Here is a 72,089-nt window from a genome sequence, read left to right as displayed (position 1 = left end):
CAGTCTCACTTGCAGCATCAGTTAACCAAGCCATGCACTAGAACAACATAATGAAAGGTGTATGAAACTTATCTGCTTCCTTCAGAGAGTGTGACTAATTCTAGTAAGCTTTGACCCCAGGAAGAAGATGATACAGAGTACAATCAAATAAAGGAAGGGAAAGATGCGGAAATACTGGATCCCGGAGGGAGGTATGCAGATTGCAGGAAGGAAGAGGTTGGAGGTATCACTCTAACACCAATTTATGTAGGCAGAGCTGATGGGAACCTACCTGCTACACCACCTTACTTAATTTAATTTTACAAGCTCTGACTCCTCTGACATTGTTATTCTCTGTGCTGCACACAGAATAGGAACAATACCACCCACGCATAGACAGAAAAATGATAAAGAAGTCCAAATAGGATACAAAGATCTGAGACCTGGCTCTCACATGGGATGAGGGATGGATGCACACTGGATGTGGACAAAAGCTCATCTTCACTGTGGTGGAAGACAATGATTTCAGAGGTAGTGATATGAAATAAACCAATGTCTACACAGTAAATACACTGGGGATCCAGCTCAGATGCACGCTATCACAAGTGCCTAAATGCAATAGAGTGCTATCAGATTAGACCTAACTGTTATATTGATACTGTATAGGCAGAGCAGTGGGGATGTGCTATTTATGTCTCAAAACTTCTATAGCTACACTCGCTCCACACAGCATGCAAGCTATTAAATACACTTTCAGTAAGTCTGGAAGCTGTTGCCTTCATGCATCATCTAGTTCCATCCTGGAGCTGGATCAATCATTGCTAGCTTGCACGCTCCAGAGTGCTGCACAAGATGACTTCTAAGTCACTTCCAAGACAAAATTTGTATTTTCAAAGTAGTTCCAAAATTATATTCATGTGAACTGATATATGTATATATTTTTTCACAAATGAATGATATCCTGTTATTGTGAATGCTGATGCCTTCTCCCATGTGGATCCCTACATACTGCCTAATGTAGCCATTAGGTTTTAGAACACATTTAATGGAAAATATAATAGCAGATTACAGTGATCACAATGATTACAATCTCAAGACCACAGAACACCAATGTAAAATGAGACTAATTAAGTAAACCTTCAAAAATCAACAACAGCAAAAGGCCTTCATTACTAGGCAATTTGTAGGACAGGGTACTGTTACTCCATACAAACAGTACACATTCCAACAGCAGATCCCAAGGGTATATTTTATAACCAATTCCATACTGTCAAGTAAGATAACACAAAAGGATAATGAGAAGTAGTCACACACTGGATGGATTGAATACCTTGATAATTTCAAATACATTGCTACATTAACTTTTGATAACTTTTGCTGATGTGTATTGAATTAAAGAGATTTTCTCATTACTGAATTTGAAGTGAGAGAAAATAGGCGAGTAATTCAAGAGACACTCGCCACATCAGGATATGCCTTTTCTATGTCAGTGAACGTCTGTCTTTGCAAAAATGCAGATTTTCAGACTCTTCAATTTTTGTGAAAAAGCTGCTTATTAATCCAAGTTATTCATTGGAATAAAATTTGCATAAAATTTCATTTTTGACAACAGTATTCATGTAAGGAAGACGCTAAGCTCATTAGGTTACTGTTAGATGTTTCTGCATTATCCTGATTCTGAAAACTGATCCCCAATGTACAGCAGAAGAGGACTCGTTATTTTGGTGTATCTTCTGTTCTTTGATAAGCTTCTTAAGAATCAGTATTTCCTATCCTACTCTGCACACGCATATATACATATACATACACATATATATATATATGCATCTTGATTTAAATTTGGACATTTCACAGTAAAAAATCTATAGTGCACCCCAAGTAATTTATTTTCATCTACCTCTTAGAGCCATATATTATAATCTACATTATCTAAAACCATCACATGGCAGGAACTTTTCCTTCAGAAAATTAACTGTAAAATAAAGAGAATTAAAACTAAGATATAAGCTGTTCATATTTGAAGAGTTTAAACTGATATTTCCTTTCCTTTTTTGTGTAATTAATTGTGATTTATAAGGACTGTTTTTAGAATAAGCAGTTTAGGAACTGTTAAGTACTGTAGTTATAAACAAAGATTTGACTCCTCAGGATATTGACTGGAGACTATAAAAATTATCTTAGGATCCAACAGTATGAACTTTATAGTGAGTATAAATATTACATTACATTACATATTACATTATCCAGATGCTTATTAAGTTATACTTATTCATTTTTGTTATTTTTTTATGTCAAGCGAGGAGGAGGGAAATATTCCTGATGCATTTGAAAGTAGTGGTTGTGCAAAGCATGGGCTTAAGGGTACCACAGAACACAAAACCAGAGAAGGGCAAGTGTTTGATATGTTATCCATTGCCATTATTATTTTTGTGAGAAAGAATCCATCCAGTGCCACAGGAATTTATTTTATTTTCCGAATTTACATTGCTTTTTTGGTCTACATAAGCCTGAGGCCCATCCAACTTGACCTTGAATGCCTCCACAGATGAGGGCATCCAAAACTTCTTTGGGCAGCATGTTCCAGTGCCTCACTTTCCTCTAAATAAAGAGTTTCTTCCTAACATCTAATCTAAATCTCCTCTCTTTAGTTTAAAATCATTCCCCCTTGTCTTTGAAGGCGCATTATTTTAACATATCCATTAACTTCTTATTTTATAGTGAACTTGAGTTGGTAAATTAAACTCCAAATATTTTCTCTTGAAGGGATATTTTGATTGATCTTCTATCTCTCTGAAAGAAAGCAAGCATTCAAGAATAAAGATGGAGCTTGTCTGAGAGGTATATTATAATAATAATTTAAGTAAGAAAGCTTAGGACTTTAGACTGTTGTAAAAGACTTCAGTTTTATCTATTGACTTTTGTAGCATTTGGGTAGTAAGAATTAGATCATAGACAAAGAGATACACAGAGGTGTGTCTAAACACCCAGATAAGCAAGGATTCCAGCATTTTCTAGTTAGTGTTTATTTATTTCCCACAATTTTTTGCACAAGGTGGATGAACAGATAGACTCAGATGCAGAGGTCTCTGCAAAGTGAGAAACAGAGAACATTTCCCACTCCATCACACATCTAATATTACTTCTACAAATGGGTGGATCAAGCACAGACAAGGCTGGCAGCATTCCAAAGTCAAATGTATGAGTTGAGTTTTTCATTAGCTTGCTCATTGTTTAAATTATCTGGCACATGGCTTAACAAACAACTTGTATAATGGTAAGTAGTTTTCATTAACTTACAGTGTTCACCATCTGAGAGACTGTACTTTAAAAGTCAAATTTGATTTAGTTATCAGTGAGATAAATGCTATGGCTGCTCTCTTTGTGTTCTCTTGACATACCTTGGCTTTAGTTTTATGAGCTCATAAGAGGGCTGCAGCAATAAATAATAATGGAGAACTGTTTCTTGTTAATCTATGTTACTCTATGCAATCTCTTCTTTCTATAGGCAGAGCTGGAATGAACTATCATATCAGATAAAGCAAACTTGTCTCAGGGGTTTTTTACTACATAGAATTCAACTTCCCTGAGTAATACAGTTTAGGAATGATTTTGTGCTTCTTAAAGATGATATTTACATATTCCTTTCTGATGTAGAACTCAAGATTAATCACTCCAAAAAATAGTGTCTTGTTAAGTCTGAGACCTTTAGTAGGAACTTCTCATACTCTTGAAGGAATATTTATCTTTTGCTGCGATGTCAGAAAACAAAACCACTTCTTTAGCAGAGCAGGCCTGCAGGTGGGAGAAGATACACGTATGCAGATGAATTACATTTCCTTCATATGCAATAGTAATCATACCTGAGAAATACTGCAAAGAGATAACTTAGGTCAGATTTCATGCCTCATGACTTAATTGAAGATCTGTTCTTCATTCTATTGTAACCTCAAATCTATTTCCATGGAGATGCAGGTTTCAAACACATTAGTTCCTGTATGACTTCCACTCCTTTGTTATTAGGCAAATGTGCAGCGCAAAAGACAACCATCTCAGAGAAATTGTGCATGCTCTTATTGCTCCAATGAATATGAGCCTTTCTTGATGTTTTGTAAGCCATACTTTCAGATGAGTCAACAGGGAGTATCCTTAAATGGATAGTCATGCCCATAAACAAGAGGCTTGACTTGAAGTCCATACAGGGTGTGCCATCTCTGAAGGCAGCCTAAGAAAGTTTGGGGCAGATGAATAAAAAAAAAAATGTAACTCTACTGAAAGCCTCCTTTAATGATTTTTTTTGTTCTGAAAACTTCCCTGCTGCTCTTTCAGTGTTATTACTGTAAACTTGTTCTTCATTTTTCCCCTCCTGAAAGGTAAATATTTTGTACTAAGGATATTTCTGTAATGAATAAAGAAATCTTCTAGAACACTTCAGGGTTGATTCAGAGAAGAAATTTTAGAGAATTTGTCAATTCTACATTGATACATAAACATTCCCCTAACAGTTTGTCTTGCAGATTAGTTATTTATTACTGACATTTTCAATTGAGATCTGAATGAAGCTTTTAAGAGAAATACTGGGATCCAGTGTAAATGAGTGTGGCTGTTTATAAAAAAAAGAGCAAAGACAAACTTTTAACAGCATTTATTGAATCTGGATTCAGAAACATGAAGAGTGCAAGACATTTTCCAAGCAGAAGTGGTAAAATGAAGACCTCCAGCATGATAAGTTGTGTTTTCTCTAGGATTGAGATATGTACAGCTGAGAAGAAAGCAAGCAAGTAGCTAGGATAGCTGTAACTGAAAGAGGAGTTTATGAGCTAAAAGGTAGGCCAGTGGAGCTTCAGTCTCTGTTCCCTCCCTGGACATCCATACTGAAGGCATGCCCATTGAAACAGAAGTAGGTAGTGCTGCAAGTGGAAGAAACATGGGGAATCTTTATTTGGCCATTTGTAACTAATTACCTTCAGTGAAACAGGTGTATCTAAAGCCTAAAATCTGCCTGTTGGCCTTATAAAGTCTTTGAAAGTATTGTTTAGACTCAGCAGTTGGTAGCTCCAAGGCTTCTCAGTTTTACTTCTATAAAACCATCTCACTACTACACATTTGACAGTTATACCTTCAAAATACTGAGTAAGACTTTAATTATGGATATTAAATGATTACATGTCCAACTTCATGCAAAATAACAACATTAACAGCAATAAAAGAATCTTTATGGATTGACTAATAACTTCAGTACATGTGATCCTGACATGCTCAACAGGAAGGCGAATTTTCTATCTGGGACCAACACATGACACTTTTGCCTGATCTCATAGCACCAAAATGTAGTCATATCTCTGTAAAGACCAGAGGATTTGTACAGATCTTAAGCTGGTGGGAGAGGAAGCAGTTCCCTCCTGATTCTCTGATCCTCATGAATATGCAAGATTCCTAGATATGTAATGCCTAGCAAACTTTGCACGGTAGCTGCACATCTCAGTATTTTTTCTTCTTTCCTGCACACTGTTTATACAATCTTACAAAGATTTATTTATACAGAGTTAGAAGGCAAGGAGATACAAGGTAATGTACACAGCTGCTGAAGGAACCATCAAAGCATGAGCAGGACCATTACCATAGGCAATTTCCCTACATATAACAATAGGAAGCATCATCTATTGGATGTTAATTTTTAACAGCAGACGTTTGAAGTGACTTCAAAGATACTGGGTGATTAAAATAGATAGAGGAAGCAAAGAGAGGCTGGCCTCGTGGAATGGGAGAGGCTGGGACACGGGGAGGGATGAGCTGGGTATTGCAGATGGGAACCTGGCCAACCAGCCTGCCCTCCAAGTGATGCCTTACTCAAAACTGTGCTAGTTTTCAAAATCTGCAGTGTCTTATTTCATGGAGAAAAAATATTCTTAGCTGCTGATTGTCTTTAGCCATGAAAGCAGCATCCTCAGGTTTGACATACTCTGAGGCTATGAGGTGAAGAAGAGGTCCTGAGGCTCTCAGTAGAAACTGCAGAATCAAGCTTAGGTGAGGTTGCTTATCTACAGGAACTGCATTTGGGGCTAAGTGTGAGAATTCCATGAGGGATTACTGATAAAACTCTAGCTGGGAGCAAAAATATTCTTTAGGTAAGTTCACAGCATATCCTTCACATACCCTAAAGCTTATTCAAAGGCAACTTTCTAGAGAATATTCTTAGCACAGAGTGGCAAGCAAGCTATCATTTCCTTCTGTTTCAGAAAACAAAGTTTAATGCAGCTGCAGTATCGCCAGAAATATTGGAGAGACAATTAAGTATATTGTGTGGGTTTTATCCATTATCTTACAACCTTATGAAAAATCTCATTATTAGCATAGTTGCCATTATAAAACTATACTTCTGAAAAAAGGAAATGCTTAGAAATTGTAACTGCTTGAATTAGTACTCTGTTGAGGCTGGAATATCAGTAGGGGCTAGAACCCTGTCTGAGCATCTAAACCAAAATCTAAATTAATTTCTTTTAACTGGAGTGTCAAAAAACTTATCTAATTAAAAGACCATCTACCATCTACTATTTGGAGAGAAAAAGAAAGTGCTACTGCGTACAGTGCCAGCACAGTGGTATTCATTTTCCAACCAGAACAACAATGAACACTTTAAATACTCATTTGTTATTTGACCTCCCTTATTTTGATTTATTTTGTGCCTGACTGCAGGAGAGGGTTTTTTTACTGGAGAGTAGGGAGTTGTCTATAGTCATCTAATGGAAACTCTTTGATGTTCTATGGTGCAACAGCAGTTCACAGATCATGGGATGAATAATGCTAAGCTAAATCTGGAAACGTTAAATCAATCAGAATAAGAGCACAGTGCAAACTTTGTGCCCATAGAGATGCCTTACATGGACACATTCTGCAGAAGTTAAAACAAAGTTATAAAGTGCACAATGAAACTTGCATGCTAAACTCAAACTGGTGTCATAAATAAATAGTCTGCCTCCCTTGAAGATGTCCTCTCAGGAAAGTCAGGTTGCCACAGTGGAAGAACAGTGGCTGCTCCAGATTCAGCACCAGGTATACCTTCTGACTGTGCATGAAGGGGCGTAAAGAGATTTCCCTCTCTCTCTCTCCTTTTGTAATACCTTTCTGCCTCCTGTGTCACAGGCTTGGGACATGTCCAAAGCTGAGCGTGGTCGACAAGAGCAGGAACGGGACACACTGCATCAGACAGCCTGCAAAGAATTGCACCTCTACAAGTTTCATCAGAGCTACAAGCATGCTGGAGGACCACACAGAATCCAGCAGCTAGAAAAGAAACTTCATTTTACTAGGTAACTTAAATTAGGACCACATAATAATTCAGCCTGGAAGGAGCCTCAGGAGGTCCCCCATCTCCTTCTCAGAATTGAGCCAGCTGTGTGGTCAAAACCTGTTGCTCCAAGATTTATCCAGTTGCGTCCTGGAAGCCTCCAAGATCATAGGTGGCCAGCCTCCCTAGGCAACCTCCTCCACTGCTGGGCAGCACTCATGGAGGAAGGGCTTCTCTTTACATCTAGTCTGAAGCAGCTGTGGAGGAAAAGTTTCTCTTCAGGTCTAGTCTGATCCTTTCTTGTTTCAGTTTATATCCCTTCCCTTGTCCCCCCTCCATCCATCTCCTTTGCTTAGCAAAATAAGGAAAGTTTGGTAGTAACCCTCAACTCAGATCTTAATTAATCTTCATGGTTAGTAACAACTGTGTATCTTTAATCTGTCTGATGGAGCAACATTACCAGAGCTGGGAAGTAAATGTTTTCCACCTTTGACTACATATCAATGCTTTTTGAGAACGGATTTTAGTTAAAAATCAAAGATGAAAAGTTGAATATCTCTAGTAAAATAAGTTTCAAAATACTATTTCAAAAGTGTTTTCTGTCAATTATGTTTGGCTCTGTTTATGTTTTCATTTTTGTATGCACTCTCCTATTTGAAAGTCAGTGTTCATTTTGAACTGGATGGACTGGAATTTCCACTTCCACAATGAAACAAAATGGTCTATCTCTTCTGGGAAATTTTTCTAAATCTTTACAAACTGACAAATTCACAGAACAGTTCAACTTGTAGGGGCAAGATGATAAAAAGAAACAAAATAAACATGCTTTTATTTCAGAGCACTGGTATCTCCTTCCAAAAGCTTTCACCTATCCCTGATCAGCTACAGTCATCAATTCAAATTCAGTGAAGTTATGATTCTATGATCCTCTTTTTTTTAAGGATTGGTTTAGATGATGATAATTATGTTGATTATGTTCATTATTATTATTATTATTATTATTATTATTTTAATTACTGAGATGCAAATATAAGAGATTTTCTTACACAACAATGTATTGGTACAGCTGTATGGCAGTAGGTTGCTGGCATAATGAATGATGAAAACAGTATCACCAGCAAAACTGGTAATAACTCAAAACTAGTCAGATTTTAGGTTTTTCTGGTCTTATGCAGTTGCTCAGTTCAAAGCTTTTTGAAGAGTGCTTCTATCAGAGAGATGATTAGTGCTTCATGAAATTCTCTGTCATCCAAAAGAATTCTTATCTGTTGCCTTAAAATATTTCCTTAGACTTCTGCTGCTTAAGAACTCTGGGTCCAATACCCAGATCTACAAACAAAAGGAAACCAAGAAGACAAAAGAAAGAAAAGCTTCTGATTTTGAAATAAGCTGCAAGATGATGGTGGAGTTTATCTGTGCTAGCACAGCGCCCAGCAAGGGTGTGTGGTGTGTCATTATGTAGTCAAACTTAGCCTCCGGCTTAGAGCGAGTATTTCAGTCATTTCTTCAATTAATGCCGGCACTCCCTCAGCAAGGCTAAACAAAAAGCTCCTTAAAGTATTTAAGGTTTGAGAGCTACTGGGAGAGTCCTGGATGTTGTGTTTACATATTTACATATTTCGTGCAAAGTCAACTGAGTCTCTCAGGCAGAGGAGATTTCCAGGTATTCCAAGGGGCCACGCCAAGGTCTCAGGGAGAAGATATCAGCCCTTGACACACACGATGTTCTCAGTGTGACATCTCCATGCAGGAACACCTCAGCCTGATTCACTGCCAGTGTGATGTTATTAACATTATTCTCATCATAAATGGAAAATGCAGCACATACAAGCTACTAGGAAAAAAAATCATCATAGCCAAACTGGGATATCTTCCACCATTTTACTCACTTTCATGCAGTTTTTTGCTTCCCCTCTGCAGTGTTACATTTGCTTCGCTGTCAGACCCATGATGAGAACACAAATGCATCCCTAGTCACTGTTCACCCATTCTCCCATCTTGGGAAAAACTGGGAGAAAAAAAGTATAAAATAACAAAGTGCAATCAATCCTACAAATATTAAGCAGTGCTGCTTGAAAAATAAACAAAAATTTAGCCTCTTATTGTCATAGTAGATTTCTTAGAGTAAATTCAAACACTGATTTAAAAGCACCATCAAAGTTAATACAGTGATGAATGAATGAGTCACATACAAACTTCTTAGTAAAAAAATTCAGAAAGAAAAAGATTTTCAGAGCTGTATTGCTACTAGTATTGTACATCATTGTGACTAATCTTGAAAGAAATTTACACAGCACAGTTGTTCCTATCCTTTCCACAAACCTATGAAGTTAGACCCAGTCTAATCAAATAAAGCTTCGTTGTTAATTATGAAAATAATTCAGCCAAAAGATGAAGCAAGAGGAACGTATTCACCCTTTTGTTGTGAAGGTCGTAATGCAGAGAACTGAGAAAATTTAGAAGAGAATACTTTAAGGGGTATTTTAGGAATTGTTATCGACTAGCAGCATTTAGCTACATGGGTAGAGGAAAGGCATTGTAAATTGTCCCATGCCAAGATGTAAATAGGTAGATTGAAGATATTTTTATTTTTATTTTTATTTTTATTTTTGCCTTGGGCTTACTATGTACTGCTAAGAGCAAACATAACCCAGAAACCATTAGAGAAAAAGTGCTATCTGCACGGTACCTGTTTTATTTACAGTCTTCCAAAATTGTAAGCCTCAAGATCCAGCCTGGTTCCTATCTAGCTGGGAAGGCACTGGAGAGACCTGTCAGCTTTCACTTTTACAGTGTTCTGACCATTAAAATCTTCTTTTAGACATCTCCAGGTCTTTCTGGCTAAGATGAAGTCATAGTCACTCTCACATCTGTGCTTTTAAAGTTTCTCAGTAAGGCTTTCCTCTGCTTATTACACTTGAAGTACCTTGTCCATGTATGCATGGTCTGTGTGCATCCCTGGTTAATGCAGAAGATTCACACCAAGCTGAGAGGGAATCATGAACTCCTCAGGAATTTCTCCCCTGTCACAGAGCAACACTGTTGAATCTGAGTAATCATCTCAGCAATCAGCCAACCTGATGAGAATAAGAAAGCTGTGTCTGTTGGTTAAGGAATTCAGTCAGACCAAGAAAGAATTGTATGTTTTTGGTCTTTGCATCCAGTTCTGCTGCTTTATTTTAGCTAAGAGGCCAAATGGAAGAATTGTGCTTGTATGGCCTGTTTGGAAATCAAGTCTTAACTAGTTACATAAAAACCTGCGGAAAAATTGCTGAGCCTTAACCTTCCAAGTGCTCGTCCAGTCCTCTATTTAAACACATTGCCTTTCCTGAAAATCAGGACTGGGAACTGCCCTCTCCTGGGTATAAATCAGCATGGAAATTGCCTCAGTGTTATTTAGATGTAGCAACTGTATGTTCTAGTATTAGCTGGAAGTAATGAATACATTATTAACTGGGTTGTACAACCAGCAGTATCCATTTATTCACACTGCTTTTGTTTTATGATTCATCTGTATTTTCTCATCTGTACAGGGAATATGCATTATGTACATGAAAAAACCACAGAAGATGCTTGAAAAACTCTGTCATCAGTTCCTCTTTTCCATACCCTTTCTTCTAATGATCACCTTTTTATGCCTGCACCATCATCATGCTGAAAGCAAATGAATTATATGTTTCCTAAGTATAATTTCATATAATTGATTACTAGCTAAAACAAACCTCAGAGAAAGCTCTGTTCTTAATTTTGGAGGACAGTAAGAAATCTTCTGCAGCACCAGAATTATTTATTAATGTACATAAATATTAGATATGTGTTTATTATTTATATAACATTATATATTTATTGTATGCACATATATATCAGTCACTTCATCTAATCAGTAATCATATGAATACTGCTATCAAACCAACACATTGGTAGCAATTCTCAAAACCTGTGGATGGCCTAAGTGCCAGTTTTTCATCTCTCTGATCATGTTTATACTTCTGCCAACACAAAAGAGCAGAGATATCTGAGCAGGTTTTGGCTTATAGCTTTTCAGATGCTTTAGCAATCTCATCATAATTGCAAAGTTGGCCACAGCATGAAAGATTCTGTGGTGTATCTTCATGTTTTCAGCAGTGACTCTTGCTACTCTTTACTAATTAATGCATGAGTAAGAGTGAATGGAGAGTTAGAATTTATTTTAGAGAATGAAGGAAAACTGAATACCAGATAATTTACCTTGATAGCAGGCATGAAATTTTCATCAGAGGAGGAATACTGTGGACCAGACGTTACTTGAAACTTCTCAGAAGTGTTTACAGTAAAAGATATTATTTTACATTACTGACAACATCAGATTCCTACCTCTTACAGTTTTATGTCTTTTTGCATTTTCCAATGGAGGACTGAAAAAGAAGGAGAGGAGAGGAGAGGAGAGGAGAGGAGAGGAGAGGAGAGGAGAGGAGAGGAGAGGAGAGGAGAGGAGAGGAGAGGAGAGGAGAGGAGAGGAGAGGAGAGGAGAGGAGAGGAGAGGAGAGGAGAGGAGAGGAGAGGAGAGGAGAGGAGAGGAGAGGAGAGGAGGTTTCAGTTGGAAGACATCTACAATATAATCTAGTGCAACTGTCAGACTACTTTGGGACTGACCCAGTGTTTAACATGTCATTAAAAGCATTATCCAAATGCCTTTTAAGCAGTCTTAAACAAAGACAGGCCTGAGGCATCAACCACCTCTCTGGGAAGCCTGTTTTTGTATCTAACTACTGCCTTGGTAAAGAATCATAGAATATCCCTAGAATATCTAGATCCTTCACCATATTTTTAGCACTCCTTTGGACACTCTCTAGTAGTTTTACGTCCATTGTTATTATGTCCATTATTATTACTTCCGTATTTATTGTGGCAGCCAAACAAACCTGCATGCAATGCTCAAGATGAAGCCACACAGCACAGAGCAGAGCAGGACAACTCCTCCTCTTGCCTAGTGGCAGTGCTGGGCCTGGGGGATCCCAGGGTGCAGTTGGTCCTTCGGGCTGCCAGAGCGCGCTGCTGGCTAACCTTCACCTTTCCATCAAGCAGAACCCCCAAATCCCTTTCTGCAGGTCTTCTCCCCAGACTCCCATCCCCATCTGTACGGAGAACCAGGGTACCCTTATGCCAGGTGAAGAATCCATCACTTGCTTTTGTTAACCACCATAAATCACCATACAATTGGTGATTGCCAGCACTCTCATTTGTTTAGATCTCTCTGCAAAGCCTCTCTACAATTGAGGGAGTCAACAGCTCCTCCAATTTAGTGTTGTCTGCAAACTTAGAATAATTTCAAGGCCTATATCCAAGTAATCGATTAAAATATTGAAGAGTGTTGTCTCTAAAATGGAGCCCTCCAGGACCCCACTAATGACTAACTGCCAACTTGATGTAACTCCATTTACTAAAACACTTTGAGCCTGACTCATTGGCAATAGCCACTGCACTGTGTTTTTGTCTAGCTGAATGCTGGACGTATTGTCCATAACAATACTGTGAGAAACAGTACTGAACACTGCTGAAAACCAACATGATTACATCACCTGGCTTCACTTAGTCAAATAGATGGGTAACCTTGTCATAAAAGGAGATTAAGGAGATTTGCTAAGCATGATTTTCCACTCACGAAGTTGTGTTGGCTGCAACCATTGACTATGTTTTTCAGGTGTACTTCAATTTCACAATAACATCAGACAGCTCTTTGAGTACCCTGACATGAAATTCTTCCTAATATCCAGTCTGAACCTCCCCTGGTGCAGCTTTGAGGCATTCCCACGTGTCCTGTCCATATGTACCATGGAGAAAGCATGAACACGTCTCTCTTCATTGCCCTTCTTTGGGAAAGCATAGAATGCAGTGAAGTCATCCCTCAGGCTCCTTTTCTGCAAGTTGAAAAGTAATGGAATTTCTCATACTGCCCTCCTGGCCAGTAACAGAAATCTCCCCAAGTTCTGACTGGGAATTCATCAACAACAAGTGCAAAGATTTCAGAATGGGGTATTCTAACAATTTAACTTGAGAGAAAGCCAGAATAAGGTGCAGTTCATGTACCTCTTGATTTGAGCTCCACACCTAAATAAACACAATTATAAGGAGGACAGAAAAAAATGCGTTTGGACAGGAGCTGCCTTTCCAAATTTTAAGAAGCACTAAATACACCAGGTGAGGCAGCCCATTCATTGTGCAATGCACACACTGAGCATCATCCTGGCAGACTGTCTCACCTCAGTGGTGCTCAGCAAGGGAAAACTCAGCTCTGTCATATAAATTGCAGAGGATTATGTCTTCTCTAATTTTTCTGAGATTTGTGTTTAAATTCTAAAGGTGTTTTTAGTGCTGTATGGAAAATGCTAGCCCATTCTTTACAATTTTTTTATTTACCACATTATTTTGCCTGCCTCTTCAAACTGCTGCAAATTTGGTTTGCTGCTGTCAGAGAATTAAAGTATGTCAGTGCGCACTTTGGCTGCATTGAACAGATGTAGAGACTAATAACTCTTTTCTCATCTCAGATTCTTTTTCCAATTTAATTAAGAGATTTATAGGGATGTATTTAAGTATTATGATAATAAATATTTCATATTTTCTCTCACAAATAAAGTAATTTCTAAAGAATTCAAGGGCATAATGGTTCCTGCTTCTCAAATAAGAGGAAAAAGGTTTTTAATTACTTCTGCAGAATGCACTAGAATATGCTTCATGGTATACTTCTTGAAACTTGAGGCAGCCAAAGTTTGCAAGGTCATCTGTTCTGTGTTTCCTGTAATTTTAGAACCCAAGGCAGTCATAATGAACGGACTTATTTAAAATTAAAAGGAAGAGGAATTATTAAGTAATAACAAGAATTAAGTAGGAGGATTTATTAAGTAATGATCTTGGTAAATTAAAAAATAAGATTATTATTATTATTTTCAAAAAAGGAAACAAATGCATTTTTCCTGTTCAAACTTGTTTATTTATGTATTTTTTAATTTATTACTCAAATTTTCTAAGACTTGCCATCTGAAGAAGCCAATGTATTTTTTACTTCCTTTTGAAAAAAATCCCTCCAAGTTGCCCATGTGACCAAAAAAATCAGTAAATTTTCTTTATTCTCTGGAAGGCAGATCCCTCTGAAATGCACCCCTGGGAATTTCAGTGGGTGACTGAAGGCAGCAAGATAGCACAAATAATTTTAAGGCCTTAAAAATTTTAGAAGCATTAATTTATTTCCTTGAGAAATCAGTGAGAGTTAAATATGATGCATCTTTTCAAGATAAGCTTTTCTACAGATTATAAAGAGTTTAAATGCAGTGCTTAACCCCCACAGCCTCCTCCAAACTGCAGTGCACAGGTGCCAGCAGGAGAAGCACTGTGAGTAGGGTACAAGACACAGAGGTGCCCTCTGGCTTAGTCTCCTTTTCAATATCTTTTGCTCCCTGGCCACATTTATGGGGGGAAGAAAAACAAGGACCAAGATGCTCCAGAAAAAAATTAGTTCTGTTACTAATCTCTCAAAGGCTCAATACTGTATTGTTTGCATGGCTTTATTACTTTCAGTCTGCATGCTGGGCACGACAGATCCGATAGGATATTTAGTTTAAAAGAGCCAGTTCATGGGACATCTGTACTTGAAATCTGTAGAGGGAGGTACAATTCTCTTGTGTCTTATTTTTTTCCAGTAAGTGAGAAAGACTCTCTTTTCAATCCAATTATTTGTGATCTTGTCCTTTAAAAGCATTTTCAAGCCTGATCATTGAAAGTATCAGAGGATGATGGCATGGTCCCCTAAACAACAGCAGAGAGGTTCCGCTGTGAGCTGTTTGAGTGAAACGAGCATTTCTCCAAAAACCTGCTCCCTCCACTAAAGATTTGCAGTACACAGACCATCTTAGCCTAGGGTGAGTTTCAGTGAGATAACTAGAAACCTAAGTATTAGGTGACTGATGGTGTATGTTGTCCTCCTAAAGCCTTTTATCTGAGGCATCAGAACAAAATCTAGTGACATGTTTCTAATCTACCTAGTTCATTTTTCCTCCAATTCCTTATATACTTTCCTCCAAATACTCATGTTTCTCAGAAGAGGAAGAATAAAGGGTTCAAATCTTGAGGTACGACACTTTCACAGCACTTCTCTGGCTGATATGCTTATTAGTGTGCTAAGCTCCAGTACAGCGGCCATATACTGATTGCTTTTAGTTAGGAGGAACCATCATCAATTGTTTCTGAGAGCATCCTGACCCCAGCCACAGGCTGCCTCCTTGACGAATCTGTTTATATACCTCAGCAAAGCTATACCAAACTGTCCCACCTTGGAAAACACTGGGATACTTTTACTTTGAGGAGCAGGTCATAAAGAACAATTGTGAAAACCGCGACTGATGGGCTTGAAACTGCACGCTATGGACAGGGTAATGTTTAATCTCTTTTATAACTGAAGGTGTTTTTTTCAGTGCTTCTCTAGTGAAATGCTGCCAAGAATGCTGCTGGTAGGGTAAGGTCAGGTTGGGCATAAGAGAGAAAAGCTGGAAGGAAAGAAGGAATGAGAATTATAATGAGTTATTGTAGGTGTGACCAGAAGAAAGCCCTGAGCTCAATTAAACGAAATGAATTTTACTTCTTTTTCTATGTAAGTAAAAGTTCCTCTATAAGTTGGACATACAGTATTATGCATACACGTACATTCATGTATGCCTGCATAAACATCAACACAACCCTTCTCACCTCCTCACTCTTAGGTAACTTTCATTTTTTTCACTTTTCACTTGCTCTCTTCCTCTTCATTTCCTTTCTTCATTAAGTCTACATACAGGCTGTAAGCTTTTCAGAAAGGTTACTGGTTGCTACTTGTTTTCCAAAAGAACCAAACATATATTCATGACAGAAAATCAATTTGTCATTAGCCATTCAGTCGTAGCGTGCACTCATGCATAGAGAAGCTGCTGGAAGCTAATTCTTTTAAACAATGTGATGGAAGTGATTGTCAATAGTTTTTACAAGGCAAGCAGTGAGGAGCACAGATTTCTGAAGGATATTCCATGTAAATAGGAAACAAGAAATTAAGGTGGAGGTGGAAGTAGGGAACAAAAAGACTACTGAACCTGACATCATGAGCAAGAAGGGGTTAACAGGAAACAAATACAAGGGTTTGCAGGTAAACATGGGATGCTAACGCAGTAGATCTTACTCTGTTTAATGCTTTATCTTGCTTATTGATACTTATATTTTATCCCAAATTTTTATATTAAAGTGATGTCAGCCTTGTTCCTTCCTCTTTTGGTCAGGCGGGATGTATGTCCTGTACATAAAACACTGATGCTGCCACATGCAGCCTTGAGACCTCCATTTACAACGTTCTGCTCAACATATCTGATGTCAGTGTTTTTTTAAAAGATACTGTGAATTTTGAAATGAAATATGTTGCTAACAATAGGAGCCAGTGAAAACAAGAACAGAGGAATGAGCTGAGCTTTAAAAGAAACTTTTTATTTGGTAAAAAATAAAAGTAATAAATTATTTCAAGACATTTTTGGTTTGTATATGTACATACACAGTAAATCTGTAACATAGTTGCTATGTAAACTGGGAACTCCGTCTGAAAAAAAGGATTTACAAATCAAGTATCAATTTTAAATGAGAACAGCACAATCAATTGCTGTCAGTATTGGAACCAACTTGTTAGTATTAAAACCAACTTGATGGAATTCCTTTTCTTTCCCCTCAGAAATTACTCAGAAAAACCTATTTCGAGTTTTATGTGTTTGTAGCACTCCTCATGGTTGTTTTGCATCCTGTAGATCAGTGTTACTCAGCTTTTTTTTTTTTTTAATTCAGTGGCTGCAATGTTGAAATACAGTTTTCAGTTTCAAACTGTAAAAATTACATTATGAATGTGCACTTCTATGAATCTTCTGATTTGACTTGCTTCCTTTGCTCTATGTGGAAATATATAGTAAAGACTTTTTGTTTGGCTTTGTTGTGCTTTTAATAATCTGAACTAATAATCTGAACTGTCACTTTCTGAAATCTTTTGGATCACCAGGAGTCCATAGAACATGCTCTCGGAAAAGTGATCCAGACCCTGAAACCAAGAACAATATTCTCATACTGGCAGAAGTGAGATTTTGAAGAAACATGCCAGACATGATATGAAAATGCAGTATCAACATGGGTAAAATTAGCTATGGCCCAAAGAAAACAATTAAATCATTAAAAAACAATTAAATCACATATATTCAGCAGTTTCCCAAAATGTGTCAGCTAGGATTGCACTGAGATTTTTACACCAATATTTAGCAAAACACATGTAGTCATGGCTGGTGTTATGTTTTATCCCAGGAGGATTTAAACTATCATAGAATAATAGAATCTTTTGAGCTGGAAAGGAATGTTAAAGGTCATCTAGTCCAACTCAAGCTCAAAGAGTACCATCTTTAGGTAGGTTTAGGTTACACATAAGGAAAAATTTTTTTACAGTGAGAGTGGTGAGATACTGGAACAAGTTGCCTAATGATGTGGTTGATGCCCCGACCCTGGAGACTTTCAAGGTGAGGCTGGATAAGGCCCTGGGCAACCTGATCTAGCTGTGGTGTCCCTGTTCATTGCAGAGGAGTTGGACTAGATGCACCTCAGAGGTTCCTACCAACTCTAAGGATTCTGTGATTCTGTGATTCTGTGAACTCCCCTGCAATGAACAGGGACATCCACAGCTAAATCAGGCTGCTCAGGGCCTGGTCCTAGCCTGGTACTAACCTCCTATTTTAAAGTTAAGTGGGTGTTTAATGCTTCACTGGATATGTTTTTCCAGGTATTATTCAATGTCTTGAGAAATTGAGGACAACTAGTCTGCATTTTGAGCAGGCTGATTGCTAAATGAGGCAAGAACAGACAATGTACAACAAACAAGTAAGAGTCCTGCGTTTAAATGCTGAAATAAATGAGTTGCATTCATTTCTCAAACACAATGAAATATTGCTATTGGTGCTAAGTCTTTATAATAATGATACTTGGACTGTCATCAGTTCTCTACTTCATAGAGACAAGAAGTAGGTTTTTCTCAGCTATATTTATGTATAGAATCAACAGTATCAAAATAAACATGAATGATGAGCCTCTTATCAGAAATGCTTATTTTCTCCACAGAAATCTTTTGTGCTTGTCCATGAAATTTTTAGTTAGCCTAACACATGTGATGGGAGAAAGGTGCATAGTCTTCACAGAATCCATCAGTTTCTTCTGGAGAGATGTTCAGAGATCTTCTAGAAAAAGATATTTTCAAGGTGTACAGAAACTTGATTTGGAAGTATAGGACCCCAAATCCTGGATTTTCAAAAACAGGACTTACTTTTGCTTTAGTGTTGCAATATATGAAAATACTGACCTGGAGGAAATTGCTAGAAGGCAGAAGTGAGTTAAGCAAAACTTAACAACTCGACGTCATTAAAGCAGAAATGCAAACCACTATCTTTGCCTAAGAGCAATGTAGCTCTATTCTGCACTGTCAAAAGCACGTGGTTTCTTCCATCCCGTTTCTCAAAGCTGTTGCCAGAACATGCAACATTCCTTTGGCACCATATTCAAATGTAAAACAAAGGAGACCTAACTGAAACTCTTCGTTAAGGGTTGGAAACAAAAATGTCATAGTCTACAGAAAGGCACAGAGACATCTGTAAGCACCTGTATGAAATGAAATGGCAAGATGGCATGTGAGCAGCGCAGACTTTTCTCATCACTGGGGTGCTGATGGAGAATGTATTCATGCAACTTAACACAAAACTAGGGAAACAGATTTTATTTACCAGTGAACTACTGCAGATTTATGTTGTTCTAACTCTACAGCTTAAATCAAAATAGAGCTTTTTAAAAAACAACAGCAGACCACAAATATTGTACTGTGCAGTACAGTATTGATCTGGGGAACAAGTTCTTACTGATTTCTGTTCATCACACTGTTGTACAGTCACTTGTGGTTGTACAGTTTATGTCAGGAAAGAGCAAGGAAAAAAGTGCTACAAATGAAGAAAAGATATTTCTCGTACAGCATAGTGGAGCCATTTTAAATTTTATTTTTACACTATCTTGGCACAGATCTTGGGATTATTTTTCTTATGACTTCTTCTACAAACCACAACATTCCCTTTTATTTTTCAGAAAGCCAAAAAAAAAAAGATCAAACACAGTTTTTTTTTGTTTTTTTTTTGTTTTTTTCTGAATGATATTGCTCTTGTATCTATCAATAATAAATTATTTCAAGACATTTTTGGTTTGTATATGTACATACACAGTATATCCATAACACAGTTGCTATGTAATCTGGGAATTCCATCTGAAAAAAAAGGATTTACAAATCAAGTATCAATTTTAAATGAGAACAGCACAATCAATTGCTGTCAGTAATGAAACCAACCTGACAAGCTTATGATAAGCTTTCTTTCTGTCAAGGCTTCTAACAAAAAATATTATCCTTGTGAATTAGACAGCAGGAAATTCAATTTGTCTTAATTTTTATTTACACAAAGTTCATATTCATTAGCATGAATAGAGTGCTGTGCAAGCTCATTAGTAAAATAACCAACGTTTTGCAATCTGAGAGGCAGTAAAAACTGTTTACTACAAGGCTGAAGAAATGAAGCAATTAATTCACTGGGTGTTACGATCATATGCTGAGGTGGTTTATTTACAACACGAATTGAACGTGTGCTGTATGAGGGGTCTGTATTTCCTGTATGAGCTGCCCACGGAGCTCCTGAGGGCCACATTCAGTACTGTGTAACTCTGATCATCTGGATCTAACAGAGTTTTATCTAATGTGAAAATGACACATCATTTTTTTGTGTGTTTCACAACTCCCAAGCCATTTGGCCACATGACCATCATGCATGGCAATACCTATTACTTCAGAGCCTTACAAAACTGGGAGTACATTGGGTGTGTGCAGGGTGTAACAAATCTGCAATGTGCAAAGCACATTCAGGACACATTGAACAAAGTGCATCTCCTTGGGCAGAGCAGAAAGATCAAGACAAGCTTGGGGAAAAGGAAGTTTAAATATATAAGCTCTATTCCTCCTTCCAAAAAGACACAGATTTTGCTGATGCAAAGAGCTTATGTATTTTCTTCCACACTTATCTATTTTGTGGAACAGGTGGGATCCTCCACAGACAGGAGGCAAATCAGACACAAACAGCTGAGCACTGCTTCCCCACCTATAACACACAATTCCAGTGGGAACAACAAGGCAGCTGGTCCTTGCATCACTTGCCTTGGAGCTCTACCAAGGGCTCCCTCATGTCTAAAGCTGCAGGCAGGGCATCAAGCTGCTGCTCCCACAGTGCCAGGGCCACATGCTTTCCAAGCAGCATTTTGTCACACCTCTAAAATAGTGGCATCACTACATTATGTGTCTGATCCAACTTTCACTGAAGCCAGTGGTGATCATTTTCATTCAGTTCAGTTAATCTTGGATCAGGCCTCAATGCATAGTCTCTGAGGAGATACATGGAAATGAAAAAGAAAATTTTACTGTGATTATTTTTTTGCATTATTAAGCATATGAGCAGGCTCTTCACTGAAGACAATCTGCTGTGTATAAATACAAAATGGAATTATATATAGGTGACTTGATAAGTTAAAATACTTGCTTTCTCAGGACTCTCTTATAAACAATCCACTCTGGAAAATACAGAAAAAGACTCCTAAGTGTATCAAAATATGTTTCCCACATTCTACTACAAAATGCAAAGAACTGTCACTTCAAAACTACTTGGGGAAGTATGTTGTGCCTATGTTGAAAATATGCACATAATACTAAGGAGATACATCTTGCCTCGGGATCTGGGCCTGAAATTGCTGCTTCTAACAGGATGGTATGAATGCTCATTTGGGAAAGATATGTACTGGGGCATTTTAGCATGGAGTGATCAAGTGGCCGGTGTCCATTTAGAAATTCATAGTCTTTTCCATCCCAAGTAAATCATAGGTAAAGGGGTGACTGAAACTTTCAGCAGAGGATTGAGACACAAGGTCCTTAAAAATAAATACCATCCCCACAGTGAAACAGTAATTATAATGCATCAACCTAGTAAGTTTGCCTGAGAAACAGTTTGAATGAAATTCAAATGAAATTCTTAGTGATGAGATTTCCATGTAAAATCTCCTCTCAGCACCATAGGTAGCACAGACTAATGAACTCAATTGAGCTGGGGCATGAAATGCCTTTTTGATGTTTTTAAAGGACAAACCACAACCTCTGCAATGGGACTCCGGCATGGAATGCTGTAGGACCTTTCAGATCTAAAAGTGAAACGGTCTCCCAAAACATGCTCCTGAAACATGAAAACCCTGTATAAGGTACATAAGCTTTCAGCAATGAAGTTACCCAAATTTCTGTTGCTGAAAATTTACATTATTGCCTAAATCCCCAAAAATGCTGAGTTGCCCAGTGCCTGCTGCAGGTATATTTTTTTTCCTAAAAAAGTATCTTTCATGATCCCACTAGAACTTAGTTCTCAGTTGCTGTTCTCAAAACATGCCTAAGACATATACTGAGAAGAGGCAGGTGTGCTAGCAAGGCAAGGATGTGAATATGCCTTTCCAAAATGCTGACTGCCATAATCAGAGAAATGTCCATTTTATTGTCTTCAGCCCTCTTAATATGTAATTATGTAAAGTGTGGTGGAAGAGCTTTACAGAATTCAAATGAAACAAGCCTGTCCCAGAGCATCTTGCAGCTAAACGGTTACAGGTGCTCTCCTAAAACAAAAACCACCAGCAAGGAGGGCCATGAGCCAGGTGGATACTTTGACTATGAGCCGCAGAAGAAGCAGATGCCATGTCCCTGTGTTCTGTATGCACTGATCTGCTATGGGCATTTAATATCAAGAAAGTTCTTATGACTGAGAGACTGAGAGTCTGAATGAACACACAGATACATCCCCTTAGATTGCAACTAGGTGCCTGAATATGTGCACTAATGTTAAACAATTGCTGCTATCACCCTTCATTGATACTTTAGGAGAGGCGTCATATTGCTTGATGTGGTGGCTTTCATCAGTCTCATTTTTAGATATCTAATTGTTCCTGGCCTTCTGACAATCCTCCTGACATAAAGCAACAGGGCATGGAATATTCAAGTATTGCAGTGTCGAGTTTACAACCTCCCTCACATGCCTGGTCTAAGCACTTGCAACCTTACTATCAAAAAAATAGGTTATTAAAGGCAGAGTTGTACATAATCTGGCAACACTTTACACAGACTGTTGCATATGAAACTCTAAGACTTACCTGAGAAATGGAAATCCACTTTTTTTTCATGGAAACAACAGAAAAATCTAACAAAAAAATTATTTTTAGAATACATTACAGAATACTGGCATGTTATACAAAAGTACTTAATTCACTGAAATTTAAACCAGTTGTAAGTTCTTTTGAAGGCACCCTGTTTATAAACTGTTGGGGGTCTTTTTTTGTTACTTTCTTTTTTTCAACATTCATCCTACATTCACATTACTTTAGCCATGTAAACAAGTCTGTAAAAGCTTGGATTAAGGTCACTTTAAGATGTGTGCCAAATAGTTCAGAAAACATCATATTAAACGGAAAATTCAATGAAGATCCATCTGCTGCCTAAACAGCTCAATACGATGCTAGGGGGTAAATTATTACCAAGATGAAATCTATAAGAGGGTTTAAAAATGAGTTTAAAGATAAGTAACGTGCAATGCATTAACATCTGTGTTTATCATTTGAAAATGTACATAAATGCTGAAAAGATGCAAGCCACTATTCCTAGTGCTATCCTATTTTTAAAGGGAATATCTTTGGAAATGGTATTATTTGAAGTTTAAAAACACTCTCCATATTTCTTTTCCCCCACAGGCAATCTTACAAGATGCTAACACATACTTTCTTCACAAAGAAAACGTATAAAAGTAATCTTACAATATAAACACTATAAACAACTCCCTTGAGATGTTTTCTGGACACAGAATTTCAGTAATGATTGAAGTATAATAATCCTAGGGTAATTATGTAAAAATATGTACATTCATTCAATTGTCCTCGATTCTGAAGAAACCTAAATAAGTTCTACAAAACTAGAAAACTACAAAAAAGTTCATCGGCCTTGTCCAGTTAGGAATGTACAGCTTTGCTATTTTTGCTGTATATCAACAACAGTAGCAGAAGTTTTACTTGTTTTTGTGTAGAAAGTTCCCAAATTTCTGCATGAATCCTCTCAGTTTATTTTCATTAGGCTGAAATGGATGATAAGCAGTTGAGTTGTAGCTGACCAGGTGATTACTTCTGCCATAGTTATTCCCTAAGGTCTTGCTTTTCATATCTGAGAGATGTGAACTGCTATTTAGTGTATTTCCTGCAAGTTGACTAGCATTTTCCATCTTATAGAATGGCTCAAAGCGACTATAAACACGTCTTTCACTTGAACGAGATCTGAGATCCTCTTGATGTTTTGAGCTTGCCAGTTGCGGTGTCACTGAAGTTGCTCTTTGCAGAGCACAAACAGGGGCACTCTCAGGAGCAGCATTTGTGGTAATTTCCTTTACATCTTGATACTGAATCTGTTCCGTATTAAATCTTGGAGTAGATGCATCTCCTGCAGTTTCTATGAACTTAGTTTCAAGAGGGCACAAGACAGGACACTTTTTATTGCTTTCATCAGATGGAGGTTTTTGAGGCTTCGGAGACTTTGGAGACTTTGGAGACTTTGATGGGCTTGAAGTGACATCTTCTTTACTTCTGTTCAAGCTACCTTGTGAATTTGATGTGTTTCTCTTTCTCCTTGGGGAAGAATCTGTCTTATTTTCAGATACCTTTGGTTTTTGATTCTCTTCTTCAGAAACCAAAGTGTCAGAACTACTACACATTCTGTAAAAGGCAGGACTTTTGTTTTTTGACAAGATTTCTTTCTTGTCTGGTGTGAGATTAAGAAGTGACCGCAATTTTTGGGATCCTTTCTTTAGAAAATTTGGGGAATTCTTGCTTTCCTTCTTTGATGTACAATCCTTACCAGACTCCTCTTTGATAGCTTCAGCAAGAACAGCCATAGAGATTGCCTTGGTAGCAGTTGGGCTCTTCAGCTCTCCTTTAAGATCCTTTTCCTCCTGTGGTAAATGGTTGGCCATACTATGCAAACTTTTAGAGCTTTTTAGTGTATCTTCTGGAATTTTTGGACTAACTGGCTGCTTAAGCCTATGCCTAGTTAGTGTGCTGTAAACATAACTGGATGTGTGTTTATCAGCATGAGGGTCCAATATAGACTTTGAATTAAACATGGGAAAGCTTCTTCTTTTAAGGATATTGTCATTTTGAAGATTTTTCATGTTTTCTGCATGCTTGTCTGCACAGAGCGTTGTGTATATATAGGCAGATGGGTCCCCTACTGCATTCGAATTTACAGTAGGCTTTCTGCTTTCTGCCATTTGAATTTTGTGGTTTTTGGGTGCCTCTGATTTAGGTGAGGCATTTGTGCTAAGCTCTTCTGAAGTATTATCTGTTCCATTTTCCAAACTTGGTGCATGATTAGATGTCCCTTTAGGTGTTTCACTTCCTTCTGACCCAATTATAGTTGAATTTGAAGAACTTGCACAGCTGCTTACCTCCTGTTGTTCAGGTAAAGTTGGCTGGAACACTAATGACGATCGTAAGCGAGAGTGGGAGTACAGAGCATGAGCTTTAATATTTTCAGTTGTGTCATAGCCATCATATCTCTCACCCAAGACTGATCCATTAGACTCTACTGGATAATCAGAATGGTCATTTAAATATGACTTAATTCGCCAGTTACGTAGGAATGATTTTGTTGTGTGTTCGAGTGTTGGCATCCTTTGCTGCAGATGGCGGATTTGATTATCTGTCCCATTAAAAGACCTCCGTACAATTGAATTTCTTTCTGCAAGATTTACCTTTGGTCGTGAAAATTGATCAGCAAAACTTTGTTGGGGTGTATTGTAATTATTTGCATATCCTCCTCGTAATGAAGATACAATACTAAGGCTATCAGATGGCATTTTCCAAGTATTTGACGGATTATTGGCTCTATTAATAGCTCTGTTGAGCAGTAGGTAAGGTGTCCTTTCTGGCTTCTCCCCAGCATAACTATGTCTCTTCCAGTGCTCATTTTTTTCACTAGGTTGATACTGCTGGATTGGATTTTGCATATTAAAACCTGGATGAAATGGTTGTTTATTAAAAGTTTGATTTCTCAAGCCAAATTTATCTATTTCATTTACTGCAAATCGTCCACGAGTTTTCAAATAAACAGGATCTAACTTGTGAATCTTGTCTTGTCTACCAAAAAGGTTTCTTTGGCTAGAAACTGAAGCTAAGGAAGACACTGAGTGTTGGCATGTGTCATTATCCCAGAGCGTCCTGCGGCTGTTTACCCGCACTAATTCAGGGGCAAATGAACTAGGAACAGAAGAACGGGCATACAGTGTCCTGAACTCTTCATCAAAGGATTCAACCAGCTGTCCTGTTATAACTTGAACCATACTGAGGTTGGTTTTTTCAAAAGACCACATAAAGCTGAAAGAAGAAGAAATGACCATTAGGAACAGTTCTTTTGAACTAATATAAATCAGTGGTCCTTGAAAAAAGAAAAATCAAGTAAACATAGATTTAGTAAATAAATAAATTGGGAGTAGGATTCATACAATTTGCTTTTAGAAGATCTAATCTAACACGACGAACTCAGTGGAAGACTTCCACTGCTTTCATTGGGAGCAGAAATAGCTACTTAAAAACCCTTACAAACAGCAAATATTGCAAAAAGTATTCTCAAGTACAGAACACTGGAATACAAATACCTAATTGTGCCGAATTACCTCTACAAAGACTAAGCCAGAATTGACCAGATCCACTCCTGAGTCAGAGAACACTAGGGTATGGCTATGTGTTAAAAAAACTGCATTTGAAATAATACATGAAACGGTTTCCACAGGTCTGAATATACTTTATTCTAAACATCTTCTCAAAAAGATGCACCTCAAAATCGTCAAAAAGATTCATGTTCTAGCATGCACATGGGATTGAATATTAACTTTTCTATTAATTGCAATGTACAATATCCTGATGAAGTTTTCTTTCTTTCAATTGTGCACAGAAAAGTTGAACCATGCTTAAATATAACTATCTATGCAACTTTGTAGCTACAATATGAAATAAAATACATTAACAACTACACCAAGGATATTTCAATAAGCCTAATAACACGGTGTTGAAAGCATATAATTTGTAGATTACAACAAATAAAAAAAATCTGTCCTATGATCGTAATTTAATGCCAAAAATAAGTGAGAAAAAAAAAAGTTAAATGAAAGCAATAAACTTGTTTTATTTGCATCTCCTGCTTGTGAGGAAAATGGTTTGTTGCATTCACATAAATAGCTTGCTGGTTTAGTTTTATTTGCTAGTTTTGAATTTTTTGGGGAATAGTGTGATGAGCTTAAACAAAACTATGATACATAATTTTTTTTCTCTTTTTTTTTCTTTTTTCAAAGAAGCACTTATTGATAACAATATATTTTGCAATATTTGTAAAAAAAATTAAACTGAGTTCAGAGAGCAAGAATTCAGAAAACATCATTCTTTCCTGCTATAAATCACTGAATTATTTTTCAAAGAAAGCTTAATTTTAACAGAAATTGGTGATTCCCACCTCTGTCTTAAAGTCATGTTATTTTTCAAAAAGAAATGAGAAAACCGATCACATTCTTACAGACTCTAACAATGTGTGTAGATGTCAAAGCAGGCAGACTCTCTCTGGACTCCCTTATACTGACTCATTTATGAACTGCTGATTTATCTCAGTACCATTTACACATATCAATCTAAATTAGATACTGCTTGAGTCTCAGAGGAAATAAAGAGACAGATTTTCAAAAGCTTACAGTAGTGGAAATATACAAAAATCAGTAGCTATGTATCTGGCACCCGGGCACTAGGCTGGCAGAAATTAATTCAGTAAGCCAAAAGACAGAAGTGAACCATGAAGATAAGAAAAATAATCTGTGAGATAAAAACTGTTACTGCTTCAACTTTTTTCCAATTCTGCAAAGCTGTAAGTTCTTCTGTCTTCTGCCTTGCAAGAATATATTAGAATTCAAACAGAAAGTAGAATAATAAAACTTATCCAAATATAAAGAGAGACTATGCCAACTTATCTTGTACAATTCTGAATTTGACCACGATATCATACAGAGTGCATAGAGTAGGTCTATAATTTTAACTTTAGAAGATTACTACAAGGAAAAAGTATCCAAAAGAGCTTACGAAATTTTTTGAAAGCCTTTTCTGGGGTGAATACTAAGCAAGAATAACTCAACATAGAATAAATCAGGATTTTTCTCTTTTTTCATCAAATCTTCGGAAAAAAACAAATGATATATCCATTTAAGCTTCCAATAAGTCTCTATGACAACTTGTCAAATTACAGTAAAGATAATCAAATTTGCCCCTGGAGATTCTTTGAAGAATTTTTAGAAACAGAAAAAAATATTTACTTTGCAGTAAGTGAAGTACTGAGATGACAGGTAATCTACGAGCACCTCAGTGACAAATCTTACCTGTAAGAACCATATATAACTTTCTTACAGTCAACCAGCAGAAATTTTTGTTCCATTTTTCCATGGAATTTTGCTCCTGTTTTGGAATAGTAATCTTGGCCTTTTACTGTCCGTACTCTCATGTTCTGAAAAACAAAATTGAAATACTTTAATTGATTGACTATATTTGACATTTAGCATCCAGGACTTTGAAAATCAGAGGTACAGTAGAAGAGTTACATTACCACATACCACTAAGCTCCAAAGGACAGTAAACTTTGATCAAACCTGTCCCTTGGAGGGGCAAAATGGCAAGTCATCCCTTTGTCTTAATGAATGAAGAGATTTCCCAGGCCATGGAAAAATGAATTTCCCCGTTTTCCGTAGAATTCACTCTCAGAAATGAGGTTCTGGCACAAGAAGTCTTTGACAAGAGAAAGAGGTTTTGTATTGAAAATGTATCTTTTCAGCATCTGATTTCCAAACATCTCAGGTAGTCAGAAATGTCACTTAAAGCATCAGTATCACTTATTTCAATTGAACAAGAGTGTTCTGTCTATAAGTACAGACATCCCACTTTGTGATGAACTATTGAATGATACCACCTGAATCCACAATCCCTTGAAGCTGTATCACTAATAATTTTTCTCAGTTGAATTTTCAGCATGGAAGTGATTGCATTTCTAAACCCAGAGATGCTATCAGAGCATGAATAGGTAGAACAAACTTCAAAGCAGTTTGAGTTCCAACCCTTATCCATAAGCTTTATGTTTTAGTCATGCAAACTCAGTAAATTCTCCTGGAGAATTCTTCTGTGATGGAAAATGGAAATGTGGTCACCTTTTCTCCCACACTGTGAACAAAGCTTCCTCAGCAAGCTCCTAGAAATAAAATTATTCTAAACAATATCTTTAGGAGTGTACTAATAATAATTTCAGAAAGTTTTTACATGGATACAGTAAAATACCAGCCAACCAAATGACAACAAGAACAACAACAAACCCAACAAACCAGCACATTTATCAGAAATGTTTATTAAGAGATGTTTATATATAAGAAAAATGAAATTTATATTTAATGTAAGCTGATCTATAGCATCTACATCATTTGGCTGTTGGATATGAAGTACTTCAAAAGACAAAATACAGATTAGAATATATCTGTGAATGTCCACAATATTTATTGTGGTTTCTATCCTTGTAGTATGTGCTTTAGCAACATTAATGTGTGGTGATTTACAAGTATTCCTGTAGGAGCGAAATCCATAATTTAACATTGACAGTAAAAAAGCAATCTATATGATAGTTACATATACTACATATACAGAAATAGTGGATTACAATAGAATTTCTGAAGACAAATAAATAGCTTGTTTCTTGTGACTATTGATTAACTGTAAAGGTTAAATTCTGCCCCAAATTCTGATCTTACAAGTAGAGGCTGAAAATCACAGCAGAAGTGTGTTCTGTGAAGGGTAGGTACAGGAAACTGATTAAATCTATTCATGAAGCAAAATGGATCAGACCTTGAACTGTGTAAATTCAGGCTATAGCAGCTTTACAGTATCTACAATAATCTAATGAACTTTCTCTAAATAGAAAAAATTAGGAAAAAATACAGACAAAATGACAGACATTTTGAAATAACATGCTTGCTAAATCCCTCTATATTTTCTTGTTTCTATCTTAAAATTTTTACTTAAAAATAGAGAATTAAAAAAAATGAAGAGTTACACATAAAAACTGATGAGTTGGTAAGTTGCAGTTTGACTTTATGGTTCTTTAAATACCTTTAGTTGAGTTTTTATCTAGCTTTCTTTTTTCAGGGTATTTGAACAAAAAATACATTTAAAAACGTATTTTTGCCTTACAAATTTGCTGGAAATATAAACTTTATTTTAATTTGTCACATCAAATTGATTAAATAAAAGATTATCTAGCAGTGCTGTAAAACCTAATAGTTACTTGGACTCAGTGAAAATACATGTGGATGCCCAGATTATTTTGAGAAACAGTTAAAAAATGATCAACAATAATAATAATAAGAACCCAGTATGCAGTATGGTTAACATTATTTGTCTCTTTGCATCTCTAACTGCTAATTACCTTTGATTATCTAGCATTGTGCCCTTTGTGTTATCACAACATTGATTTTAACTTGGTATCTAAAAAAGAAAGTCAATTTACCTGTTTTGCCAGTACTGTTTTTTGCTGAATTTTGAACAAGCCAATTCCAGTGAAGAAAATTATTCTTTCCCCACCAGCTACTTTAGCAGCAAATAGAAGTAATTAAATAATAATTGTAAAAAAAAAACTTTTATTTTGTAAGTTAAGTAGTGCATAAATAGTAATTACTTTAAAAAGAAGAAAATAATGGAATTTGCCCCATTTTGAAGATTATCAGGATTGTAAACCTTTATTTAATATACATCAAAACGTGATCAGTTACAAAATCTGCATTAACTTCAATAGTTAAGTATTTAAATTAATTTGATATATCATTTGTGTCACAATAACAGAAAATACTGATATAATGACATGCTAGTGGAATCTATCAAATCTTTTTGAGATAAGGCCCAAAGAGTATTGGGCAAAATATCACTGGAGAATCTGGAATGCTGTAGGCACAAACAAAGCTAATGGCTTGCAAGCTACCATACTGTATAAAAATCCCTTTGCCTTAAGTAATCATAAGTTAAAATATATTCTCAAGTAGGCTCTCAATCCTCCAAAAAATTATTATAATTTACATTTCACTGATGTTTTTTTTTTTTTTTAAACATCTTAGTGACTGTTCTCTCATCTGGTTTTCCTTTTCTTCAATACTATTACTTCTGCAGCATTTGTATCCCACTCCCTTAATCCTGCCAACTTTTCTGTGTCTCAGGATGTCACCCAGAAAAAGATGGGAACATAGCACTACAAAGGCATGTGCCAGAGATCATGCTCACTGTTCTCATGTAACACTTCCTCTTCCTCCACAGCTCATCTGGCATCCTTCAAGCCTTCTAATTAGCTGCTAAGGATGCATCCTTTGAATAACCTCCAAAAATAAAGAAAATATTTGAGAACATAAAGGAACGCTGTACTCTACTTAAGAGCACTAGCAGTAAATACAAATATACATAACTGAATTGCTAGCCCTACTTTGTATGAAATGCTGGATTTCTCCTTCCTACTTGGTTTCACTGTCATATTATAGCACTCTCATGCTAACTGCACTCAAAAAGGCGTGCCAATGACCACTGCAGAGATGCTGCATCATTGTGGGTAAAGCAGTAATTTATTTATGAATCTTGACAGAAAATCCTGGGCAACTGGAAACAAACAAATCCATACATGAAGAGGGAATCAGGCTAGCCTGGCAGGAGACACTGAAGTTTGTAAGATCAGTCGAATGGTAAGTCTGCCTGGTCCTGGGAACCACTTTTGTCAGTGACTGCTAGTGTATGCATGTGGAAGAACAACTTAATCAAGGACTTGATATTTTAGGAGGTTTATGAAGCCAAAACCAGGATCTTCTCCCCCCTCCAAGAATGGGTTGTAGTGTTGTTTGTGTTTATGATATTTAAAACATTCAATGTTTGGGTCTCTATGCTGCAGTTTAAGGATGGCTATCAGGGTTATTCAAATAAATGACACCCAGATGATGAAGAAAAAACAAGCTCTAGCCTTCTCTTTATGCATAACTACTTTCCTAGGGAGAGCCACATAACCATGACTTAAAATTCAGAAGCATAGTTTCAAATCATATATAATTACTCCGTAAAAATCGTCCAATGCGATAGATAAGTACAATGAATATGCTGGTCTCAAACATTTTATTACAGCATTTTTTATTTGTAGAGTCTGTTTTTATCAGTATTCAATTATTTATCCTGTACTTGCTGTCAAGAATAAGCATGAAGAAGGGAACATATGTCTACCTAATAGTTAGCCTAGCAGCTTTAAAAAAGAAAATAGTCCTATTTCCCATATTTTTCATCCTTACTTATGTTTTTTATTATCCTGTGCCTCTGTTCTTACTAAGAGATAGCACCTGCTGTACAAATGCTAAGCAGCTCTCCAGCTAGGTTTTGCTGTAACTTTCAAGCTGATTCAGTGACCACCAAAGTCAAATTCTCAATGACTTCATTGAAGTCTAGTCCTTAGGACAGAATTTTGCTCACTGATACAAAGCTGAGCTATATCTGACCACATCTGACGTAGACTTGAAGTAATAGAAAACTTCTGATGATTCTGATAAAACTCATAAGAAATAACGGACTGCAGTCAGCTTTCACGAACAGTTTCTCCTCTGCACTTACGCACTTGGGAGTAGATCTCACAAAAGAAAGAAAAAAATTCATAACTGCTTCTACTTTCTCATTTCCCCAGTTCATTAAAAATATTGAGAGGAGTATCACAGTATAAACAGTTCCTGTCAAATTGCTTGCAATATTCTCCTTTAGTAAGATGATTCTTCATTATTTCCAGAGAAGTAAAAATAGGTTTCTGTTCAATATAGAGCCTCTGCCACATGCCACAGCTCATATTCAGTTTGGATATTATGAAAAATTTCTTCTCAGAAAGAGTGATGAGGCACTGGAACAGGCTGCCCAGGGGGGTGGTGGAGTCAGTGTCACTGGAGGTGACATAAGAAATGTGTAGATGTGGCACTGAGGGCCATAGTTAGTAGCCATAGTAGTGATGGGTCGATGGTTGGACTAGATGATCGCAGAAGACTTTTCCAACTTTAGTGATTCAATGATTTCATGATCTCCTATCAGATAAAAAAACGAACTCTGATATCAGCTGAAGAGCTTGGTTGATTTCTTGGGCAATAATCAACATTTTCCACATTCTACAGTGTTTTCATCCAAAACCAAGTTACTCCCTTAAGCATTCTGGTGATATTGAGGATTGTTCTCCCTGATGCGTTTCACAGTGCAAATCTATTTCCTAGTTTGCTGCAGCACTTGTCAGCAGCAGAAATGAACAACAACCTCCAGGAAACAAAAAAAACAATTAGGTTTTGAAAAATCACCTGAAAAAAGTCAGGCTCTGTATGGGCTTTTCAATATTCTATGCAAAGGAAACGCTGACTGAACAAGTCAGTCTGGTGACAAAGTTAATCAAAACAAGTTTACACAGAGAAGAGAAAGAAAGAGAAATACATCAGCTAATGGGGAAAAAAATTAAGGCAGTCAGGAAACAGAGAAATTAAATTGAAAGTGAGGAAAGATAAATAGGAGAGTACAGAAAGACACTATCTATTTGAGACGAGCCACTGAAGAAGATAAGGTAAATATTAAGTAGAAATCAATCCAAAAGAAGAAATGTTGTACAAGAGACTGGAAAAGCTCCTAGTAAATTCCTGGTTTTATGTTCTTCTGTACAGAATTCACATAACAATCACATAATATATAGTCTTTTTTTTTTTTTTAGTTATAGCTTTCAAAAAAGACAGAAATATGTCCTGATATGCATTCACACCACAGATGAGGAAAACTGTCTGCATAGACATTTAATGTAGATTTACGAATGAATCCCTTTTTATGTACAAAAGACTGAATTGTAAATCTGAATTCAAAAACATATCCTCTGTCATTTTATTTTTTACTGATTGAAAGGAAGAGAAAAATAACCTGTGAGGGCTTTGATTAAGCCAGAAAAGCTTGAGAGATGCCCCACTTCAGGAGTGCATGGGATGAAGAATATCTGCCATACTCCTGCAAGACAGAACCACATCACACCAGAGAATAAAAAGAACAGTGTTCTTGCTGTATCCTGAGGAAAAGAAATATATTTTTACATCTCAGTCCTCTTATTGCTTTCAGTCTATAAAAGAGGAAGTCCAAAAGCAAAAAAAGTTAAATATAGTTTGTTTTTGTGAACATTGAGGCAATAGAAAAAAAGAGAAAGGGAGAAAACCTTTTCAAAGAATTTACTGCTCTTTCATAGTCACCAGCAGTTTCCCTTAGTCTTCAAGGAGGGAAATAATTACTGCAAGAGTAGTAAACTTTCATTCTTGTGGCAACAGTCACTGGGAGTAGCACCTGGCTGAGGAGCTTGAATCACAGAATCACAGAAACCCCAAGGTTGGAAAAGACCTACAAGATCATCCAGTCCAACCATCCACCTATCACCAATAGTTCACACTAAACCATATCCCTCAAAACAAAATCCAAACGTTCCTTGAACACCTCCAGGGTCGGTGACTCCACCACCTTCTTGGGCAGCCCATTCCAGTGCCTGACCACTCTCGAAAAAGTAGTATTTCCTAACGTCCAGCCTAAATCTTCCCTGGTGCAGGTAGTTATAGAGAGCAAAGAAGAGCTTTACTACAAGCTAAACTGGAAACCCAGGAAACAACAGGATTACTGGATTAATGTTTAGCTCTTTGGCATATATTTTCATTTGCTGATAAATCTTGAAGCATTCTAAGTAAACTTTCAATGTAAATGTGTTTGTACCATCATTACACAACAGAAGCATATAAAACATAATCCCACTAAAGAGGCCAAATCCAAACCTCTTTGACCTACTAATCCAAACCAAATCCACACCTTTCCAACTCACTAATCCATACCAAATCCATTCTAACATATGCACGAGTTCTTTCAATCACAGTCTATGTAATGTCTATAAAACCACAGTATATCACAGTATATAAATGTCTATAAAACCATTCTAGAAAAAAAACTAACTCATCCCCCAAAAATTAGGCTTTAGAAACAGCTATAGAAATATACTGCACAGAATAAATGTGAAAATGCATAGTATGGTATTTTTTAGAGATAGAACTTCAATTGCATGCTCCTAATTTCATTTATACTGGGAGAATAAAAAAAATTAAACACAATTAAAAAAAAAAAAAAGTTAGAAATCTCTATGGTATAGTTAGCCCAAATCATTGGGAAATGGTGGTACCTCAAGTTGCAGCATGTGTAACTATTGGTATATATTGACTTTATGGAGGCAATCGCTACTAGTGTCTACAGATAAGCAACATTTCTGACTTTTTCTTTCTAAAAATTGCCATAGCTTTGTGTATTAAGCCAGCAGAGGGCAATCGCACACACAAGGAACAAGTACAGGAAGTGGTGTGGTAATACCTCTGTGTGTCTAAGTCAACACTCCAGAGCAAAAATTGGTATAGAAGTTCAGACAAGGAAATATCTAGATCTTTGCAGAGGAGCTCTGGCACTGTCCTTGTGTCGTCTTCAGAGCTATCTACAAAAGAGTAAATCTAGAAGTATTTATGAAGCACACGTCAGTTCAGTGCAGCATATGGTTTGTATTCTACTTCCTGTTAAGTTGTGGGGTGGTGCAAGTAATTGAATGAGAAACGTAAACATTAATCCTCTCCTGATTATCTTTCTTACAGGAGAAAACTATGTAACTAATTTATAAAAGTAAGCCTTCTCGTACTGCATACTCTCTAAGACATGCTGTTAACAGACATTATTGTAAATATTTTCAAGAAATATTACTAAAATAGAATCCCAGGCTTTTAAAAGCATTTTGAAATACAATCACACTTAAAAAAATAAAGACAAAAAATGAAGTAAATGAAGTATATCATTTATTTTTCCTAATTATTTGCATAAGCTTTATGACTTTATTAGCAGGTTATTTAACATAAAGCAAAAAGGTTTTCCAAACCTGGAGTATTCCTAAATATATAACAACAGGAAAATGTTATATAAATAATATGTGAAAAATTATATCATTCTATCAAGTGCATGACACATGAAAAATATAGAAGTTTTTTCTAAAGAGAACAACATTAATAGAGAAGGTTCTGTTGAAAGTTTACCTATTTCTACTTCATAGTTAATTTGAAACAGCAACATTTGATAATCACTTTTAAAATAATTTTAACTTTTCAGTGGGTTGCAAAGGAAAGTCCAAGCAGGAACAGGAACACAGTAAGTCTTACCCTGAGCCTTTGAACTTGGCAGCCTTGTTTCTCCGTCATTTTCAGAAAGTGACCAAAGTTTGACTCATCAAGCAGGAGGTACACTGCAATCCCTCTAGTAGATGCCTCTACAATTTCTCTAAAGATATCCACATCTGTAAACATATCCATAACTATGGCAATGACCTGAGTAAGAAATAAAAAAAAAGACACAAATTACTGTTTTATACACATGTACAACTTTTCACTGAGATTTGCAGTGTATAACTAACACTAATACTATTCATGTACCAGCTCTGATATTTTCCATGTGTTACCACTTAACCTTAAAGCCTTCTCAAGACCACTGAATTTTCTCTTTGAAAAGTCAGGCATACAATTGCTTGTATGACATTTACAACAAGCAGAAGACTGGCAAACAGATGAGCTTAGAGATGGGTTAAGGGAAAGCCAGTGGAAGGGAGGGGAGTGAGAAGCAGAGCAATAGTAATACAATGACAAAAAATGGAATCATCACAATATAACTGCATAAGAGAAAGTTCAGATAACACCATTTTGTACAAGATAGTTGTTTAACCTAATCTAAATTCTGTTCTCCTTTTTCATTATTTTCTCTAAAATAACAGCTTGAGAGTTTGAAGGAGTCAATAAGCACATGATGATCTGGAGCAGCTGATGAGGACTTCAGGATCCATACTGAGTCAGTGCACATGAAGGGAAGAAACTTATTCAGATGGTGAGACCTTGGTTCAAGAAGGCTAGAGAGTGCTGCACACCAGCTACTGATGTCCTTCAATCTATGGGAATAATGCAGGTATTTCTGATTTGGAAAAGCAGTGTACTGCTAGTAATATTTTGGAGATGACAGACAACTGACTTACTGTTAGAGAATTGAAGCAGTAGAGGAAATAACATTGGGAGAACAGCTATCTGTGTAATTTTCAAAAATAATATTCTTATCCATTGAAGTCCTCATAAAAAGGACCAGCAAGACTTTACAGGTACAAATTCAAATCAAATGAAGTCTATCAGGGGCATAAGAGCAAGCTTGATAGTGACCTTGCTTTACTAATTTCACTTGTCTTTAAACTTTCTATATATAAACATTAGCAGTGCCTTTGTTAAGTTACAACTGCACTTTCCGAAATAGAAGCATTTATCTTATACACAAAATTTGCTAAAGGATGTTGCACACACCCAAATGAAAGCTACGTCATCTGAATTATCTTTTCAAATCCTACCTGTGTAGAACTAGAAGACTCACTTATGCCAAATATACGGTTAGGACAAAAGAAATAGTAATAAGAGTTGACCAATAAAAGAAAAATAACTAAGAAAGGTCATTAAGAAAGGTAAAAGACAGCTCAACAATACCATTAATCTAGTAAGCACAACAACACCATTAATCTAGTAAGCACAGATGTTGTAAGATTCAATTGCTGGAGGAGAAAGAGCGCCAAATTCGAGTCATATCAACATATGTTCATAAGTTAAAATAAGCAATTTACAAAGATGAGGTAGACTGTGTATAGATTTTCTACAATTTGGTCATAACTCCACATATTTTGATGCAGAAAGAGTCGATCTCAAGAAATGTCAGAATATTCTGTCTTCCAAGAATACTAAAGAATACTAAATTTCCTTTAATTTTCCGATTATACTATTTTTCCTTTAATTTTCCATAATTCCTTGGGTACATTCCCCAGTACATCTGCTACTTAACAGCAGAAGTGCACATTGAGCTTAGGGAAAGTGAGAGCCAGTACAGTATTCAAACTCCCAAGTTCTGATTAAGGAGATCATGACTAGGCAGTTACTCCAAGAGATGTATGTATGTTTACTTTAAGGTCTAACATCACATACAGGGTGAGTTATTTCCTGAATCACTTTTGGAGAAAAGATTTTACTTCTGTTCAACATCCGTTCCTGAAATTGCTGATCTCCACCCTGATACTTACAAGAGGAAGCTAAATGACAGTGAAATCCAGCAAGGAACGGCAAAAATGATGGAATTCAAAATGCAGTGATTACATCAAAAAATTGGCTATTCCACAAATTCTGTTTCTTCTGGGCATAAGTTTAATGTCCTTTGTCAAGAAAATTCTCCAAGGCAGAACACTTGAGTGTCTTACAGTACACTTCCAGCCATTCTTATAAACTGCCATTTTCTTTCGAAAGCATGTTTGTTTCCTAAAAGGCAGGGGTTTCTGTGAAAGCAAGCATCAATGTTTTTAAAAGGAAATGCAGAAAGGCAATCCAACCATGCAGGGCATACTGAATAGGGGCAGTAGTTTTCAGATGAAAGCTGAAAGCACCAGGATTCTGGGAGAACTTGCCAAACATAAGAAACTCATTGTCACCCTGATCAAAAGTGGCGCTTGGGAATAATTAAACATTTCACACTTTCAGGGCAGAGAGAATACTTGGCAGAGCAGAAACACTGATATCATGCACAGCAAAAGTAGACTATTGCCACTTGATTTGCAATTAGATACAAAAAAAAGCCAAAACATCTCAATAGCAAACTTCTTTTCTAGCTTTTCTAGGTTAAATTTTGGTTTCAATGGCATCCTTGCAGATGAAGAAAATCTACTAAGGACAGTAAGTACAAAATTACCTCTAACACAGATGATAGTTTTATCAACTAAAATAAAGGCACCAGCAGAGCCATACACTATTTTCCTCACCTCTGTCTTGAAAGTACAAATATGGCTTTCAGGGTAAAAGCAGAGTTTCAAACGTTAACATTTTATTAAAAAATTAAGTATAGGAAGAAAAATAGAATTTTATTAAATAGTATTTTTATGCAAGCATTACAAAGCACTTGGTAAGCTGATGTATTTTACTAAATTCACACAATATCAAGTAAAGTTACATTTCAAAATTTATTATCTCTAAAGTATCAGATCATTTTAATACAAAGTTCTTTACATTTTTAATAACTCTTAACTCTATCCAAGTTCAGGAAAGGACTCATTCCTAAATAAGATACTAGTTGTCAGTTTCATGAAAGACAGCTACATGCATACACAGTGCTGGTGAGACCACACCTTGAGTGTTCAGTTTTGGACCCCTCACTAAAAACAGAAAACAGCTGCTGGAATGTAATCAGAGAATAGCAACGAAGCTGGTGAAGGGACAAGAAAACAAGACATATGAGGAGTGGCTGAGGGAATTGAGATTGCTTAGTCTGTAGAAGAGGAAGCAGACTTCATCACTCTACAACTACCTGAAAGGAACTAGCAATGAGGTCTCTTTTCTCAGGTGACAAGTGACAAGAATTGAGGAAATGGCCTCACACTTAAACAAGGGAGGTTTAGATTGGATATCAGAAAGAATTTCCTCATAGAAAGTGTGGTAGGAATTGGAATAGGCTGCTCAGGAAAGTTGTGGAGTCATAATCCTGAAATGTATGAATGTGGTGCTTAGGGACATGGCTTAGTGGTAGACTTGGTAGTGCTAGGTCAATGGTTGGACTTGATCTTAAGGGTCTTTTCCAATCTACACAATTCTGTGATTCTATAATTTTACTCTTTGAAGTTTAAAAGAAACACTCATAGTTGAAATTTCTTGCAAAACTAAGCAGATTATTACAAACCAGGAATTAAAGCACACAATAAGATGACACCATGCTGTGTATTATGAGGCTGAAAATAGAGGTTGATGCACAGTTCTGTTGATCTATCATTTATAATGGATAGTCATTACTCCTAGGAGTTGCCAGTTTAGGCCAATTCACATGTCCTGTGTTTACTTAAATTGATCTCACCGTCAGAAACAAACTCTGTCCAAAGGCTTATATAGAAGGAAGCTGCCGAAACTAACCCCAAAAATGCAAATGCATACATCACTAAACACCTCCTAAGCATGTCCAGAGGGAGAGCAACCATTTATCTGGTCTGATAATGATAGGACAACAGAGAATAGTTTAAATTAAAAGAAGGGAGATTTAGATTAGATGTTAGGAGAAAATTTTTACTCAGATTGTGGTGAGATGCTGGAACAGGATGTCCCATCCCTGGAGGGGTTCAAGGCTAAGTCGGATGGGGCCCTGAGCTGCCTGATCTAGTGGTTGGCAAACCTGTACACAGCATTGGGTTGGAGCTGGATGGTCTTTCAAATCCCTTCCAACCTAATCTATTTTATGATTCTATGATACAGTTCTAGCACTACCAGAATCAGGGATGGAGGATTTGCCCCGTGAAAAGTGCCTGAATGAGCTGGGCTTGTTCAATCTAAAGCAAAGGCTGTTTTACTGACAACTTCATTATCCCAGTATCTCTACTCCTTTCAGAAGAACTAATTGCCATTCTTTGAGAAATGTCTTGCAGAGTGTGTCGTTTAGCACTTTCTTTCCTGTAAACAGTAAAAAGAGGAATCCTCTACTGCTGCTGCTTCCTTAGGTCAGGCTTTACTGGAGACACCTACCATGATATCAATAACCTATTAAGGAATAATGCTATAGGCCTACCTACGCTGCAGGAGTATTGATTTCTTGTAACCTAAGAGAGGCTTACTCCAGGCATCCTATGTCGAAAATCCATATTGCTGTGCTGTGCTTTTGAACACACCTCCGTTACTTATCTGAGGCCAGAAGAACCATTTTTTTTTTTTTTTTAAGCGAAAAATGTTGACTGTATTTTGTCAGCCTTCTCCCTGGTACTCCAGTTGAATTTTTTTATGGTTGTAAGTTTCAGAGAGAATCTCCTTGTGGCACAGGCTTGGTGCTGCTTGAATATGGTCTTTCTGAGAGAGTAGGCAAGCAACAACCTTTGCAAAATATTGCAGAAAGAAGATACAGTTTTTCATGTGTCGCTGCTAGGAACAAGAGACAAGCAGCAAACCGACTGGGTGGATTTCAGGTACAATAAAAAAAAAACAAAAGAGAAAAATACTGTAACCAATACAGACAGCCTTCCCAGTAGTTTTGGGAGTTACAAATTATCATGGTCTATTTTGGGAGTTACAAATTATCATGGTTTCCAATTACATTATGCTGTGTTTTTACACTCGGGGGTCCAGAACACAGATTGAGGTTATGCTTGCTGTAATTCACATTAGCTGTATGCAGTCAGTCACCTGATATCCATAATTTCGGGCACTGTTTCTCAACACCAGAGTGCTTCTAAGATGTTCATTAAATTCATATTAATTTTCAAAATTAAACTTAGCTCTGAAATAGTTTGCAAAAGGACATCCTTCCCTTGCAAAAATATACTTTCAAACCATTGTGAATTGCATCTGATTATCTGGGCAGGCTGAACTGCTGAGGTCTCACACAGCAAATGTAGCAGATCAGAAGTCTTGAGATTAAGTCTCAAAGTATAGTATAATGAGGGAAGCTCTCCTTTGTAAACAAAAAGGTAGATACAATCACATAAACACTAATCAAACATCTGAGTATGACCTATTCTCCTACAATTACCATGGCAGTGTAATGGAGCAAATGCTCAGTGATTTACATAATTTCTATGAAGTTAATGTCACTACTTGCGACATTATCATCATCAGAATTGGCTGTCTGATTTATCTAACTTGGCTCTGCAGCCAGGGAGCAATAGACCATAGTCATGCCATGTACTCTGAAATATACTTCAATTATTACATTCTTTAAATGCAATTTAATGAACTGTATGGTGAAGACTGAGTACACTACTGGAGCAGCAGGACTCAGTGTGTCTTCTGATGACCAAGCCATTGCTGATTGTCATGTGCCACAAGCATACCACAAGTATTTTAAAGAGAAAGCTAAGTTTAAATGGAACAAAAATTAACTTCAGTATGTCCATACCACAAAAACTTTTCTCTGTGAAAGGTAGTTAGGTTTGCTTAGCATGAAGGAAAACTTGTAAGAAGAAAAAGAGCTGGAAAAGACCTACTGTTTGGAAAAGAAAACTAAAAGCTTACAAGTCTCCTGCAATACAATATAGAAAGCTGATGGAAACTATTCTCCAAAAATTATGAACACAGGGATAAAGCATTATATAGAAACTTTAACTCAGTTTAATGTCCCCATGGCAAGGCCTAATCTGTTCTGTAGTCTGTAAGAAATATCTTAGAAAGATGTGTGATGGGGAACTTTCTAGCAACCAGTAATGGGGAGAAACATGACTCTAAAAACTGGATGAGGAGGTCAGGATTAGCTCTTCCACAAATGAAACTGAAAACAACACGGAAGAAAAGTTCTTCGAAGAGCAGATAAGACTGTCTTCTCTGAAAAGTGAACGTATAAAAGCCTTCTGCATTACCTTTCAGAAAATTACTGCTGGCTGAGCTAGGCTCTCACATACCATATACATTGTCTTAAAATCACACCTCCAAGTGTTATCACTACAAACTCACGCACTGGTAGATTTATAGGCAGGTGTCTTGCAAAATGTATGGGAGTGAGCTGCATCAATTCTATAAATGTGATCCATATCTATGGGCTTGGTAGCTGTTATTCTGGCTGAAGGATTAGTGAGATGTCTGACTTAAGTAGGCACTACCTCACTTCAGCAGGCAGCAAAAGGGCTGATTCCTCTGCAGCTTACTTCCGCCAGACAGTGCCGAGCTTCTGAAAGGCAGGGAGAAGAAGGGGACAGCCTGGGATTCTCTGCAGGGACTTTCCAAGAAGCATTTGTAAACCTAGCCGTTGGAAGGAAGGGAAGAGCTCGAACATTCTGCAAAGAAACAGCTGCTGCCCAGTGACTGGCAAAGCACTAATGTGAAAAGAGCAAAAATTGAATAAAAAATAAAGTTTATTCACCTAAATCTGCAAAGAATTGTCAAGAATTGTCAAGATCTGAAACAACAAACATTCACAGTGCTCAATTTCAACACTTTCCTTCCTGCTTGCAGTACTCTCATAAACATGTAAATCACTTCTGACATGTAAGCAAGTAGTTTTCTGTTACTAAGAAAAGCAGCAGGCACAGGTCCTACAGCATGGCAGATAATACAGTGCAGAAAATCCTGAGTATTACAGAGGGAATATGTTTGGGAGCTTGCTCTGCCCCTTCAGGAGGGGGAACAGCCGTTTACATGGGTTCATAGTGATAGGACAAGGGGGAATGGCTTTAAACTGAGATGGGGGAGATTTGGGTTGGATTTTAGGAGGAGGTTTTTTGCTCAGAGGGTGGTGATGCACTGGAAGAGGCTACCCAGAGGGGTTGTGGATGCCCCATCTCTGGAGGCATTCAAGGCCAGGTTGGATGTGGCTCTGGGCAGCCTGCTGTAGTGGTTGGTGACCCTGCACATAGCAGGGTTGAAACTAGACAATCTTTGAGGTCCTTTTCAACCCAGGCCATTCTATGATTCTATGATTCTCCTCTTGCCACTGAAGTCCTTGCTCTGTCAGATCCCATTCTCAGTGCCATGTGTGCTGCAGCTGGTTGGGTAGCAGGATTTTAATAATTGCATTTTGCTATTCAGAATGTTCTTACTCAGTTGTTATTTTGGGAAACTGCCAAGCTTTTCCTAAGGAAAGCAAACAGAAAGGAAATGCCAGGATTTTTTTGGCGGCCTACAACTCAGCTAGACCAGAATGGAAATTCATGATGAAAATAAAAGGTACTTCTCTAGCCTCCAGCTTTCTCTATGATGAATTTCAAAGACTTGCTGCTTTAGAAATAATTTCTTATTTAAAAGAATATTAGCAGCTTTAATATGTGGGTTCTCACCAGATCCCTTACTACTTAGGGAATGTTCAGTCTACTTAAATTAATATGGTAATATTAAACTTCTTATTTTAAGAAGTTTAAATTTAAATTTAAATTTAAATTTGTAAGTAGAAGCACTCAGTTAAACATGTGTGCATTACTTAGTGACTATAATAACCATTGATAAGAAAGCCTTATTTTTTTTTTTTTAAGTGCCAATATTAAAACATGCTTTATGCTAAACTCTTCATAAATCGTACTGATTTGCTGTGCAGGACTGAAAATCGCCTGTGACACCTTGGAGGCTAGTCTCAGTCTTCAGATTTCAATTGAATGTTTCTAGCTATCTTGTGGCTTGTAGAGGAAAGCATGAGTTTACTGGAAACTCTCAGTACTTGAAACTACAAATGGCTGCCCATGCTTTGCCATACACAGCCAAGTACATGAGAAAAAGTTTCCTGGGGGGAAAAAAAAAAAAAAAAAGTAACTGGGAAAATAGAGCAAAGTACAAAAACTTTATAAAGAAGACACACTAAAATTGCCCATTCAAATTGCTCCTGCTTACAAATATTTTTTATGCCAAAGAGAACTAGTCTAGATCCCAATAACTGAGGGCCCTTTCTAGGATTTTCTTAAAGACATTTTAAAATACTTTGCAACTCATCACTCATTCAAAGTAAATGCCATAGATTTCCATTAAACAATTCTACAAGAGATATTTTACCACCCTTAAAAACAGATTTCAGGGTTTCTCAGAGGAAAAATGGAATGAAGTTCTGAGTCAGCCTGCCTCCCCACTGCTCCATTCAGCAGCCTCAAAAATCCTATATAAACAAATTGTCAGCACTGAACCCCACTTCCTGGGATTTCACATATTTAAAGAAAGAAGACAATGTACAGAAAGCCACAGTTTTAATGAATATTTACAGGCTGTAGACTATAACCTATTAAAATAAGCAACATTACTTTACAGTAGGCAACTCTGCTGGCAGTTATTAATTAAACGCTTGGATACAAAGATTCTCCTTAGTTACAGGCAGATTTAGGAAGAAGAGATTATTCAAACCAACTTTTCTAGACTGAGAAGAATAATTTTGCTTTTAAATTGTCTTATGCAAGAACTGTGCAGTGTTTGTCACATTGGAGAGCTTAGTAATAAACGTATGCTTCTGAAATGAAATGGGAAGAGATGAATATATAATATTCATATTTTATAAATAAGCAGCATATTTCAAATATCTTATACAGTTCAGTTCTCCTACAAATACTTGCTTATTACTCAGAATAAAAAAAAACCAGTCAAACACAACAATATTGCTCAGCTGTTTAATACTGCCTGAAATCCCTTGTTACATACAGGAATGAATATGTGCTACAGATACATTGCAAATACTGAAAAGAAATCAGAAAAGACAGGCAGAGGCATAAGGCAGAGTGTGGAAAGAGCATGTTCACAGTAGGCCCCGGAAAATAAAGGTGTAAATAAAGGAGTGTTTCAAAAAGAATACCTTTTTTAGAAAGGTTTCTAAGAGCAGAGAGATTTTGGTCAGGACAAAAACTTGACATGTTTCAGACTTGTTTGCAGTTCAAAAAGATAGACTTTTGAATGCATACATGCAGTATGTTATCTACAATCTGCAAGAATATCTTGGTGATGGTCTACAAAACATTTTTAGTATCCAGAAAAAAAAATCATACAGTTGTGATGGACTTGCAAACTTTCCAAAAGAAAACAGATCTATTTTGGTTCTCAGTATACATTTAAAAAATACATTTAATTGCTGTATTTCAAATTAGTGGAAGTCTAAAGACCAACGACCATTACCTGATTATACCTAATACTGAGAAACAATTCATAATTATATAATTAGTTGTTGGAGGTTAGCCATCCGTAGTTACTCAAAACCTCGCCTTCCAAAAGGTAAATTTCCTATGGAAAACTGCTGGTGAAACAGAAATGTGGAAGAAAAACAGGAATAAAACTGGAAAGGAAGTCCTTTCACAAGAATTTTTAGATGACCACAGAACCACAGCTGATAGGAGAACCAACTCTGGTTGAAAACCTTCCTTAATTTACTGCATATCAAAGGTAGCATGAAAGTGAAAAAAGGAGTTCTCAACAGAGGCTAGAGATGATGCTCTTGTTTCATAGGTTTAATATGGTACATTACAATCCATCAGCATTTTTGACAGTAACTCAAAACTTCTTCTTCCAAGAGGTAGATTTCCTATGGAAAACTGCTGGTGAAACTGTCTGGGTAGTTTACACCTCAGCAAGGGAATTCCCTGGTGTTTAATATACAGCTGAATATCAAGGAAATCCCACAACAACGAAACAGCCTTTCATGCTCAATGTTCAAATACAGTTCAATGCCCCAGGTAGTTGTTTGGCCTGACTTTTGGTCAGAAAACCAAAACAACATGCAATGAATATAGAAATAAAGACTACTGAGATTTAGGGAAGAGTAAGTCGGAAAATGCCATTTCAAATATTGCAAATTTCATCCTGTTTCAAGATTACAGCTTTTGCACTCAACTGCATCTATTAGATTAAAATGTCAGTAATAGACATTTTAGGTATACGTTTAAGGGCTAACTGGTTAATGGACAGATGTTAAAAGGAGAACATTATGACAGGATGGAAGTATTTATGGACATTAAATATTTTCACACTGATGTGACAGAAGTGCAAACAAGACTGTTATAATTTACAGATTATGATGGCTTACTTTCTGTTGCCCCCCCCTCCTTCCCTTTGTTCTCTCTCCCTTCCCTTCTCTCACTAATTTCAAGCCCCATACATGGATCAAATTCTGTTTAAGAAGCACCATTCAAGAAATAATATGGTAATGAAAACTAGAAATACAGACAGTTGAAAAATGCTTAAATTTACTGGTGACAGTCACCTATGGGCTAGTAAGAAGGAAAGTCGTTGATCCTCCTGAACAAATAGAAGAGGATGATTATTGACAAGTTTCCTCAGGGGTTAACTGACAAATTCTCTGTTCACCCTATGCACATATCCTACAGAGTCATCTTTAAATTTTTTCTAGTTCAGCTACATGACCCAATAAAATGCCTTTATAAGTAAAATTACTATCCCTGCACAAGCACTTGTGGTAACACTTGTGTTAAAAAAAAGCAAGAACAGTGACATCAGATCAGCATTTTGCAACATTCACTACAGACTAATATACATCTGCATATGCCTGCATGGCACATTCTTACACTGGAGCACCAGGTAAACAAACAGCCAGTCAGATGACTTTAACCATTTATTTTCTTTAACAGGTGTTGCTGAGCAGAGCTCAGTCCTTTGTTTTGCTTTAGGAACCTTCACTGCTATCAAGGAGAAACTCATTGTGCCACCTGCTTATAGAGCAGCTGCAGTTAATGGTGCAACATGTTCTTAATGACCACATCTCAATTTCACCTATTTTAAAGACAGTTTGTGAAACTAATTAATTAATTATTGTCTGCAAAGCGTGTTGAGATCGTCAGGTGAAATCCATTACCCTGGCATGCCTGACCATTTATTACAGATCAGATGAAAATGGAAGAATAATTGTAGCTAGTGTGAAAGCTTCAGCAGAATGTCCTAAAGATAAGAAAAGATTAACTTAATTAATAAGTAGTTATATGTAGCTTTTCAGGAGAAAAAAAAAAAAAAAAAGTTAAATTTAAATATTATGCACATTACCAATTGGAGCAAGATGTCTGAAATAGCAGGGAAGCAATTTAAGTAAAAAAGCTCAAACCTCCAATGGAGCAAGCAAGTGAAGCAGATAAGCAGTTCTAGAAACCTTGTAGACCCTGGATAGTAAATGGGAACTGAAGTAGCAAACAAAACTTAATTTCTAGATCAAGTACAGCAATTAAATAAAAGAAAAAACAGAGGAATTGTAATTAAAGTGACCACTAGTTAAAAGAGTGATAATTTCACTAAAAATGTCATTCTTTAAAATATTGCATTTTTAAAAACTACTTTAATTTTGAAATCCTCTGAAAAGTTTTTAAGATAAATATGATGATTCTTGTCTAAAGGCAAATCTTCTGAAAAAAATAAGACATTTGAGGGAGCTTCTAGTCAATAGGTAAGAAAGGAAAATGGCATTAGGAGTGCTGAGCCCTGCTTTCCTGCAAGTGGCCGAACATCCGTCTGTCAAAAGGGAAGCAATGAATTAATTTCTTCATTTAGTTTGCTTCTGCATGCACAGAATGGCTGTCCCCAGTAACCTATCTTTATCTCAACCCATGAGTTCTCACACCTTTACCTTCTTTCCCCAGCAAGAATCTGGGTGGTGCCAAGCTGCCTACTGTGGCTGAACTGCAACAGAAACTAACAGAAGCAAGTTAAGAAAAGAAAATCCTTTCTTATTTATTTCTGCAAGGCTTCTTTTAAACTGATATTTTGGTCTCAATGTGGGCTCAATTTTGAATCTCTGTCAGAAAAGCCATACAGCTTAATAATGATCTTTGTGACTTTCTTTCCTGGTATATCCATCAGCTTTCACTGATATGCATACAGGTCCTCAGTGAGGCCACAGGATAAATATTAATTCATCATTTGCAATTTGGTTCCATAGTAATGCAAAATCACAGGAGATATTTTTTGGCCTTTGTGGCACAATCAGATCAGGTAGCCACAATGCTCCATCTTTAAGATCTACTTGTCTGTTAATTTAAATGTAAAAGTTTATTTATAATCTTTAGAAGTTTAATCAGTGTATTTTACAATATTTTCCTAAATTAGAGTCATAGGCTACTTCCAGGACGCAGCTTCAGCCATGGGAGGTGTGAAGACCTTTTGCTCACAGTCTACTCTTCTCATTTTTCTCATCCTCACAAAGACAACGTGACGCACTCATTTGTGAATGAATAAGAATCAGAAAACTGTTATTAAAATAAATGAGCTATCAGTATGCAATTAGCTGAACCCTTCACTCATTCAAATTAGTGACCATTACTGTAAGTAAATGCAGTATTATTAATGGCTAGAAAAGGAACAGGTTATCACAAGCCTTCCATTCTACACATCATCACAGCATCATTCTATAGATCATTTCCCTTCCTAAAAAATACTCCTCCTGATGTGCATCCAATGCCAGTTATACCCCTTCTCACACATGTCTTTGAGTAACAATAATCTGAGATCTTAACCTGAAGCATGATGAACATCTGCAAGAAAAGCTGATCTCTTGCTAGGGCAAAGCAGTCTTTTCTAAAACATGGCAGAAGACACCGGGATATAGAAGTAGGTGATGAAAACCAAGCTCTTCAGGATCTTTCCACAGCAGCTTTCTTTGAGAGATCAGCTGCATATTTATGCCAGTTTGCAGCCCAAAAACATTCCTGTGCTGAGCAGATATATACTTTGCTTATGTGTAAACATGAGAGTTAGGGAAGATAAAGAATCAATTCACTTGTTTTGACACCAAAAACAGAAGCATTTTCCTAATTGTGGGGAATAAAAACAGAAACACCACTGAATAAGCACCCAGAGACCTACATTAAGCCACATTCTGGTGGAAAATTCGGAAATACTGAAAAATGTGCTAAGAATGGTAAATAGCATAACGTGCTACTTGACTTACGTTGAAATAAGGATGAAGATGAGAACCTGGAATACCCAGATGGAGGAGAGGTGAAAAATTTATGCCAAGAATACTTTGGAAAGTAACTGCCTTTTGATGTAAACTAGTACCTTTTATATAAACATTTCTTCTTATGAAGTGCCTCTCTGATCTCAAGAGCTTCCCTTGAGTAACTCACAAATTCATGCCAGTAGGGATCTCTGCACCAGGCTGCTATGCATTCTCTGCATATGCACTGCTAAAAATCACATTTTCTACAACAGTTCGTATGTGTGCCCTTACACTGACCAAAAAAAATATTCAAATGTTTGCCTCTTTCCTTTAGATAAAAAATAAAAACATCATTATACAGAAAAAAAACAGCACTTGTTCCTGATGTAATAATAGGTGGCTTTTCACCTTCTTTCTTTGTGGCCAGCAGGGAGAGGGAGGCAATTGTCCCCCTCTACTCAGCTCTTGTGAGGCTTCATCTGCAGCACTGCATCCAGGCCTGGGGCCCCCAGTACAGGAAGGACATGGAGCTTTTGGAATGGCTCCAGAGGAGGGCCACTAAGATGATCAGAGGGCTGGAGCACCTCTCCTATGAGGAAAGGTTGAGGGAACTGGGATTGGTTAGCTTGGAAAAGAGAACGCTCTGGGGAGACCTCACTGTGGCCTTCCAGTACTTGAAGGGAGCATACAAACAGAAGTGGGAACGACTGTTTAACAGGGTGGATAGTGATAGGACAAAGGGGAATGGTTTTAAACTGAGACAGGGGAGGTTTAGGTTAGATATTAGGAGGAAGTTTTTCACATAGAGGTGGTGATGCACTGGAACAGGTTGCCAAAGGAGGTTGTGGATGCCCCATCCCTAGAGGCATTCAAGGCCAGGCTGGATGTGGCTCAGGGCAGCCTGGTCTGGTGGTTGGCGATCCTGCACATAGCAGGGGGTTGAAACTAGATGATCTTTATGGTCCTTTTCAACCCAGATCATTCTTTGATTCTATGATTCTAGCCGATGTAAAAATGCTTACAGCTATAAAGAGCCTTCTCACGTTATGAAGCTGCTGCCAGGTGCTGGTACACCCACATGTACTATAGCTCTGAGGCACAGCTTTCAGGCAGGAATCTTTCATGCAGCACATTATTTTGGTCAATCATGAGTAGTAGATGATTGATACTTGATAAATATTCTTGACTTTTATCAGTGATAAAGATAATGATTTATATCATCTTAATTGAGGCAAAAACAGCTGGTTTTTTGGTGTTTTTGGTTTGTTTGTTTGTGCAGTGGAACAAGTGTTAGGCATGTGACAGGTAAGATTTTCTTGATGTTTACCTGACTGAATAAGCACATGCTGAAATGCAGCCTAAATCAAAAACCGTATTTCCAGAGAACAGAGTTATTTTCTTGTGTCTGGCATCCACGAGAAAGGAATAATGTGACAGAAAGGAATGGCAGAATGTGGTGCAGAAGTAGGGGAGTGAACTGTCCTCCACATTTTATTTGGATAAGACTGAAGTATTTCTGCTTGAATGCTGAAAAGAGCAAACAACTTCATGGGCAAAAACAAACATGGAAAAGGTTAAAGCAAATTTAAACTATTACAAACTCTTGAGAAGGTGGATTCTAGATTAAGCTCTCAATGCTGTGCTTGCTATCCCCAGTATGAGTGCCCCATACTATGCACATCTTTACAAATCACTCTGGGCTAATATTAACATTTATAGATGGGAACTTACATGTTTAATTTCTGTGGTATTAGAGAACTTCCGAAAAAGTCTAAATAATTTGCCATAAGATAAATAGGAAGTTTGTGTCCTAAAAGGAATTTGCGTGCCACTCTTCCTATGTTTTTAATATATTTTTTTTAATGTAAAAGGTATTTGCATAGAATAAGAAAGCATTCTAGCATTTTAGCTAGTTCCAGAGGATATTAGCATAGGAATACACTTTTAATATTTACAGCCTTCTAAATCATCCCTTACTTACCTATAAAATTAAAACTTATTGAAGTCTGCTACTTTCTGTCATAAAAGACTTAGCAGATCTATCAGAAAAATAAGCAGCTTTTTGAATTCCTCTTAAATTACTCACAATAACACTTAAGTACGTATTGAAAGCTTTTCACATGTAAAGCTCAAACCGCTTCATAAATGTGGGAATAACACTACTACATCTACTTTTATCTGGGAAACCACAAATGGACAGGGTGTGTGCATGCGTGTCACACCACTGTTCTGTGCAGGGACATCTGAGTCAGCCCTGGCTCATTACTTTTAGGGCTGGAAGCAGCCTGGTCACGCTAATGCTAAGCTCTGGTGAGGTGAACCGCCCAGCATCTTGGGAATCTTCTCTCTGTACTTGACCATGCCATGTATACAAATCCTCAGAGCCCAATACATTTATAGCTATGTTGAGCATCCCAGTCCCTGTGAAAGCAGTTCCTGCAGCCATGCAGAGCCCAGCTGAGCCTCCTGGTCCTGCATTTGCAATCCTCTTTACCCTCTGGCTCACTGTCATGTCAGATGATGAGATGCACAGACACAAAGCTCAGGCACGGCTGGCCTGGACTTGCAGAATGGATTTCTCCAAGCAAATTTCATAATTTAGAGAAAAGGAATAGTACCCAATAGTACCCAATCTTTGAGCAGTTATGGGTTAGATACCCAATGCTAACCATGAGGCTAGGACCACATGATCTGAAGCCAGATGTATTCTTATGATCAGCTCCCTGAAGATGCAATACTGTAAGGCTTGTGATATACAAGCAATCAGATTTCATTATCGTAATGATTCCTTCTTGCATCAAAATCCATCAATCTGTTACTCTTATCAACATCAGTGGATTTTGCAGCCTGGAAATGGATGCAGAGATAGGATAAGATCTGGTAACATACTGTGAGATTCTAATGGACACAAATATTGACTACAGGAGTATGCTTATGCAGTTATTTTCCAGAGTAACTTCCAACAAAATCAATTAGGATATTATATCTGAAAAGAAAAGCAATGATGTGGCCTATGGAAAGGACATGAGAATACAGATCAAACAGCTGCCTAAGAACAAAAAGTAAATAAGAATCACATATAAAAAGTATCAGTACAATTAAAATATCAGAATCACGACCAGTCTAATGTAGAAGATTGTGACTACATGAATGAGCTCAAAATTACAGCCTTGCCACTGGGATTTGGCTCTGCATCACAGCAAACCTAACTGAATTCAGGGCCAAACATTCATTACCCTTCAAATCTCAGTCACAAGGCACCCAAAAGCCTGCCTGAGAATGAGCAAGTCAGCAAACGCTGCTGATCCTCCACAACATCACAGAATCAGAACCGCAGAATGTCAGCGATTGGAAGGAACCTCAAAAGATCATTGATGAACACTTGGCAACAAACAAAGGGAATATTTAATTTGAGATTTTCTTGGTTCTGTTGTTTTTAGCAAATCTGAGAAAGAGATGGTATAATATACTAATATTGAAACCCTTCCTGAGCAGCCTGCTGACCTTCAGGACTGGCTGTGACTTTGAAATTAATTAAAAATGTCCTAAGTGACATGCCATCATAAGCTTTCATAATGCATTAATTTAGCTAAATATGTTAATAATTACCACAAAAGGATTTTCACCGATGTCACACTCAAAGCACTCCACATTTCAGCTCCTGTAGCACACTGCTTGCTGAGGCCACTGCTGATAGTCAGCTTTCCAAAGAAATTCCAGAACGTGTGTGTGAATGTCCATTGACATAAACACTGTGCAACATGTTTACACTTTTTGTTTGAAGATCATTTAACATCACTTTTTTTCCCATGTTTTACAGGTAAACAGATTTCCTCTATTGGGTTTACACAGTTTATAGCAGTTTGTCTCGTTTTACTGTTTCAGACTAAAATCTCACCGAGGGCCATAGATAAGCTGTTTAGGAACAAGACAGGAATACATCCATGCTCATTATTCACATTCCAATTGCTGTTGACTTTATTCATAGCTAATGAAAAATATATATACTATGAAGCAAAAAAATGATTCCGTGTATTTTTACTGTAACTCACCACTGTAAAAACTAAACTTTGTTACCTACTCATATGCAGTTAAGACTCCTCAACAAGCCTGCCAAAACCCAGTCTGTTGAGCAAGGAAAAATTCTGCTTACACCTCAATCCATTTCTTTCTGCATATGTTAAATTCTATGGATCCTATACAAACAATGTGAAAATAAGCAGTTTTTATAAGTTCCATTTTGTTTTTTTTTTTAAAACTGGAACCTCAATGTGTGAACAACAGTTAAATGAAATGAATAGAATGTTATAGAATGTTGTTATTGCTTCTGAATGTCTTTAAAACAAGACAAGGAGTTTTCTGCATTTGGAATTAAATCACAAATTTTCATTTCTCATTCAGTACAGTAATTTCCTATCATGTAATGTTATAAAATTATGCTGCTGGAACATTTCAGTCAATGTACTTTGCTAGAAGTAAAGAAATAAAATCTTTAAATACTTAGTTCTTCATGTTCTTTTAAAAACAATTACAGTTATGGTCTGTCAAATATCATCACCTAATTCATGTTTGAGATACACGACTAAGATTGGTAACTTCAATTTTTGTAATTAAATGCTATTACTACAAATGTCAGAAATTAGAGCTTTCCTTTTCCAAACATCTGTATTTTTGTTATATGTATAGTCTACTACCTTCGACACAGCTGTATTATGAAGTAGTGAATAATAATATATTAAACTGAAATGCTTTTGCTTTTGGCTTTCATCTCAGAGGACTATTTTATATCATGAATGTAGCTAGCCACCTCCTCAGATAATATAAGCAATGTCTCTCTCTGAAATTTAGCAGATAATGAAATTGTGATCCCAGAGATTTTTGAAACCACAATAACAAAATTCAGAACCAATATATCTACGTACACACTGTTAATATGAGCAGTGTCATAATTGTCCATTAAAATATTTGTCAAGGTGTTGTTTTTCTAAATATTTAAGAATACAAAACATTTTAAAAAGCCCAAACCTATAAACTATTTTAGACAGTTCTATCACAATAGCTAAATTCCAGATGATCAGATCTCACTGTTTTTTCTTTCATTTTGTTTGCTTGCATGCCAGCATGCATGAAAAAGTATGTAAGTTTTTAATACATATTTTGCAATAATTTCAAAAGCCTCAGAGTACACATTGAGAAACTTCTCTATGGAATCTATGGAATTTTCCTTGTGTATAAGTAAAGCAAGCATGTGCCATGTGGCAGAAAATAACAAAGCCTCCATCCCAAGAACAAACTCTTCAGGTTTGTTAGCAGAGAACTCAATAATTTCAGTTCAGGCAAGTCAAAGTAAATTAGAGAAAAAATGATTTTTGCCTATATAGGCACAACCAATGCTTGCTCTTTCTGCATAAATGTGAGAAATTTGTCTTGTTCTCTGAAACGGTATTTTTATCTTCTACAACATTCACATGTGCATCCACTCCTTTGGGATAGACTTTGTGGAATCTGTTCCACGTGTGCTTCAAACAGTAAAGAAGAACTGAGTGATGAGATAGCATTTGGAGATGGAAAAATCTTCCACCTTCAGTGCCTTGTTTGGATTTCAGATATTCATATGTTCAATTCAGTTATTATTTACAGTTTTTAAAAAGGAAAGCAGTTTACTTATGTCCCAATTAGAGTTAATTTTCTTCCTAGCTGTTGTCATTGTGCTGTGTTTTGGATTTAGGATGAAAACAATGTTGATAGCACACCAATGTGTTAGTTGTTGCAGAGCAGAACTGCACAGAGCCAAGGACATTTCAGCTCCTGATACTGCTCTGCCACTGGGGAGCTGAGGGTGCACAAGATGCTGAAAGAGAACAGAATAGGGATAGCTGATGTCAGCTGGCCAAAGGTATGTCCCAAACTGTGTGGCATCATGCCGAACAATAAAACTGAGGGAGGAGTTGGCTGGGGTGGCTGCTGCCACCTAGGAACAGGCTGGGCATCGGTCAATGGGTGGTGAGCAATCACACTGTGCATCACTTGTTTTGTAAATACATACTATTATTTTCCCATTATTTCCTCCTCCACTATACTGTCTTTACCTCAACCCACAAGTTCTAGCATTTTCCCAACTCTGTCTCCCACCCACTGGGGGAAGAGGGTGAGTGGCTGTGCAGTGCTCAGCTGCCGGCCGGGTTAAAGCACAGCAACTTAGAGATGCACAAATCTTTTTAGTTGATCCGTGAATGAAATCAACTAAAGATATACGTTCATTTTGTATTACAAGTTTACTGTGGCACTATTTAATAGAAATGGATAATTCAAATACTTAAAATATGATTCTTAATCATATTTTCTTATAATCTTAATAATTTCTTAAAAATCTTAATAATATTTTCATATAATATCTATAACAGATTCTAACATTTAGATCCATAGGTGTCAATTCTGCAATCACATGTGCTCATTAAGTTAATGGAACATCTCGTGTTCATAAATTAAAGTATTTTAAACCTTTCAGGATTAGGGATCTAATTTTGCTTCGAGAAGAAATGCCTGTAAAGCTTTTTTCAACTTGTCTGAAAAATGAGACAAATTGTACATATAATCAAATCATATAATCATATAATAAAATGTTTTTGTAATGAGTCTATTGTAGTTTCTGATCAAGCCAGATCTCTAAATTTCACCCTTGCTCCAGTAAAATTAGAAAACAACATTTAAAATTTCAGATTACTGCAAAATAAAACAGAGGATGAGTAAGATGGCCCTATCCAGGCTATATCCACTCTAATCTTTTAGACCTATGAATGAAAATGAGCTATCAAAAACTTGTCAATACAACAAAGTGATCTGACTAGCAATTTGAAAGCATTATCATACTTGCAATGTCATAGTGGCATTTCATACATCAGGGAAGACTGAAGATGATGGAACGGATGAGACCCTGTACTACGTGCACTTCAGGAACGAGAGCAGAAATGTCTGCACATTACAGACACCATACAAAAAACCACAGAATCAGAGAATCTCTTGGGTTTGAAAAGACCTTTGAGATCATCAAGTCCTACCATTAGCCTGACTTACTGAGTCCTTTCCCTAAGCCATGATTCTCACTCCTATATCCATACTCTCAAAAACCTCCAGGGATATGGAATCACTTCCCTCAGCAGCCCTTTCTACGGTGTGACCACCCTCTTCATGAAGAAACTATTCCCAATGTCCAGTGCAAATGCCCCTGCATGCATGATGCATGCCTTATTTCCATCTATTTGATACTGATTCCTATGGAGTCATGCCTGACCAATACATGACTGAGTGGAACAAGCCCCTAATCAAGACAGAGTTCCTACATCAAGAGACTGCAGCACTGTACTGCAGCACTTCAGACCAGGAGTGCACCTCCATCATTAAATTTAAATGGTGCATAAGAAATCAAATCATCTCACTAATATGACTTCCAGCTCAAGTGACTGTCGTCATAATTCAATAAGCTTGAAATTCATGAACAAAATAGATAGTGATATCACCAGAAAAATAACTATTTGGCATTATTTAATTCTAGTCATTCACATAATGCGATCATACAGCCGTAGGAGATGAAACAAAGTGATTGCAAATAAATAAGCAAACAGATGTATCAGTCATAATTCCCAACTTCATTTCTATGCTTATTTTTCTTATTTTGAAAGTATTTCCTCAGAGCAAAATAGAGCTTTTGTTACATTTTAAAGCAGCCTTCTGTATATTTGTTTTAGCACATATGGAAGAGCGGGATCCACTGAATGGTTGATATTTTTAGACCTATCTCCAGCAATGACAGGTTACTGACCTCTATCAAAGAGTCACTGTGTAGTCACATATACTGCATATTATGAAAAACTAAAAAACAAAAACCAAAAAATCGCACAGCCTTGACAGTGACATTTCAGTCAATCACTGGGTTCGTGTGCTATCTACCATTAGTCAGTGAAAAGGAACTATCAGAAAAGTGAACAGCCCCAGATATTATTGTTCTCTAAGCTGCTGGCTGCAGCCCCAGGTCTGGTGACTGGCAGTCTGTCCCTGGCACTTGAGTGACATTGGTTCTGCTAACGCAGATACTGCTGTCCCCAATGGTTCTCATCAGGAGATGCTGTCCTCTAGCAGTGAATTCTGCATGGCTTAAAAAAGTCTGTGCATAGTGTCTGCAATGTGCAGACAGGTAGCTCTGCTCCTACTTCTTGAGAAGGTCCCACAGAGGATCAGCAGGAACCTGCTTTTCTCTCTGCGGGTTATACCACCTTATCCCTATGTTTAAGTCTGCCATACTGAGCATCAAAAGCTTAGTATGAAAACACTGACTGCAATGCCTTCTGCAGGCGGATGCCACTCAGATTCACCTGAATTAAAAGGTGATGTCTAGTGCTTACCTAGTGCTTAACCCATAAAGGAAGCCTATTGAGCTGAAGTGCAGCCTGCTTGGGAAAGAGTGCCTGCAGCTCCAGGAAACAGCATGAAAATGAGGCAGAGATGTTACACCTGCTGTTTGAACAGAAGGCACACCCGTTTGGCCACCTGAACACACAGCCCTGTGCTACTGTTCTAGCCCGACTGCTAGTGGATGAAGCAGATATCAAAGTTCTCTTTTCATCTCTGAGAGATACAGCACAGAACTTCTCACATTACCTTATCGGGGCTTCATCTCTCACAGCAGAGTGCTTGCAGAAGCAGAAAGGCCTGAGGAGATCTGGTGCTGCAGTTAGCAAAAAGCCCTGGATAAAAGGCACCCCACCAAAGCTTTCTGGAGGCAGCTCTGTGCCTACATGCCTGGCTGTGAGGGCAAGGGTCACACCAGAGCCTGGGCTTGAGGGATTAGTTCTAGTTTTCTTAGGCCTTACATCTTCCAGCAAGTGCTTCGGACTGAGACGTAACTAGTTAAGCCAATCTGCTCTTACCTAAAGCATGAGAACAGCCCATGTGTGTCTTGAAGAAACACCCTCTTTATCTCAAGATAAGGAAGACCTTTATGCTTCTAAATACATTTTTGAAAAGTAAGCAGTACAAAGCTACTGTCATATACTAATGCAAACATGTCTGGAACAGTACTGCTGTTCCTCAGACATTAGTTCTCATATCTATAACACTAAATGCATAATCATGATTTTTTATCAAGTAAACCTACAGAGATGAGAAAATAACAAATTTGTTATCTAACCCCTACCTGCTCTGTTTGCTAATGTATATTACACTTTGGCTTTTGATTTATAATTGTCTCTTTTTTCTACTCTTTTGAAATTCAATGCCTTTGTGGCTTGATATTCTCATCTACAAAACTGCAAATACTTTGGTCATATTCTTTGATGGCTGAGGATAAAGAAGAGCATATAAATTCTGAATCTACTGTGGCAGCGACATTTCTGCCAATCAGGAACACTAAGATACCAGTCAGCTGTACAGGATACAGACTTAAGGCAAAACACAGTAATGTTTACAGCTTAAGAAAACAAACACACAACAAATGGGAAAAAGATGGCAAAGGTAAGAGAAACAGAGATAGCTACATGCATAAATAACACTACTGTAAATTCAACAGGCTTACTAACGTACAATAAATTTGTTAACTTTGTTTATCAAGCAAGCTGTAGCCAGACCTTGCAACTATTTATTTTGAACAGCTGTACTGAGGTGAGTCATTTTATGGATGGCAGTAGGAACTCCTATAAAGTAACGAGCAAAACCCTAGTTACAGCATGTGATTGTTATGACAGCCCTCACTTCTCTCCTCTCTAGGTAAGGTCAATCAGGATAGGATTTCCAAATACAAACGCCTTCTGAGGTCCCAAGCATGCTGAAAATGTGGACTTTAATTTTGGTTGTACAGAATATCACCTGTTCATTAGGAAACACAGATGTAACTTAACAGAAGGCTAAAGGGAAAATCGTGATCACACTGATATCATTGAAAAAGTCTGCACTTGTTTTGGAGAGGTGAATTCTAAAGCGTAGTTCGATTATTACAGTGCCTTGTACTACTCCATGGGGAAAATAACACAGCTACAAGCAAGCTGTTCTGAAATAACTGCAAGTGAAGTACACACTTGTATTAAGAAACTAAATACAAATAACTCAGTGGCGTTCACCCCCATTCCTGAACAGAAGAATGGGAAATTCTGACAGCAGCTAGCAGGTTTTTGTGCTTCAGGAGTGTTTTCCTCCACATCAGCAGATCTCCACATTCCATGTAGTTTCTATTATACTACGTGAACACTCCTACAGCAGGGTAATGCTCCTTTGAAATGCTACCTGAATAAGTAGTAGAGTATTTGCGTTTCCAAATTCTGATACATGACAAATGAATTTAAAGATTAAAATTGCCCAAAATGTGTTCTTCATTCCTCAGAGCAGCATTGGCAATGTTGGAAAGTTCTTTGAGATAAAACACTATACTAAAAGATCAAAAAAGGCCGATGGCAATACTGAACGTGAAATGATTAAGCCTGTAGATCTTCAGGCAAGATTCTTCCCTGGCTGAAAAACTTGTGAAAACCCAGACAGATCTACTAGGATCTGTGAGGATAGGAATTCAGAAGAACAAAAATGGCTTCAACATTATTGTTTTTCTTTTGAAAAGAAGAAAAAGAGAGAAACAAACCCCAAATACACTGGACTGGCACCTAGAAGCACCATTTTGCCTGAGCAATATCACTTTATGTCAACAGTCTTGTATTTATAGCAGATCTTTACTTATAATCTATTCAGCATGTTGTAGTACAAAGGTACTCCTGAATATGCCTAAAGAACACTTTACAGAATGCACAAGAAGTATAAATGACTTTTTAATAGCACTTTCTTGTTTTGACTGACAAAATTTATGTCAATAAGAGAAAATGTTTTAATGAAAAATATTGCCACAAAACATATGTATGCACTTCTCATATACTAGGCAGACATTAATAAATACAGCTATCTGTAAGGTCTGATCTTTACTTTTCTTTATTCCATTTTTAAATCCATCGTAGATGTGCAGTATTTTGATAATGCATTAGCACAGCTGTGACACAAAAAGGCAATGCCTATCAATCAGTTCACTGCCTCTTTTCAGATAAAACACAAGCATCAAATACTGGTGAACAGACCTGCAAACCTTTGACCTGATGGAAACCCTGTGAGCAAAAACTTCTCAACTGATTACACTATTTTTCCTCATGCTAATCCTAGCCTTTGCTTGCTCTTCAGTTTTAGATCCTGTGAGTGAATATAATGTATAGAGAAATGGTATAGAAGAAATGCACTTAACAGAAGTCCTAGGCTTCTGGTGTTTGCTTGTGCTCTTTTACATCCCTGCCCTCCTAAACTTTCACATCTCAAAACCTCTTCTCCAGAAGTTATAAAAGTTCTCCCATGTGTTAAAAATTCAAGTCAAATTAAGATGATTTCCTGTTAGCAGTTAAACTAGCATTTCCACACACTTCAGTTTTAAGTACAATTTGATCATTAAGTCCTTCTACTCCTCTCTTACAAAATCTGAGTGGCCACTTCAAAGAGTGTCCTATTGATGCCTCTTCTCTTTGTATTTATCATCACTTGTATGACTATGCTCACGCAAACAATGTCAAGGCAGGGGGCGAGGGGGGCAGGTAAATAAACAAGGACGAGGAATCCAAAGGCAAATTCAGTCTGGTGAATACCTGACACGATTACTCACTGTGAGCAGATAACAAAGAACAAACACCAAATCATACAGTACGAGCACAAACAACACATCCTCGTCCAGTGTGTTGCTTGTCCCCTATGTGATTAGAAAAACTGGGACACAACCTTATTCTCTCTAATGAATCTACAAAAGGCTAACATCATGTTTCACCTGGAAAATATACGCATGACTGCCATGCTGGTCTGCAAATACCAGGAACCCAAAGGTGGGCAGAAGCAGATGATGAATGCACTTTTTAAATGTAGCTGGTACTAAAACACCTGCTGAAGTCCTTGTTTAGTAGCATATCTTAGCAAGGAAAATTTTGTTCAGACATCTTCAACTGAGAACTTAAAAAATATATCCATCGTTTATCAGGGACTCTAGAAATAGCATAATTTTTTTTTTTTTCAGTGGGATGACTATTTCATTTACCAACCTTTCTCCTGGGATTCAGTAACTTTTTCAGTTTATAAACAATAAATTGTAGCCCCTCTCTCTCATCTACTTGGACTGCTGTAGTTAATGAGCTAAGATAAGCACTGCTGCAAGCATAATTCACTATCATTGTTCCAATCTCTGTTCAAATTATATTTAAAATAGTTGGCAAAGAGTATTGTTGAGAGTAAAAATGATTGCTTAACAGTCTTCCACACCCATATTCTACAAATTTCTTTCTGCATGGAGGCATCACTCTTCATATAAGCACATAAAGAGCCTGGTTTTCTCTCATATTTGTATACAGCTAGTACTAGATCATTATTTCTGTATCTATGCAGATATCCAAACAAGGAGATCAATACCATATGATCATTTTTTTCTGTTATGCACATCCTCTTGCTCATGCCTTAAAGTATGAAAACAAATCAAACAAACTGGGGAAAAAAAGAAATCAGAAGAAATTAATTTCCTTTTTCCACAGATGTAAAAAGAGCCAACTGTTTTTATTTACTTGACTTAGGCCAGGACTCTGCAAGACAAGACAGAAATGATACTTAGACTTCATACAATAGTTCTCTCACAAGAACTCAAAAAAGTCCTCTGTAACTTACTAAAGGCCTACATACAGGTGGTCCAGCAAGACTTAATAACAGGTTACACCCTTTTACACTATAAATTAATTCTTTCTCATAGCTTCAAGTTTTGTAAACATGAAAAAACCCAATTTCAGTAGAAACACTTGCCTCTCTTCAATTTTCCAAAATAATCATACATTAACCATCTCGATCTCAATCTTCTTAAGAAATAACTTTTTAAAAAGTCTTACGATTATCGCTGATTTTATGAATCCAGGTTGAAGATGCTATGTTATTTGAATAAAATAAATCAGTGCAAAGTGTGGCATATTAACTGGATAGCCTGCAACTTAATACATTCCATCAGGAATCCCAAAAGTATTTCAAGGAAGTCTTTCAGTGTTTTCTGGCTTGTGTTGCAAAGCAGTAATCCTTGGGTTGTCTAAACAACATGATTCTTAACAAAAACAGGTTTGAATTCTCTCCAGGAAGAGCTGATCCTTATTTGGATATCAATCTAAAAGACTCAGAACTATGCATTCTCTCTATGGTATGTAGGAATGTTTCAGTGGTGGAAAGGGGAATCCAGTTAACGAAGTGAAAGAAAAACATGCATCCAGAAGGACCCTTTGCTGCTATGTCCTGCCCTTTCCCTGTTCCCTTGCCCTGTCAATCATGCTTGAGAAAACAGAACAAGATGTTTGTAAAACCCATGTGCAAGCTTCACAGCTTATATTTTGAGGCAGCTCATGAAAAGTCATACAGGGGAAGAACACTTCATTATTGAAATCTCTGTGTTACTTTATATTAAGAGGAGGAAGATTGACAAAGATAAGTAATCATCTTGATACCATTTCTCAGATGAATAATCTTGTCAGGAAAAACTGCTAAACATTATCAGTTGTGGTTCAGACAGCTCAGCTGGGATGAGTCAGGCTGTACGAACACCTCAAGCTTCCGAGAAGCTAGAAACCTACCAGTGATTAAAGGCACAACCTTCCAAAACACAAGGAATAAGGCTACCAGCTTGTTTGCAAAGTCCGCCATTAAGGTCAGACAGACCTCGCAGCGCTTTCTTCCCCACACGGTTACATCAACATCTGAAAAAGATTCATGGTCCGTGAACTGACATAGTCCTGCCAAACAGCCTCCTTGCATGAACATCAGTTATGTCAACAGAGGAGCAGGGTTGGCAAGCTGTATCATTTGAAGATGAGGTCTAGTTACACTAACAGTAAACCCACTTTGTTGGCAAGTCGGTTTGACCTGAGGCATTCTGCTAACCTCGCTCTGACAGCATAGCTATCCTACAGAAGTACTGTAGACTGTGATGTAATGTCATCTTCTGTACAACAAATTCTAATCTTTGTTCAGAAACATATATAACAAGTATGCAGTCCATTGATATGAGACTCCATTGTTATATTGACTGAATTTAGCATGAAGATGATGTGCATAATTTTTCTACAGATCATACATCTAAGAAGCATGTGACAAGATTTTCTTACGACACTATTTCACAGTCAGTTTTTAGTACAGTGTAGCATAGCCTTACATATGGTTTTCCTCTTTAGTCAGGAAAAAATTGCTGTCAGCAAGCAAGTTGCCTAACGTTGTTTACAACATGTCTTCTTAAGGTCAGAATTAACATAAGTAATAATCATTTTAAGGAGTGACACTGTAATGCATCAAGCATGAAAGAGGTCAAGAGTAAGTCCACTAATAATGTCATCTTATCCTTATATATCTCCAAATATTCAAAAGAGTGCACGTTTCAACTAGTTTAGTCTCAGTTATGAATTCTTGGGCTAGTAAATACATACAAATATGTTGAATAGTTTTCTTTATTGGGTGGATCACTGCAGAAGCATTCTCTGACTTGTCCATGTAGGAGTTGGTTTCTCACTGTACTGAGTGTTCAGGTAGTCCAGGGAAATCAATGCCTGAACTCAGGTACACAGGTGTGGTGCATAAAGTTTTGGTGGTATGAATACTCTCATCTTAACAGTCTGTTTATTTTCCCACTGAAATTGGGAAAATGCTGAAATGCCCATCAAATTTGCTTAGAGCTGTATTGGTTTAATGTGATTTGCTGAACAACCTTTTTATTCTGTACAGGTTTCTTTTCTCATGTGTGACATTTTTTACTTCCTTTGAAAATTATCATATGACAACATGTCTCCACTACTACGTAACACAGAACTCTGTTTAATATAACTCTATTTTTATACATGGCTTAGGAGAAGTGGGTTAGCCTGTTTACAAAGTGTTTGCCTGCTGTAGGCATGCTTTAAATACCTTACTTTATCTCACTTAGAAATCCTTTAAACTTTTCCACACATATCACAGAAGAGGCTGAACAACCCTCTATCTTTTAGATTTAACTGCTGCTTCCTAAAGTAACCAACCTGTATCGATCGCTGTGTCAACAGTGTTATGATTGCTGCTCCTGAGGTTGTACTGATCAACTACACAAGCCTTTCAGCTGTCTCATTTGGCAGTGACACATACATCATATCCTCTTTGTAACATGAGAATGACACAGCCTTATGAGAGATCTAATGTAATATAGAATAAACTTCCTTTTCAAAAAGAGGTAAGAATCACACTTACTTTTCTGCCAAGCCAAATTCAGAGTAGACATACTCCCTAAAAAGACATTTAACTAGACAGCTCTTGAGAGTCATTGGAGAGGGCCTGGATGGCATATAAACAAAATAGCTAAGCAGAAGTGGAAAAGGACTGGAAACAGTATTTCCTCATGATGTTTCGGGATCTCACAAATCTGAGCTGGCCTTGGCAACAGACTTAACTCTGTTTTCCTTCTTTACCTTTCAGTAGATACATTAGTAGCTCTGGAGCAGCAGTTGAAAAAGATCAAAGTATGCCAACCAAGCCAAGTCCTACTGCATCCAGGAGAAGAAAACAACAACTGTCAATTTAAAAGGGACAAAGGGGGAAAAAAACAAAAGAATTCTCTTCCTTGTGTTGAGAACAGACGATAATTCAAGGCTGTAAATTGCATGACAAATGGTCTAGTGATAAGTCTATTGTAGCAACAAATTATATGCTTTATCTAAATAGAGAGACCTCATAAAAAGACATCCTTCCCTTCCACACACCCTTTTCAATTCACTTCTATTGCACCCACTTACATGCATATTTAAGTCACAATAGTGTTTACAGAGGTACTTGACTTGGATGTCCTACAGATTTAAAGCCCTCACAGAGCAAAAATAAACCTTTTCCATGGGGAAGAAAGGAGGGCATGGTATACTTGCTAGGAATGCTTCTGAAACATCTGTTTCAGGAGGTAACATGGCCCAGAGTCCACCTCAACAGCTTAATTATAGATCTACTTTTTATTTTTATTTTTGTTAAACATAATGCTAGGAAGCAAGAGGCACATGCATTGTACATACACAGCACCATCTTCTCAATGTGAGTCTTAGGAAACTCAAGATGCAAAAGTCCCTAAGCAGAGACAAGTACATTCGGAGAAGTAATACTCTTAATACTCTCTGATACCTTCCCAATTAACTTTCATGGTGATAATGGGCATGCAAAATCACAAAATCACAAAAGCTGAGAATCATAAGGTGCATGAGTACAATGTACATACAGATGTTATTTTTTTCTAACAACAGGATAGCATGCCAAACTGATGCATGTTCCCATTGAATATGTTCCCAACTGATGAAGGACAGAAACCTTAGGATTATACCCTGAAGTTGGATAGATCTGTGTCATTTGAGGCATATTCAAGTGAGGTCAAAGCAATGGTATGCTGATAACCAAAAATTTCTCATGGATTAATGGTCAGCAATACAGTAGAATAGTCATAATGCTTCATTAATTCCTTCAACTAATCCCTGATCCCTTGTAAATGAGGTTAAATTGTAAGCAGCCAGATAATTTTTTTCTTGCCAAGGGAGGAAAAAAGCTCCTGATAAAACACCAACTAGATAATTGATACTTTTTTTTTCCCCAGTATTTTTCATGTTTACCTTTCTTGCATCTCGTATCATCTTCCGAATAGTTTCCTTTATGGTGTAAGGCTGTGCTCGTGGGGGATGAAAAAGCAGATCAATATTTGTGCCACCAGAAATTCCAGGCATCAGGTAGGGCCAACCTAAGTCAAGATTTGGAGCTTCCACATCTGATTCAATAGGCCAGTAGGTTCCCGAGGAAGAGGTGTCATCAATGGCATTGTTAGAGGAATAAACTGTGTTTTGGGGAAGTTTATGAACATTGTTCAAAATATAATCAATTTCCTCATCTGCAAGGAACTCTGAACATCTCTCTTTCGAAAGAAATTCTTTGTAGGCTTCTAAACCTCCTTCAATTAGAGCATCAATAGCTACTCGGTACCATTCCTTGTAATGAGGCTCAATAAAGTTGTCTGATCTGCATTCATCATGTAGGGATGATAGCAAAGATGAGGTTTCCATTTTCACATATATTTTGTACAAAGTCTCTTATACTTCCATTTGTGAGTTGGTGAAATATACCTGGAAGGAGAGGAAAGTAAAGTAAGACAACAATCAGAATAGTTGTAGCAGTCTAAGTCAGACACACGCACAGACATTATGCAAAATACTTTTCTGATAATATTGCTGACACCTTTTTCTCACACCTTCTAAGAACATCAAAGAGTTCTGAAAATGCTCAGAGATGAATATTCCCAAATGACTATTAGGAAGCTACTTAAGGAGCCTCTTCCACTTAAGGCAATACGAAGCATGTGAAATGATTTGGTGAAAGTCTTCTATTTAAAAGACAGCAGAACACTGAAGATCTGCACCAGTAACACATACACAAAGTATACTCCAGTACACTACTGTAAGCAGTGTTTCAAAAGTCTCTTTATAATAACAACTGACAGAGTAGTGTTGAGAGAAACACTTCAGAAAACAATTATTTCCTAATTTTTGATGCAACACATACCTTTTCTCTGGCTTCTTTGAAATTACAGTAATTCAGCTCCTACTTCTTATCTGTTTGTTCTCCCATGCTGATCTAATCCATTTGTTGCTCCTAAGCAGGTACAGCCTACCTCATTTCAGTGACTTATGAGGAACTCCAGAAAGATGTCCCCTCCCACATCTGGGATCAAACTCTGATTCAGCAATCTGATGTCTAGTTTCCACCCTGCTCATTCCTTGTGCCAAAAGGAGCGGCTGCTTTAATCTCACCTTTTTTTTTTTTTTTTTTTTTTTTTTTTTTTTTTCCCAAAACATTAATAATAAGTAAGAATAAGTAAGCTCTTTATTGCTGATGGTATAAAAATTCATTCTTACCATCTTTTTTATTTCATTGAACAAGGATTGAAAGGCTGGGTTCCTGCTGTGTCAGTTTTGGATTTAAGGCTGACAGAGGACAATTGACCAAGATTCCTTCCCTCATGCCTGTGCAACTCTAAGGAATTCCTGCAACTCGCCTAGAACCTACACTGCATGATTTTCTGCACCAGACAGAAAACCCAGAAAAAAAAAATAATGTCACAGGAATGGCATCACCAGCCATGTGAAATAGAAAGATGATGATGTATGGTAGTGGTGCCTCATTTCTCAGGGCTAGGACACAGGCCTTGCATCATGTGGAGCTTAGGAGAAAGACAACAGAAGTAGGAAAGAACAGCTAGTGAAGCCAGAATAATTATGATAAGCACATACAAAGTATTGTTTGCAACTTAACGCTAGGTTACCTTGTAAGCCTAATTATTAGTATGGCAATATAATAGGAAGAGTCATACAGAGTTTCATTTACTGACATATAAAGAAAATTCTCTGTTCATATCAAGTCCTTTCAGATATTTTTGCTAACAATGTTTCTATTGTCCGCTGGGAATGGTTTAAATCTTCTTGAAAGGAAACTTAAGTTTGCTGCATTAACCTAGGAATGGAAATCAAAATTTCCATGCCTTATTGGTACTCTGAAGTACAATGAAATGTTCAATTAAACCAAGATTTCTGAGGATCTTGGGAAATCTAAGGTTAAAAAAAGACAAAGAAAGAATAATCCAGATCTGAGGCTGGCACCAGCATGTCATAAGAAATAATCCCATTTGAATCCTGTCTCCCAGCCAAATAGCAGGATAGATCTTCCCAGATAGGATTGCTTTCGAGCCTGGGGGAAAGGGGTGTTTCTTACAGCTTCCAGAGAAGCTCTTTATGGTGAACAGGAAAGCAGCAAGTAAAAGGGATCTGATAGCTTTCCTCTGATCAAGAATTATATGTATTCCTATGGCAGATATTCAGGGCTTCATTCTACACTGCATTTGCAAGCAAAAATATGACTTTATAAAATGGAAACAATACCATTTCCACACATACGCTGTCCAGATGCAGATGACAGACTGTGGCGTAGTGTGGCAGATCAACCAAGCATGCAGCACAGACAAAACAGACTATTTCAAAGGTCAAACTCTGAAAATATTGCAAAAATAAAAACTTCAAATTGGTGTACCATAAAAAGCAATCATGTGGAACAGCTTTTCAAGAAGTTTTAGGCAAAGAATGAAAAACTACCAAGAGTACAAAGTGCACAGCTACTAGGCTGAGTTGTTCTGAAGAATCTCAATAGTAATGGATGCAACTTTACTGACCACCTCACATACTCCTCTCATAGGACCTTCCAGAACAAGGACCACTCCAAACAGTGCTAGAAAACAGTCAGTCTTAGTATGACATTAAAGGATTAATCTTTTTTTTTTTTTTACTAAGGCAATTGAAAGATATTTTTGAAATCATTATTGTTTTAGAATGGATATTCTCCTAGTAGTTTTGTCACTGGATGCCAATATATGTTGTTGAGAAAGACATTCAAGCATTTATTTCAAAACTTTGGTTAAATCCCTTTCTCTTCTTCTCTCTCCTTTGACAACAGCACTAGGGAACAGGACTATATTTAGTATGTGGAGTTGTGCAATATAAAATATTTAATGTTATGAGCACATCTACATATATATAATGCAGAAATGATTGCATGCGTGTGCATTTGTGACCATTAATTGTTGCATGGACCAAATACAGTAACTTACACTCAACACCTTCCAAACAGGAATAGCTATTTTACAGGGAGCATATTTGACACTGATCTTTGATTTACAAGTGCTGTTTATAAAAGAAGTTTAAAGCTGCATATATTTCTTTAAGAAGTAGATGTTAAATCTGTCAGCATGGAAATAAATCACAGAGGAGGTGAGACAAGTGAAATAATTCTAGTTCCACTTTTTTGAAGTAAGGACACCAGCATGTGATGCATTCGTGAGAAGAAACAGAAGAAAACTCTCAAATTAAAATTATAATGTCAGGTGTATTTGACAAGAAGTCTTGAAGCAGGGATTTTCCTCCTCAGAAGGCAAGAAGTTATTTTGTAGAAAATATATCTATGAAATCAATATCTTTATTGAATGAGAGATTGAGGTTTAAGCAAAACTCTAAAGGAAAGCTTTGATGTAGTTTTCAACCATACCTAACTTTTGCAAAATCAACTTGATTCCTCATGATTTATCCTCCTTGAGCAAACAATTCTATCAGCAAAGTTGTGCTGAATGAGGCCCTTCTCTGGAGGCTTCCAGGACCCTGACAACAGCCACCCTCCCATCTTTGCAGATGTCACCTATGCTTTGTAAGACTCATGACCACAAATGCTACCAGGAGAGGTGTTGTTTATACCCTGAGAAAGAAGCTTAACTTCTAGTCCTGTCTATCACCCACCTTGAGTCCAGCAAGAAGAAAAGCTGAAAGAAAACCAAGCGTGTGTTTTTATGGGAAGATACGGAGAGTATCCCAGCTTCCACAAAAACAATATATGAGAAATTCCCTCTGCAGAAAACGACACAGTATTCTGGGGTGGCTCCAAAAGTACAGCCTTCTAGGCTAGAGCTGAGGACAAGAAACTTCCCTGCCTAGTTATTTTTCATAGGATTTCAAACATTTCCCATTCAGTAACTCTGTGGGGCAGCCCCGACCTCAGGCTCTCACGGCTGGTCCACGGAAAGGCCCTGGCCATGGTGCTCTCAATAGGGACGTCCTCAGCCCCTTCCCCAGCCACCTGGCCAGCTTCCACGCAAAGTTTCCATCTCTATACCTTGCAAGAGGGACATTTCTTGTCCCAGCCCCTTTGCGTGTGGTCTCTGGGGTTCTAGGAACCTTGCTGCCCTGGGGACGACTGGATGTTCTGCACCCGTCCTCCACCAAACGCGGCATTAAGGAACCGTACCGACGGCACTCGCTATTTACTAACGCCAGGCGGTAACAGGCAACCGTACCGTCGCTTGCACCGAATCCAAGCAAAAACAAACAACAGAAACAAACACAGAAACAACACCGCAAGCGTTCCCATCCCTCCACTTTTGAGGCTGGAATTCACTTTTCAGGCAAAAGAACCATCCGCGGGCACCGCCACGTGCTCGGCCACGCCCCAGCCTCGGGGCACCGCACGTGTGGCACCTACGGCCACCTCGGGGCGGGCAGCAGCGCCCGCCGGGGCTCGGCGGCACCTCAGCGCCCCTCAGCGCCGCCCCGGCCCCGCCACCGGGGGGAGCCCTTCCCGAGGGCCGCCCGCCCCCGCCCGGTGCCCCGTACCGGCCGGGCCGAGGGGGGCGAGCGGCCCCGGCGGGAGGCGGACGGAGAGCCACTTACTGCGCCGCTGCCCCGCGGGGGGACTTCGCCTCTTCCCGGCTCTTCCCGGCCCGGCGGGAGACCCAGCTCCTGCGATCGCGGCCGCGGCGAGTCAGGACGGCGCAGGGCTCCCCGCAGGTACTTCCCGTCGCTCTCAGGCGCGGTGGGTGTGGAAACCAGTTACAACATGTCAGGACGGTGTCGCACCAAAACCCGCCGCAGAAGCGGGGCGAGAACTTGTCTGAACTGGGGAAGCCCGGCCCTCCCTCGCGCAGAGCGCAGGGCAGCGCCTTCCCAGGGGCGCGGCGGGGCCCCCGACCCGGCCCGGCCCTGCCCTGCCTTGCCTTGCTCTGCGCTGCCTGCCGGACGGGCCTGCGGGCGGGGGTGGCCCCTGGGGCGGGGGGAGGTGAGAGATAACGCTGACACTGCGCCCTGAGCTGGGGAGAAACGCACCCGTCAGCCGCGAGTCACGGTTTCCAGCTTAACTGCAGGGAGAAAGACTCGGCAAGGGAGCGATATCTGTCTGCACCGAGTTAGATCATGTAGGCTTAAGCCTTTCATAGTTTAATTTCTTTAAAATGCCCTTCATCTGGTGATGTCTTCAGTTAAAGAAACGGCAGTGCACACGGTGTGCCCGCTGGGCCCTCCCGCAGCCAGGGCGCTGAGGCGGCTGTCCGACCTGCCTACAGAACAACACCAGGTTTAGTCAGTTAAAGACAACAGATAGGAAACTGCTGATAGACTTTACCCCTATGAGACATAACAGCTTTTTCATGAGTGGTGTCACAGTAAGAATTACATCTTATCAATAACAGTTCACCTCGTCTGGCTTTGGATGCAGACCTCCACCCTTCACTGTCCTGTACTAAGTGCAAGGTATGTCCAGTTTCTGAAGGTAAACACAGCTCTACTGCACCTTTTGGACTTGTCTCTAAGAAAGAAAAAAAAAGTGAAAATATATACTGTCTACACAGCAGTGCACATACATATATGGATGCATGTACATATACCAAAGTGAAAATATACAATGTCTACTCAACAACATACATATATGAAAGTTTGTGTCTGGTAGCCACTAAGCAGTATGTTCTGCTGCATTGTGAATTCAGGTAGTGGAATGCACAAGCAAAAATAGCTGGTGTCAGCATGTTTGTGGACTGATGCTTACTGATATAGAATAACCTCGATTAAATGATTTAATCCTTCACACACCTGTAAAAAGAATTTACCTTTGTTTTAGATTAAGCCCTTTTTATCCCATGGAAAATGTGTGGTCAGGAAGGAGAAGATATATCTGTGGAAACTTGTCCGTAAAGAGGTGGAGTCATATAAATTTCTAAAAGCGCTGACTATTTTCTGAAGTTAATATGAAGGGTAAGAAGGTGGGCACATGATCTCCAAAGGACTTTTGACCTCGACTGAATTGATTAGACTTTCATTACATGAAATGTACAAGTATTAACTGAGTCTTCTTACAAAAATCAGTGCTTGAGTGCAGGCTTAGCACAAACAAAAAGCAATAGTGAGACCAGTCAAGGAAATCTACATGAAAAGGGAACATAGGGTTTGTTGGTTTGTTTGTTTTGTCTGCAACATTAGTATGTGATCAAGAAGAGTTTTCTTCTATACCTGTATAGGTGAAAAAAATATTCAAAATATTCTAGTTTTTGAAACACAAGTAAATAAAAATTCACCAGTCTTCACTTTTTTGTGTGTGCCTAATATATATCTATAACTTAGAGACATTATAGATATTATAGATATCTATAGATATCTGTTATAGATATACAAGATATTATATTATAACTTAGCAAGGTGAAAGGGGTGATCAAAGTTGT

At 37.6% G+C, this 72,089-nt stretch overlaps 1 protein-coding gene across 3 annotated transcripts; it reads right to left on the bottom strand.

Moving 5' to 3' along the window:
- Window positions 1–19,414: 19,414 nt before the first annotated feature.
- Window positions 19,415–70,768, bottom strand: FAM83B (family with sequence similarity 83 member B). Of its 3 annotated transcripts, XR_007375354.1 has the most exons (6): window positions 70,273–70,583; window positions 65,632–66,135; window positions 35,743–35,907; window positions 27,841–27,965; window positions 22,541–25,801; window positions 19,415–20,743 (listed from the first exon to the last, which is right to left on the bottom strand). XR_007375354.1 is itself a non-coding variant. In XM_048937020.1 (5 exons), exons 2-5 carry the CDS (start codon window positions 66,073–66,075, stop codon window positions 23,446–23,448), a joined length of 3,090 nt encoding a protein of 1,029 aa, XP_048792977.1. In that variant the 5' UTR covers window positions 66,076–66,135; window positions 70,705–70,768; the 3' UTR covers window positions 19,415–23,445. The 3 variants fall into 3 exon arrangements, 2 of the variants coding, with proteins under 2 accessions (XP_048792977.1, XP_048792976.1); XM_048937020.1 differs by lacking the exon at window positions 70,273–70,583 and adding an exon at window positions 70,705–70,768 and having other exon boundaries at window positions 19,415–25,801; XM_048937019.1 differs by having other exon boundaries at window positions 19,415–25,801.
- Window positions 70,769–72,089: the final 1,321 nt, after the last annotated feature.

The sequence above is a fragment of the Lagopus muta genome, chromosome 2 (genome assembly GCF_023343835.1).
Source record: "Lagopus muta isolate bLagMut1 chromosome 2, bLagMut1 primary, whole genome shotgun sequence".
NCBI lineage: Eukaryota > Metazoa > Chordata > Aves > Galliformes > Phasianidae > Lagopus > Lagopus muta.
The sequence above is the reverse complement of the archived record's forward strand: the minus strand, read 5'-3'. Positions and strand labels throughout refer to the sequence as shown.

Excerpts from the sequence above, each read along its gene's own strand:
- FAM83B (XM_048937020.1), bottom strand. The coding sequence starts at position 66,075 with ATGGAAACCTCATCTTTGCTATCATCCCTACATGATGAATGCAGATCA. Across the intron at positions 27,966-35,742 it reads GCCAAGTTCAAAGGCTCAGG|AACATGAGAGTACGGACAGT; the intron begins GTAAGACTTACT and ends TTTGTTTTTCAG. Across the intron at positions 25,802-27,840 it reads GTTATATATGGTTCTTACAG|CTTTATGTGGTCTTTTGAAA; the intron begins GTAAGATTTGTC and ends TTCTTCTTTCAG.